This window comes from Dendrobium catenatum, unplaced genomic scaffold, assembly GCF_001605985.2.
Source record: "Dendrobium catenatum unplaced genomic scaffold, ASM160598v2 fragScaff_scaffold_0, whole genome shotgun sequence".
NCBI classification, from domain to species: Eukaryota; Viridiplantae; Streptophyta; class Magnoliopsida; order Asparagales; family Orchidaceae; genus Dendrobium; species Dendrobium catenatum.
Genome location: NW_021318462.1, coordinates 1,101,537 through 1,173,625, shown reverse-complemented (window position 1 = coordinate 1,173,625; position 72,089 = coordinate 1,101,537). Strand labels below are relative to the sequence as shown.

Below are 72,089 nucleotides of genomic sequence, written 5' to 3'. Positions count from 1 at the left end.
ACTACACACATCAAGTGCTCCTCAAACTAAACTGGATCAGAGAGCTAAGTCTATAATTTTTACTACAGTTTTCATATCAACTAAGGAAATTCCAATTAGCAGTGGTCTAAAAGTATTATTGGGCAATGGCATAGTCTATTACGCTGAAAGAACTAGAGACCTGAGGAGGTTTCCAGAAACCAATTATTCATCACTGGAGCTTTACTAAAATACTCTCTTGCATCCCTAATTAAAATTTAGCAATTATAGCTTTATAGAATTGGGCAATGGCATACTCTATTATGCTGAAAGAAATTGAGCCCTGAAGAGTTTTCCGGAAACCAATAATGCATCTTTTGGAGCTCCACTAAGATGCTCTCTCGCATCCCTACTTAAATTTTAGCAATTAGAGCTTTATAAAATGAATGGTTCCCTCGTTTTACATTTCAAATATTAGATGCATCCATATTTTTTAAATTTAGAAATTATCTTTTAATTACCTTAATGAAAAACATTTTTTTCTAAGAAGCTTCTGTTCCCAGCGACAGAGCTTATGTTTCATATAAACCCAGCAAATACCCATCATGCAATCGCTCTTATATAAAATTATTGAAAGAAATTCAAAGTTACAGATTAAAATATAATATGATTTAACAATCGTATTTTAAATAATGATTGGATCGGGTTCAGGCTAGGTGGCATGGAGCAAGTTGAGGATCTGTTTTCGTTAGAGTGAGCATTACCTGTGTTGAAATTTCATTCAGCTATTTTTGAGTGACTTTAGATGTTATTTCTAATTTGTATTTTATTAGTAGTGCCCAGTAAAATCCATTTGTTGATTGTAGATAGATAATGGGTTATGGTTTGATACTTCATGTAGATGTTTTTCAGTTAAATAATACAAGAGCTATTGGTGCAATGCATTTGTTGATATACTATAGTCTAAATTTTTGTGCATGAATCTAGAGTAAGAAAATAGAGTAGGAGGGGGTGCTGATATTATGAAATATAGCATTGTTGCTAAGTTTTGATCAATGTTATTATGCGGGTTGAGATGATGGCTAGAGAAATCAAGATAGCCTTCAAAGCCATTGGTTTGGAATATTCTAAGGATGTGTGATCTCCACACTAAAAGGTTTTCGATCGTGAGGACATCATAAATTTTAATGTGGGAATAAGGATATCTTCCATTTTAAGTGATGCTTTGTCTTTGGAGCCGAAAGTAGGTTTAGTAGAGGTTGCCAATAAGTGATTTTAGACATAGGTTGTGAGATGGGTACAAACGGCCAGAGATTCAAGTGACAAGGGAGGTTACTAATGCTCGAATACCACGAAGAATGATTATACACATTAGAAGCAATAAAGCATAGAAAAGTATATGGAAGAAACTAATTGATGTATTCATCTTTGCTATATCTAATGCAGGGCATGATAGAGGACAAATAGTGATTTGCTACACCAATGAGTGAAACATCAATAAGTAATGAACAAGATAAGAGGGTACAAATATATTATAAAATAAACTAAAAATAAAAAAAAATTGAATTCATGCTCAAAGTTATAAAGAAAAAGTTGCAATAATTCAATTGGAAAAAGTTTTCAGAGGACAAACAACTCAAGTAAACAGCAAGTTGCAACCTACATGGATTATGATGTATAAGGAAATTGGGATGCCCATCTAGAAATAGATGTGGTAGTTATGCTACATGAAATGCATCAATACTAAATTAAGCCCAAAACATGCAAAGGAAGAGTATAGGAATTTTTCTTAAATGATTAATAAAATTTTGAAATAATTACTAATTAAAATTATCCATTTTATAAAATAAGACAATAGTTTATACATACTAAAACTTACGTGTTCTTTGGATCACTTCCGGTGATTATGCGCCATTCGTCATTCTCTAGTCCAGGGTAACATATCTTTAGAGGCATATTTCCCACAAGATCATCCCATTTGTCCTCTATAAGATTGAGGATGCCCTCAGCTTGCCAAGGTGTGGTTAAAGATGAAGATATGGCCCAGAGATTTCCAAGCAAAAAGAACCTGAAATCCATATGAGCAGGCTGCACGTTTCCAATAAGATAGCCTCCTTTATCAGGAATCCAATTCACTAGCCATGAAGGAATCTGTTCAGGATATATATTGAACTTGTTTGCAGCGTCATATGAGTACTCTTCTGTCTTATATCGATAAATCTCATTAATCTTCTTCATGTCCACCCAATAATACTCTCTGATGTGAAATGATAATGCACTGAGCCGATTATTGATGGCATGAATTAGTTTCTTTGACCCTTCATTAGGAGTGATCATTTCACGGGAGCACCGTAAAGCTGAGTAGAACAAAGACTGAAGCAAAAAATTCAACAAGCTTATCAGCCCAAAAGTGCACCTCTAAGAGCCATTTGTTGATACAAAAATGAAGATAAAAATGAGCATATCCTATTTATTTATTTATCATGGACTAGTTGGCATGTAAATTGAAATCTTAATGTGACAATGAGATTGACTATTCAATTAATTTAGAATAGAGTTCTATCTAAATCAACTATACTATTGTGGTCAAGCACTTGTCTTGCAGATGCTATTTAGCTATTCTACAAGTGCTTGCATAAAATATCATCAGGAACTGCAACCCTAGATCAAATCCTAAGATTTAAAACATGCGTATTTTGCAAAATAAGAAATCTAAATGAATTCTACTAACTTGGATTTCAAGAGGATGGCCATGGATGCCCATTCTTCTATCTATCATGCAAGAGCCATCAGTTACCAGGAGAGTTGGAAACATGTCAAAGCCATCTGTTAAACATAAATTCAAGATGAGTCTGATCCCTGTTTGCACATCAACACGTTCCTGCAACGCATAGTCTCCAGAGATTTTTCCATAAGCTCTCAGCAAAATGATCCACCACAATCCTATGAGAAAAGCTGGAGGATTAATCCATTTTCATCTTCAAGGAATTTAGTTCACTTTTGATCATATGAAATGGAGGAAAATTTTTCAGCAAGTCAAAAGGCTAACCAGAATCAACCGGGGCTACACGTCCAATGGCCGACTCACCAAAATCAGGATCAAGAACCTCCTCGTATGCTTCCTTGTCATCACTCAAAGGCAGGGTTCGAACCTTAAAACTGGCGGGCATCAATCCTTGCCCTGGGCTGTAGCAGTCAACAGTCTTTTCCCAGCTCTAAATGTTAAAAAATATAGAAAGAGACTGTGAGAAACTCAAGCTCACCATACCTTCAAAGCTAGTAAAATTCAATAGAATTTAGAAAACTAGAATATTATATATAAAATGTGGACAAGAAAAAAAAAACTGTTTAAACTCTTGTTCAGTTTGCAATCAAATCTTTCCATCAAATGTCATTCTAAAATATTTACAGATGTTAACGCTTCTTCAAAACTTTAACACAGTACCAAAATAGTAAAGGACATTAGTTCCAAGCATTAGCTAATTCACAAGGAATCAAATAATGTTTCACAAATTCGGAATGAAAAATTTTAAGATTATAGCAACAACATCAAGAGAATTTCAATGCACAAAAAGACAAGATAATGTTTTTTCTATCAGTAAATTGTAAATAACAGTTGTTAAATGAGATTAATTTCATTCAGTGAATTCAGAGAATTAAAAATGAAGAAATAACCTTAAAAGTTAAAACAGTTTAAGGGTATTTTAGGCAAAGTACATCTGTGCCCATCGAACATCATGTATAACACCAAATATCCTAAATCCAATCGCAAATTAGCATGTACTGATAATTCATCCCAAAAAAAAACATGCACAGATAAGTTTTTTTAGAATCATAAAACATTTTTTTCTTAATTTCCCAAAATAAAATCTTATATTTCAAGGAGAGGGCTCATTTAAGATCGAAGGCATGCAATTCAAATTTCAAAAGGGAATATCTTATTAATTTCACAACAAACTTGTAATAATAACCCAGCTGTCAGACTAGAATCAACAAATCCCCACTAAATTAGTGCCAATTATATACTCCTAACCATAATAATAATCAATTTAATCCATCACACTTCCTTTACAATGCAGAATAGATCCCCCTTTCCGCAAAATTTACCTGCAATTGCAACGTGTGAAGCAGAAAATTCCTGACAATCTCCGTCTCCCCCTTGAGTAGAAAAGCCAGCGCTGAGGGCACGAAATCCCTAATAAAAACCTGATCGTAATTAAGCATCTGCCCTCCATTCACCGGATCGTCGGCCGCCACCGTTCCCACCGGAGTCCCGCAATACGTCACCACCGACTTCTTCAACAATCTCCACGCTTCCTTCTCCTCCTCCGTCTCATGCCTCCCACTAGCCAGCTCCTCCTTCTTCTCCACCTCCGGCGCTGGCCCGGGTTCCACCCTCTCGATCACGATCGGCTTTCCCGCGAGCCCCTGCTCATAGATCCGATCGAAAGCCTTCTCCCCGCCGATGATCGGCTCCGCCGACGTCCCCATAGGCCGTGCACCGGCCACCGCCCTCACCAGCGCGGCTTCTCTCCGCCGCGAGGCAGAGGCGGAAGAAATCAGGTCGGTATGAGGGCATTTTGGGAACAGAAAGGGGTATTTTGGGAAGGCAATGGCGGCGGCCTGGCCGGACCTGAAGAGGAACCGGAAGCAGGGCCTCATGGTCGCGATGCGCATCGAGCTCGTTGCATTCATGACAAGAAGGATCGAAAAGCAATATATGGTTTTAATTTTTAGCTGTAAGGGAAAATTCGAAGACGTTTGCGTGGGAGAATCAAGCGGAAACACAGAGTTCAGAAAATTGGCGTAAAACGCGGAGAAAAATCTTGCTCCGTGAGGAAGAATTTATAGGCGGGAGAAGAAATGGGTGGTGCGCTTTTGCGAAGTGGAAGATTCGCCTCGAAGACTATTTTTTATTGAATATATATTTTTTTACATGAATGAACCCGAGTCATTTTTCCTAGTAAAATTGTGACCGACAGTGAATAAAATAAATCAATTTATCTATTATAATAATAGCAATTCTATTGCAGTTAGATATGCTGATCTACATTCCCAACAACTCAAGTTGAACTGAATTTGGATCCTGCCTTATGTACTAATCTCAAGCAAATTAACTCCAAGGTTGTTGAAGGTGCTTCTCCTTGCAACTCTTGGACAATCTAAAAATTTAAAGTCAAATGGTTCTTGAATGGAGGAGAAGATTTAAACATTTTGTATTCTAAAATCTGTGGAAAGGACTGTTATAATAGGAAATCTATTATTGTTGCTTTGGCTGGTTCTTCGCCTGGGTAGCATGTTATTAAGGATGTTATCCTCCAACATACTAAAGGTTTATACAACTCCCCTTGTCCCCCATACTCAAACTTCATATATTCCCCTTGTGGAAAGATCATTCACAGCATCTTATAGCTTTCTTGAATGGGCATGTGTCAGACGACGAAATCAAGTTAGCTATTTTCTCTAGTTCATCTTCATCTATTCTTATACTAGATGATTTTAACTTTGACTTTTTCAAAAAAAAAAAAGGTTGGGAAATAGTGAGACCCTGTGTATACAAAGTTGTTAAGTCATTTTTTTCTTGAAGCTATCTCCTTAGATATGTTAAAGCTATTGCTTTAGCTTTAATTCCCAAAAAATATTATGTTAATAACCTCTTTGACTTCATACATATCTCCTTATGTAATACTTTTTATAAGGTTATTGCTAAAATCCTTGCCTCTAGGCTCAAGCCCATTTGCCCTTCATTTTCCATTATAGTCAAGCTAGTTTCATTAAGCACCGCTTATTCCCTGATAATATCATTTTGGTATCTAAAATTTTGCGCCTTTTCAAGAAAAATGTTAAGCAGAAATTCCTATGTGCAAAATTTGACATAAAAAAAACATTTGATATTATTTCTAGGGGATTCTCTCTCTAGATTGGCTCAGAAAGACTTCTCTCCTTTTATTAGTTTGTATAAACCTTGCATATCATATGTTAATTTTTTTATATGTATTGATGGGGCTTTAGAATGATTCTTCTCTTCTTTTTAAAGCCTTGGACAAGGATGGCCATTGATTCTATCTCTTTTGTATTATCATGCATGTATTTTTCTATCTTATTGATGAGGTTGATCCTACCGTTGGCTTTGAAGGGTTTAGCATGGATGTCTTCAACATCTCTTACATGCTATACGTAGATAATATTTTGATATTTTCTAAAGTAAACATCCAAAATTGCAACACTCACATTGAAATCCTAAATATTTTTGCTAACTCATCTAGTTTGCATGCCAACCCAGATAAAAGCTCTCTGATTATTTCCCTAAATATTCCATTATCTAATGGAATTTGTGAACTCCTAAAATACACAACTCTTGCCCCAGATTCACTTATCTTGGACTTCACATCTCTCCCAAGAGAGCTAGACTCTCTAATTTCTCTCTTTTTCTGGAGAAAATTACTAATCATATGTTTGGCTAGAAAGCTTTACTTCTTTCTTTTGTATGTAGGTTGCAGTTCATAACGTAGACAATATGTGATACTATTGGATAATGGATACATGGATTTATTATACCTAAGTTTACTTGCAATATCATAAGAAAAATGTGTGCCAAATTTCTGCATTCAAGAGATATTCAAGCTAAGAAATTGCATCTTCTATCCTAGGTTAATACTTGTAAACCTAAAAGCATGGGAGGTTTGGGGATACCTGCACTCCAAGCTCTCATGTTTGCATATAATTGCTCCCTTATTAGTAGGTTTTAGAATGAATCCTTCCCTCTCACTATGTGGTTATCAGCTGGATACACATCTCCCTGGAAGCCTCCCAACACCAAATCCTCTGTTTTCTGGAAAAACCTTTATTGCACTGATACAAAGGTTAAATATAAGTTATTTTTTCAAGTTAACTATGAAATTTCAATTTCTTTATGTCGGAACCACTAGTGTAAGGGTTGTTATATTTTTTATCTTAATTTAGATCAATCTATCTTAAACTTATAACCCAATAGTGCTCATCTATCTCTCGTGATTTCTGAAAATAGTTGTGACTTACCTAACACATTTAGTTCTCTATTCAGAAAGTTCATTTACTTTATATCCATTCATGAACCCGATTCAAGGTGTCTTTTTTTGGAATAATTCTTCTTGTGACTCACTTAAAGATTATTATTTAGAATATTTCAAGGATGATATTAAATATGATTGACAAATTTATGTTTGTCATAAACAAATGCCTTGAGATATTCAACTTTTGATTGGTTGGCTATTCGAGGGAGATTGAATATCTGATGTTTTAGTAAGAAGGAATATTCAGGTGGATAATAGATGCTCTCTTTGTTATAATTGCCCCGAAAGTTCCTCCCACCTACTTTTTGAATGTGATTATTCCTACTCAGTTTTGGTTGATTTGATCCCTAAGCTTCATAACTTCTTATTGAGACCAAATATTACCCAAGTTTTTTATTTTATTAGGGGTATGACATGTTCGATGGATGATGTTAAAAAATCTTTACCTACTTATTATTACTTGCTCTATTTATCATATTTGTCGATAGAGAAATGACTGGAAATTTGGCTCCTCTGCTAGCTGTGACTTTATGTTTTAAAATTAGAAAAGCTATCAGGCTAAAGTTATCTATATGGAAAAATATGAATCATTTGACGGAACTTAAGAAAAATTTGTGAATTTCTCTAGGTTTGATTGCTCTATTGGGGGAGATTATGGTGTCGGTTTGTTGGCATCCTTTTTTTTTTTTTTTTTTTTTTTTTGCTTCATTTATGATGATGCTCTATTGTCTTTTCATTTATACTATTTGGTCTAGTGGGATTTGTGAAATTTTTTAGCCTTGGATGATAATGATATATTGCCAATTAACCCTTCCCCTTGGAAGATCCTTGGGCAACCAGGGGAACCTCTGCTGCTATGATTTTGTTTGTTCTAAATGTATACACTTTAAGTTTGAGTCCAGACCTTCATTTTTGTGCAATTGTGGCATTTCCATTTTATTTTTTTTCTATGTTATATATTTTTTATCCTTTTAACCCCTTCCCTGGTTAGTTAGGGAATTTTGGAGCTTTTCGTGTATTTGAGAAAGCTCTTCTTGTGTTTTTCTTTTTATACTATAATCTTTTCTTTCTTATAATAGTTATTATTTGTTAATGAATGGGCTCTATCCCTAATTTTCTATTATAATAATAAGAATAATATTAATACATTAAATAAATATAAATTCTAGATGCAATAATTAATTTAAAGTGATGTTAATGCCTCCTTTAAAGCGATGAAGAGTAGTTATTATCATAATAGTGATATGAGGAGAGAAATGGTTATTTTGAAGTCAATGATGGAGTCGCATTGAACTATTTTTCATAATAAGATTCTAGTAACTGCATTTTGGAACTTGAGGGGAGGTTGAGCCTTAACAAGTTCTACTAAAAAAGTGTTGGCAGATCACTCCTTTCATTTTAATAAGCAGTAATAAGAGAAGATCATATAATGTTATCTTCAGAGAGAGATATCATTATCCATGTGAAATGGTGCAACAATTTTGGAACTATCACAACCAATTGGTCATTGTGCCAACTAAATCATGTTTTTATGGAAAGTGAATAAGAACATCTTATTAAAGGTGTTTTTTTTTCTTAATCATCTTTGTTTGATAATGTTTCATTTAGTTTAATTTCTTATAGGTAATGACATTATTGGTAATGTTTTGCTCAATATAGACCTTTTTTATGAAACTCCATTATTTAGTTTCTTGTCTTAGGCTTCATTCCTAGTTCACCTCACATTTATGATGTGGGATCCAAAATTATTCATGAAGTGGTGGCACCAAGACTTTAGCATAATTTTGGGTCAAGCCTAAAAAGGTTATAAAGAAAAAATAAGCTATAAATTACTTAGCAGTGATTCTCTTTCATTGATTAAGAATTATAGAAGATTTGATTAACCCCTTAAAAAGAGAATGGGGCATCAATTTAGGATTATATGCATTTTGGAGAGAGAAGCTTAAGTAAAATCTTTGCTTCAAAGATTTATCTAGAAAGGATGAGTTCTTTGAAGAGGGTAAGTAACCAAAAGCATACTCTCCTCACAAGAACCTTGAGTGGGTTATCTTGTCAAGAACTAAAAAAGTTAGATTTGGTGAGAACCTCTAATGAGGAAGCAAATACCCTAGATTAATTAATGAGATCTCCCAAAAAGTAGCATATCTTTTGAGAACCCCTAATGAGAATTTAAAGCGAGTACTCTAAATAAATTAATGAGATCTCCATTTTTTTTTCAAATCTTAACAATGCTCGATTGTCCACAATGCAACATTAATAATTTATTGATCATTGCCATTTTGCAAAATAGATATGATATTAATTTTCACATAAAACAATGGTTAAAAGGTTGGGTAATTTTCTCTTCTTGTCAATAACTTCAATTTATAACAAATAAAATTATATTTTATATGATCACCACTTTTAAAAAATCTTATATTATTTTCTAAGAAGAAATGTTAAAATTTATTAAATCGACCTGCATCAACACTTAAAAATTTATAATATTAACTACATGACTTTATTGAAATTTTGTTGAATTTGACTATTTTTCTTTAATCAGAACTGTTGAGTCCAGTAATTAGGTTGTTAAGCCTAAGTAAATGTCCCAAGGCTACCAAGAGGGGGGGTGAATTGGTAGTTTTAAAAATTTTAAACCCTCTTAATGTTAAAGTTGAACCGAAATAAAATTTTCTTTTAAGGTTAGTAGAAAAATGTTTTTCAACCACAGAGTTGTTAAAACTGAAATTTAAAGTGCGGAAACGTAAAAGCAATAAAGTAAATGACAAGGTGTGAGATCAGGGGCAAATAGGGAGTGGTCAGATGGACGGCCGATATTGAATCCTACGATCGTTCACCGTTCGTTGGACATTTGGAGGCCTTAATGATGTCGGAATTTAGTGATCTTGGGCTCGTTGGATTCGTCTCGTCGAGCCGTTCTATTCGAGTATAAGCTCGTCAAAATCGGAGACCGTTTGGTAACTCAATTTGCAGTTTGAACCTTCCAACAGCGCTTTGAGCCCTTGATTTGGACTCATTTGGGCTCGGATTGGGTTGATCTTGGTGTCGTTGGGTTCGTATTTCCGAGACGCTCAGTTTGACTGTAAGCTCGCTGAAATCGGAGTTCGGGTGCTCCCAGAATTAATTTTTGAAGTTTCTCACTAGCTTTTGCCTCGAGATTCGTGCCCGATCAAGCTAATTTTTTGATGCCGTATCAAGTGGGTTATCTTGTCAAGAACTTAAAAAGTTAGATTTGGTGAGAACCTCTAATGAGGAAGCAAATACCCTAGATTAATTAATGAGATCTCCAAAAAAGTAGCTTTTATCAAGTGAACGACTTTAGGAGTTTCTCAAATAAGTTTGAGTGATATATCTTGTCAAGAACTAAAAGAGCATATCTTTTGAGAACCCCTAATGAGAATTTAAAGCGAGTACTCTAAATAAATTAATGAGATCTCCATTTTTTTTTTCAAATCTTAACAATGGTCGATTGTCCACAATGCAACATTAATAATTTATTGATCATTGTGAGGACCATTTTGCAAAATAGATATGATATTAATTTTCACATAAAACAATGGTTAAAAGGTTGGGTAATTTTCTCTTCTTGTCAATAACTTCAATTTATAACAAATAAAATTATATTTTATATAATCACCACTCTTAAAAAATCTTATATTATTTCATGAGAAGAATTGTTAAAATTTATTAAATCGACCAGCATCAACACTTAAAAAGTTATAAAATTAACTACATGACTTTATTGAAATTTTATCGAATTTGACTATTTTTCTTTAATCAGAACAAGGTATATGACATGCTATTTAATTAAAAATAAAAATTATGTATGAACTTTTTGATATAAAATTGTTGCGTCCTAGAATATTCACTGGTCCAACTTTCAAAAAAAATTGTGGAGAGAGAATATAGTCAGAAGGACCGTAGTCAGGTGACAGAGGTCGGAAGGACCGTAGTCAGGTGATGGAGGTCGGAAAGACCATAATCGAGCAATAACAATTGGGGAGATTGTAGTCGAGTGACAATGGTTGGAAGGCTGTAGTCGGCAAATGACAGATGTCAAAAAAATATATAGTCGGGTGATGGCAAGTGGCAGGGCAACAGTCTGCTGGTGGCTAATGGCTTAGAAGATGTTCTGTGACAGTAAATAACCGGACATAAATCAAACATTAGTCGGTGGTCGGACGGAAGTCCGGCGATAGCTTGTGGTCCGGTATAAGTTCTGTAATGGTTAGTGGTTGAGTATAATTCAGCGTCATTTGGTTGTTAATTGGGCAGAAGTCTGATGAACACTAGTGGTCAGACAGAAGTCCAGAGTCAGTTGGTGGCCATACGGAAGTCCGACGACAACTTATGGTTTGCTAAAAGTCTGACGACACTTAATGGCCGGGCAAAAGTCCGACTACGGTCGGTGGCCGAGCACTGGTTGTGGAGGAGTCTGGTGGCAAGATAACTCTAATTTTTATGCATTCTCTTTCTTGCTCCATCCCCCCTCAACAAAGAATAAGAGGTCTATTTATAATTTTTTGCGAGTGGTATTGTCAATAAATAAAGAGTAGATCAAGGGTAAGTTAGGAGTGTTTCGAATGGACAGCCGATATCGACTCCTTAGATCATAGATTGTTTATTGGGTATTTAAATGCCTTAATTATGTCCGAATTTGACACTCTTAGGCTCGTTGGATTCCTCTCGTCGAGCCACTCGATTCAATTATAAGCATGGCCCATTTGAAGATCATTTGGTCATCTAATTTATTATTTGAACCTTCTAAATGGGCTTCGAGTCCTTGATTTGAACCCATTTGGGCTAGAATTGAGTTGAATTTGGTGTCGTTAGATTTGTCTTTTCGAGACATTCAGTACAAATATAAGTTTGTTAAAATCGGAGTTTGGATGGTCATGAATTTAATTTTGAAAGTTTTTAACTCAAATTTACCTCTAGATTCGTTCGTGCCTGATCAAGATAAGCTTTTGATGATAAATCAAATTTATATTAGAATAAATTTAGAAATTATTTAATTTAGTTTAAATTAATACAATACAATTTAATTATATATATTATTAATTTTAAAATATATTTAATATTTTTTTTATGAATAACTTGACATAAATTTTTTTCTTGAATTAAATTTCAAGGCTACAAATTTTTCTATGTTTAGAGTCTGTTTGTGATGGCTATAATTTTTTGTAAATGTGGTTAAGAAGCTGTTGTGGGGTAAGTAAATTCTTTGAAAGATGTTGTGGATAATATCTTCATTCTTTTTTTTAATCGAATAGCCACTTCTTAAAATTATCACGCATCATTAACTCTGACTTGAGTAAAAAATATTTCATTTTTTTTTTTTTCACTAAAGAGTTGTTTGATTGACTAAAGAATGAATGCAATATAAAAGGAATACTTCAATGTTGTTTGGATTAGAATAAAATAAATACATTTGAATTTTTTTTATTTTTTTTAAAATAAAAGTAATGTAAAGTCCAACGATGGTGATGATGATGGACAACAATGGCGGTGATAGTCGGCGGCGGGTGACCGGCCATGGTGGTGGTGGTCGAGGGAAGGTGATCGATTGCGGTGGCGGAATCCACTGACGGGTGGTGTCGGTTTATGGTGTCGACGATAATGGCAGTGGCTAGCGACGGATGATGAAAGTGTACGACGGGGGGTGAATATGGTGGACAACAGTTGCAAGAGAGGTCGTTTATAGTGAAAACAAATCACTCAAGATTGGATGAGTTTATTTTACCTAAAAATAAATAAAAATGCTCTCCAATATTTTTTTTTCTTTCTTTTCTTTCAAATAAACTTTAATATTTTTTAAATTCATATAAAATATTTACTTTGCATTCCAAGGGGACAAATACGGGAATGTAAAGGGCATAAGCTAGCGGAGCGGTCAAAACTTATACCCCTCTAGAAAAGTACAAGTCAAACCGCGCACGCAAAAATCATGTGCGAACACCGCCCACGGAACCTGACAACGATATTAACGCCACGTGTTCAAGATCCCCAGACCGAATTTAACGCGATATTATCCTTTGTGAATATCAACGGTTCAAGCTGAGAAATTAACGGTCGAGATCATTTGATCGCCGATACTTTGGTAGTTACGATTCGTTACATGACGCGATAATATGCGGATAATAACGTGAGCCACGTATACTATCTCGGGATAAGGCTGGCCGATGCACGGTGGCTGCATTATCTGCTTGCTCTCTTTTCCTTTTACGGCCCCCACCAATGGTTTCTTTTCCGCCACAATACTTAGTTTTTGCCATTATTAATCGACTTATATATTAATTGACACCACCATTTATTTTTCGCCACGTGGCTAACTGTGGCGTTGGGAAATAGCCCATGAACTTTATGATCACAACGTGGGCTTTTTTTTGGGTGAAATATCGAGGGGATTTCATCAATTGCATGTCTAAAATTTATTGGAATTATTTTAAATGAGTATAATATATTAATATAAAAAAAATATGTGTAGCACTTGAAATAAGTTAGATTTTTTAAATTTATTTAATAAATTATTCTGTGCGGCTACCGGATGATCCAGAGGTAGATCAGGATGAGTCATGTCTTTCGGTACACAGCGGAACACAGCAATGGACAAGCTAAAAAATGATGTGGCGTGTCCTGATTCATCTCTGAATGACATTCAATGACCGCACAGAATAATTTCACAATTCATCTAGAGTAAGAGTAAAATTCACTTTGGATATGCTATTTTTTTTTTACAAAATTTTCAAACAAATTAAAGTAAAACTTTACAAGTATTTTTTTTCAATTGGATAAATTTTAAGAAAGTAGTTTTCTGATTAAATTAAAAAGGTTTGTTGAAATTAAATAACTTTAAAAAATTTGAGTTTATATGACTCATTAAATCTGAAATTGGAAAAATGTGCATGTTGTTTCTTTTCTTGCAAAAACATATGCTATTATATCCGAGTTTTTATTGGGTGCCGAGTGCGGACGTAGAAGTAGATCAAATGGTTCGTGTTATCGGGTTATCAGGTAAACAGAGCACACGCTCTTCTCAATACGGTGGGGTCAAAATGGGCTCCACGTGGCGCGATACTACTTGTTTGCACATACAGAACTACGTCCGCACTCGGCACCCAATAAAAACTCTATTATATCCCCACTATACTCATATCCCACTCAAATTAGGAAAAATCCCTCACGGTTTTCTAGTCGATTTTGTTCTTTCATTTAATTTTATTTTTTATGAGGGATAGTGTTGGTGAACTTTGAGATTTATGGTTCATGGATGACTTAAGCACATATGGATATTTTTTATAGAACAACGAAGTTATGATTGATAAATATTTGAACATGATTAAGTAAATTTTGATCTATATTTGAAGAACAATGAAGTTATAGACTGATGAAGTACTTTTTTTAATAAATCAAACATCAATATTCTTATATCATATCACTACAGGAAAACAACTCATTTTTAGCGGAGGTTCCGACGGATCTAAAACTGTCGCTTAAAGCGACGGTTTAATCGATGGATATTACGCCGGAAATCTTCCAACGTAATTACCGGCATAGAGTACGCTGGTAATTAAGTTTATATAGTATATAACGCCGGTTAATTCACCAGTGTGGTGATATACCGGCATAGAATTTGCCAGAAATTACTGGCATTTACGCCTGCGTATTTAAACACAACGACTTATTACCGGTGTATATGTCGCTGAAAATTGACCCGGCGTAATATTCATCGGTAAATCCGCCGAAAAGAGTCCTATTTCCACATTTCGGTCTGTTCTTTCTCATTTGCTTTCGTTCTGTTCTCTGTTCGCTCTCTAGCTGCGATGACGCCTCGCCGACCTCAGCCGCTGTTATTGGGCTCCGTCGACGTTCTTTGCCTCTGCCACCGATAAGGTGAGCCGGTGTTTGTTCACCCGTACTGGTTCTCGTGACGGTTTCCATCTCTTCCGGTAATACTCAAATCTTTTTTTTTTTTTTTTCCATTCTTGGATGTTCTCACTAGACATTTGCAAGAGGTATTTCCCTAATCTATGCTATTTGCTTATGATATTCTTATTATTTATAAGACTACAGAGGGAGTTGAACATATGAAATATAATTTTAGTAATAGTAGTTTTAGTATGGGGGGAGGGGAATTGTGACTTTTAGAATTAAAGTTGGATGGTTGAAGTGGAGGAATGCATTGTGTTTGTTTGTGAAAAAAAAAAGGCCCCTCAAAATTAAGGGAATTTGCTTCAGATGTTGGGGGCATAGGGATTCCCTTCATACTAGGGGTTCTGTACCACATACTGAGCACAGAAAATTTTTGGTAAGAAATTTGAAAATATTTTATTAATTTACTTTAATATGAATACTAATGTATGCCTACTAAAAAAATTGGTGCTAGGTAGAGAGCCGACACCTGTCGAATTGCACAGTCGTACTCACAAGCGACAAGATCAGTAATGGGTTGATGAGCGAGCGAGGAAAGTCTATGTAAGTATATAATTTTAAATTTTTTTTATATAATGTATAATTTGATTAAATTTTTTATAATTATCGTAGGAGGAATATACGACTTCGAGAGAGCCAGCCTGCACAGGTTGAAGGTTCTTCTACTGGATCGGTTGAATATTCTGAGTACCGTATTTTGTCGCAAATAGTAGGAGGGATGCAACACGGAAGAGTGTATGGTTGAGGCTCGCAAGCTCATGTATACGAAGGACAGTCCTCTACTGACTTTCACATCAAGTTCCCAAGACTCTCCATATAGCCAACCAATAGCTGCCCTTACTGTCGAACTAGAGTAGGTTAAAAAAGCTTAAGTTGACTGGCAGATGCGGATGCAACAACAACAGATGCAGCAAAAGTTGCAAATGCAAAATACTCAATTATTGGATGAAATAAGAAATATGAGAGAGTAGCTTAGTCAGAAGAATATAGTTTCTGAGGCAGATGAGACTGAATCAGAGTAGTTGTGTCAATTTTAAACTTTTGAACAATTGAATGTTTAATCTTTTGAACAATTGATATGTTTATATGTTTTTTTATATTGTTTAATTATTGGATAAATTATATTTTTTTATATGTATTTGATGTTGTTTTATATGTTGTGAATCAGATGTTGATATTATGTGATGTTTAGATGTAATGTGAAAATTTGTTTGTAGGTGTGAAAACCCTTTTTCTTTCATGTTCAGCTTGTTTTGGATTTTTCTTCCAGGTTCGCCCGTACGAAGTTGGGTTCGTCCGGGACGAATAGTTGAAAGCCTTTAGACAGAGCTTCTTCCAGGGATGAAATTGATCATCGTTCGTACGATGGCAACCTGAGGAGATCATCCCTGTACGAAGAGCAAGTTTTGTTTGTACGAACTTTGTTCGTGAACAACCCGAGGAGATCGTCCCGGGACAAACTGCGAATATCGTCCGGACGATCAGGGGAAATATCTCAACCATTAAATATCTATTTCACATTTTTTAAGAGATAGAAAAAGCAGAGGAGAGAGAAAAACAAGAAAAATAGAAAGAAATCAGCATTTTCGTCGTCTTCGGTCCGTTTTCGTCCATCGCCGTAGTTGGGAAAGTTGATCGACTCGAGGTAAGGCACATTATGTCTTTCTCAATTTTCAGAAATGTGATTTTTGACGTATTTTCTGTTTAAGATTTTGTTTCTGTTAGCGAAAAATGGGTATATCTTCGTACCATTAAAACTTTTACCATTTAACTTTTGGTATGTTGTAGAGATTGTAATTTTGCACGTTTTGACTATTTTCTGGAAGTTTTTCACTTGGTATTTTGAATTTTGTGGAGTTTTTATCAAAATATGAAGTTATCTGGTTGCTGAAAAATATTGCTTCAGTACAAGAAAAGTCTTGAAATGATGTTTTACACGATCTCTGGTAGTTTGGTAATTTTCTGAAACTATGAATTTTTTATCCGTTGAATTTCTGTTGTTTGTCGTTATACTCTCTAACGATTTTCTAATACGAATCTGATTTCTCTGAATCTGATATGGTTTGATGTTTGATGTGATTTGAATGATATCAGAAGGGAGTTATAAGGGGCCGGAATCCTTTGAGATTCTATCTATGTCAGAGAAGGGAGGCATAAGGGGCCAAAATCCTTTGAGATTTTATTTGTGTCAGGGAATATGAAAATGAATTCTAATCTGATAATTATGTATATCTGATATATTCTGGTGATATAAGCACAAAGGGAGGCATAAATGACAAGAATAATTTGAGATTCTATCTGTGTCAGGGAAGGGAGACATAAGGGGTCATATAAATTTGAGATTCTATCTGGGTCAGGGATATGTGATTTGATATATGATTTGAAAAATGTGATTTGTGATTTATACGATCCTGTGATACGAATTTGATTGATCAGTTCTTTTGTATCTGTTATTTGATTTTTTCATCTGATTATATGTTATGTGTGAATATCTGAAGTCTATTTGTTGATACGTTCTATATGAATATATGCATTCTATCTGATTATATGATTTCTATACGATTATATATCTGAATTCTTTATGGCTATTTGAGTAAACTATTTTTAGAGCTTTTTGTAAGTATTTTGATATGAGAGTTTCTGGAGATTTTGATTGGCTAGTATAGTCTTGCTGAGCTGTTAGCTCATTGTGCACTACAGGAAAATCACCCACTTCCGGCGGCTTTTTCCGGCGGAATTTGACCAATTTCCGGCGGTTTTTTAATTTTCCGGCGGTTTTCCGGCGGCTTTCGTGCCGCCGGAAAAAACGGCGTAGGAAAATAATTTCCGACGGCTTTTTCCGGCGGCAAATAAATCCGGCGGTTTGCCGGCGGTCAAAAACCGCCGGTTGAAATAAAAAAAAAAAAAAGAAACCCGTCCCCTGAAACCGCTCCCCGGCGGCTCCGGCGGCACGCCAGCAACCCGCTCCGGCGGGCGGTCGCACCAGGCCTTGGGTCGCGCCGGACCAGACTGCGTCGCGTCGGACCGACCGGGCTCGCGTGATCCAGGCTAGCCCGAGTGCGCCAACGAGCCCGCTCCCGCGCTGCCTTCGCTGAGTTTCGAACCGTGGACCTCCTCACCCGCTGCCCTCTCCCTGACCACTGCGCCGTTTCTGCAAAATAGTTAAAACTAAGTATTTTTTATTTATATTAAAAAAGTCTGAATATTATAATTAAACATTATTAATTTAAAATTTTTATTTTAACTGATAATTAAAATAAATTAGTTAAGTAAAGCGCCGGTAATCCGTCGGAAAGCCGCCGGAAAATTCCGCGGATAATTTGGCGAGGAATTAGAAGGCGCAAAATTTTGCGGGAAAATTAAACCGTCGGAAAGTCAGCCGGAAAGCCGCCGGAAAAATCCGCGGGAAAATTTTGCGGGAAATTAGCCGTCGCAAAATTTTGCGGGGAAATTAGTCGTCGGAAAACCGCCGGAAAGCCGTCGGCAAACCGCCGGAAAATTTTGTTGGAAATAAGACGTCAAAAACCGCCGGAAAGCCGCCGGAAAATTCCGCCGGTAATAAGTGATTTTCCTGTAGTGGTGGTTATCTTCATGATTTTCAGGTTCTAGGAAAGAGAAGGAGGTTTTGGACTAGCCGTTCTGTATCTGATCTAAAATTAGATATTTTTGTACTTTTGATTTTTGTACTGTCATGACTATTCTACTTTTCTATTATGTACTTTTTGTTTAATAGTCATGCACTGTAATGTTCATGATTATTTTGATGAAAGAAAGAAGAAAAGGTTGGATGATCTTTTCTGTATATTTGGATGTTTGTAGTAGCTCTGCGTTTCGTAGTCATGTGTATATTGGAAGAAAGTGCGAAAATAAATTCCAAAGCTAGATCGTGGGATTCATTCATCGCTATTCAACGCGATGGGATCCGTCCCGATCAGGTTAGGTCGTGACAGCAAGTGTGAAAATCCATTTTGAATGTTGGAAGGCAATTTTTTTCCCTGTGTGCTATAGGTTTCCTGCGGAAAATCCGTCGGTATGTGTGCCGTCATACGATACTACGACTTCTACCATCTATTACCGGTGTAATAATGTGTCGGTAATATCGACGGCATTTACGCAGGTGTTTCTGCGAGTTTTTTGCAACAATTCCAGCGTAAGTTCCTCCGCTTTTACCCAGCGCAAATATACGTCGGAAATATCGGCGGAACCTACGCCCTAAAAGGGGATTAAAAAAATGACAGATCTGCTATTCATTTCCACCGGTATTTCACGGAACTACCGTCATAAATATTTCCGGCAAATTTATTGCATCATAATGTTGTTTCCGGCGCGTGTTTTACCGGCGTACAATTTTCCACCAGAAACTCATAATTTTCAGCATTTTTTCATTGTTTTCGGCGAATATTTTGAGAAAAATATTTTGAGATTTGCTAGCATCATCAATATTTTGAAAACTTCTATAAAAGCGCCAAGAGTGCATATCCTATCCAGATGGTTAGAGTTTTGAGGCATACAATGCAAAAAATAATCTTTGATAGATGCAATATATATTGCATGCACAAAAAAATTATTAGACATGAAAATTGAAAAAGTATTGGGAAAATGGTTGAATAAGGTTCAAAGCATGACTGTCTAACATATTAATTAGTTTGAATATAATTGCATGCCCTTCATAGAAGATAATTAATGGTTATATTAATTTACGGAAGATGACATGTAAATGCAGAGAGTTTGATGCTATAGGTCTTCTATGTGAATATGCATTGGAAATACTTGGGACTAGAGTGTCAGTTATTCTTTCTTATGCTCAAAGTTTTATACACAGCATGATTACCTGCATAAGGTGAAAATATATATTCAATAAAAAAGAAGAAACTTAAGAGATTCCATCTAAAATAAAAATAGTTAGCATATTACTCATATTGGCAAATACTACGAGTAACCTTTAAAAAAAAGGATGGGAGAAGAATGTAATCCAATATAAACGTAGCCAATAAGGAGTTAGAAGCTTTGATCGAGTTAACTATAAGGCTAAATGCTCATAATTTTTATTTTTTAACGAATCAATTATAATGCTTAAGATAATGTTACTGAATGAATGGTCGTGTAATGATGTATTGATTGTTATTTTTACTGTGATATGCATGACGTGATCACTCTTAGTTGCAGCTACACTATTTGAGCCCAGTTTGATCATTATTTGGCCCATGTAATGGAAAAATTATTAGTTCAGGTAACCTGATGTAGCTCTACGTCCGGTAGCCAATAATATGTCGCCACGTGCTCTTACCCTTTACCGCGCGGCCCGACGACCCGACTTGGACCGGAATCCGGGATTACTATATATGTTCGCGTATTGCTCGGTATTTGCTCGGTATTGCTAGGTATTGCTTGACAATAACGATAAATACCGCTCTGTGAAGACCAATACCGAGCAATACCGAGTAATACCTAAAAGAACTAGGTATTGCTCGATATTGGTCGGTATTGGTCTTCACAGAATGGTATTTTTCATTTTTGTCGAGCAAAATTGACCAATACCTAGCAATACCGAGCAATACATAAACTCCCGGGTCCGTTCCGAATCGGGTTGTCGGGCCGCACAGTAAATAGTGAGAACATGTGGCGCCTATTTAGTACTCAACGAATGTAGAGCTACGTCAGGTTACCTAACCTAATAATTTTTCCATGTAATGAATGAATTTTTTATGCTACCTTTTGTAATCACTCTTTGAATTAGTTTTGTTACTTAGAAACATTAAACAAACCTTATTTGAACATTCAATTCAAATATTTTATATATTTTTCTAACAATATATTATTCAAATCTTATTTAAACTAGGTTCGAATCTTGGTCGAAATATTTTTTTGAATAACGAATATAAATATTCAATTATGATTCAAAGAATACGAGATTAATGGTCAAATATTTATCACACATCATATCAATTTTGATTGATATTAATTTGAACATTGTTCAAATGTTATTCAAGTTAACTTGGGTTAGTATAGTCTTAAAAGAGTGGTTCGAGGTTCTGAGTAGGGCTGCAAACAAATCGAGCCGAGCCGAGTATGTGAGTGTTCATGTTTGTGTTCATTTAATATCAGCTTGTTCAAGTTTGGTTCATGTTTGTTCGAGCTTTATTGTTTGTGTTCTGGATGTTAGAAATGTGGTTGTGGAGAGTAATTTAAGCACTGATCAAACTGTTTTTCTGGGCGTGGATGGTACTAGCTGCGGGCATGCTCTATTCTATACCCGCAGAAAGATTTTGTTCTTAATGAATACATTGGAATGTTCTTTTAATGTGGTTAACTCTGAGATTAATGCTGTGGCCAGTGCCTTGGCTCTCTTTGGTAGCAGGTTTTCTGATATTATTGATCTTACTTTCTCAAATCTGCCGGTGCATATTCAAGGCTTGATTAATTTGGATAAGAGGAAAGTTCCCTATGTTTTGGGTCTGTAGTTCGGGCAAGTCTTGGTTGGGGTGTTTCTCCTCTGTGTGTTGGTTGATGGGCTTTTTTATTTGTTGCTTTTTTCGCGGATTTCTGGTGGCTTCTTCATTGAGGGTGTTTTGTTTTGCTCTTGGGATTAGCTGCTGCCTTTTTGTTCCATTTTGTCCCTGCTGGAGAATGTTGTTTTTCACTGGGGGTTGTTCGTGGTGGTCTGCTTTTGGGCCCTTCTGTGCTGGTTGTTGTTGGGTTGAGCGGATCCTTGGCCGGCTATTTGTTTGTTCAGGGAGTATCTTCTTGCTGATCTGCTTTGTGTTTTTTGTTTTTTGTTTTTTTTGTCGGTTGGCTTAATCTGTTCTATTGTACCTCTGCTTGCCTGGTGTGCAGGTTTTTGGAGCATCGTGCTAGTTTTGTGCAGGGTTCGTGTGCTGATTGTTAGATTAAGCTGACTTTGTTTTTCTTTCCCATGATTTTTTTGGGATCTTAGAATGTTATTAGTGTTCTTTGTATTTTGTTTAGTAGGAAATTCGGGCTCTTAGGTTTTCTTTCTATTTTTGATTGTAGCTCTTTGAGCGTTAGCGGGCTAGAATTCCCTTTAAGGACTTTTGTAAATTTTTCCTTAATTAACGCGCAAGCCCGTCGGTGGGTTTTAAACAAAAAAAAAATGTTTGGTTCATTTAAATTAATGAGTGTTCATGTTTGGTTCATGTTCAGTTCATGTTCGTTCATTTAGTGCTTATCGAGCTTGTTCGCGAACATATTTAACGAATTTTTTTAACTATCAAACAAATGTATTCATGAACATATCTATGAATAAACACATTTATAATAAAAACAATTGTCTATGTAACAAAGGCAAATATTATTTATATTTATTAATTTTATAATCAAATATTAATTATTTTTATCTAGCTTAATCAAGAGTTCAAAATCGAACACGAATCAAGCTTTTATCGAGCTTGTTCACGAACTTCAAATAATGTTGTTCGCGAACATAAACGAGCCGAACACATTAGTGTTCAAGTTTGTTTATTTAAGAATCGAGTATTTAAAATATTGTTCAAGTTTGTTTGTTTAGGTAATTAAACGATCACCAAAGCTAATATCAAATTAGCTACTTCGGCCAAGTTTATTAAAATATGAGTAATTATCTCCTTAATACTCATACCAAAGCTAATATCAAAGTCAAGGATTTCTTTATTAATGGGAATTGGAATTATGTTAAACTTTGTAGTGTGGTGCCTATTTGCATTGTTGATAATATTGTTAACATTCCTATTAAACTTGATAGTGCTGATAATATCATGTTCAAATTAGCTACTTCGGCCAAGTTTTGCACTAAAAATGTTTGGGATATTATTAGGATTAAAGGAGAGGTTTCTAACGTTTATGGTTTTCTTTGGCATAAAATGATCCCCTTATCCTATACTTTGTTGACTTGGAGATGTCTGAAAGAATTCGTGCCTGTGGATACTAATTTGTTTAAGAAAGGTTTTCAGTTCGCTTCTAAATGTCAATGTTGTTTTAATATTGAGAGTTCTATTCATGTGTTTGTTAATAGTAACATGGCTCGTTTGGTTTGGTGTCATTTCTCTAATCTTGCTGAGATGGATAATTTCAATTATCAAAGTTTACCGGATATCTTGAAGGATTGGTTTGCTAAAGGTAAAAATCATATTAATTGTTTAATCCCTATTCTGATTATTTGGTATATCTGGAAAGCTAGGAATGATTCTAAGCATAACAACATTAAAATGTGGGCTAATCAGATTATTCATAATGTTAGGACTAAAGTTTTGAAACTTATTGCTGTTAATCTTATTTCTCAAAAAAAATTTAAGAATAGCAATCGTATGGCTAGTTATTTTGGGATTGTTCCCAATGAGTTTAATATTATTAAGATTGACCGGATTGTGCATTGGTTAAAACCTGATCCTCCTTATGTCAAATTAAATACGGATGGGTCCTTTGGGAAGGATGCTGCGGGTTTTGGTGGTTTAATTAGGAATATGCTTGTAATCCTATTGGTATTGTGCTGGCCTAGGATAAAGTTCTGTCTTTAATGCTGAATTAATGGGGATTTATCATGGTTTGCATTTATGTATGGTTATGGGTATTCAGCATGTGTTAATTGAAGTGGACTCTAAACTTGCTAATTCATGTATTTCGAATATGGATTCTGTTTTCCTAAGGAATTTATAATTATTAGAAAATTAATAAATCTGTTGGCTAACCTTAATTATAACCTTAATCCCAATATTTATCGAGAAGAATACTGCTGCGGATTTTGGCTAATTATGGCTCTGGTTTAACTTCTTATCAAGATTTGATGATTACTAATCTGCCTAGTCCTCTTAAAGGTATGATTGCTTAGATAAAATCGGTCTTCCCTATGTCAACATGGTTGATTCCTTTTTCTCCTTTATGGTTGGTTGGATGGAATATTTTGTTGTCTGGGTTATTCTGCTTGTGTTAGTGTTAATTCTATATGATGTTTTTAGTTTTTCTGGAGTTCCATAATCTGGGTGTGTTCATATGGTTGGACTGTAAGGAGGAGTTATTTTGGTTGGGTTATTTTCTGCGAATATCATGGCTGCTGGTCAGTTGATTATCGGGGAAGTTTTTCTGTGCTGGAACTATTGCTGTAGGAATTGGGTTTCTCTGGGTTGGTTTCTGGATATTTTGTTGGATTGATTATGAAAGGGGTGAGTATTGATGGGGGTGTCATTCTGTTGTTTTAGGCATTCATAATGGTCAAGTGAGGTTGGGTACTTATGCTGAGTTGGAATTCCTTATCTTTTCCCTCGGGCTTGGCTGTCGTTAATTTCAATTCTATGGCTTCTGGGGATGTTTTTCTATTGTTTCCAACTGTGTTTTACCTCTTTTGGGAGTTTATCTTGCAGTATCAATACTTTTTGAGTAATATGAGCTTCAAGGACAGCAAGGTAATCTTCTTTCTTTTGCCTTTTTAAGTATCTATGTGCTATTTATTTTTTGCAGGAAGATTGAGCTGAAAAGGTTTTATCTGTTCTTCCTTTTTTGGGTTTGTTTCTGAACAGCCCGAGCTTATTTACTTGTTCTTTTTGTAATCATAGAAAGACCTACCGTCTCTTAGGTTTTATTTCTTTTTTAAATGTAGCTCTATCGAGCGTTAGTGAGATGGTGGGGCCTTTTGAGGACTATGTAACCGTTTTTTGCATTAACGCGTAGGCCCCAAAGAGGGTTTTAACCAAAAAAAAAGTAATTAAACGATCCACAAACGAGTTAATCGAACCGACAACGAGTAGCTCGGTCGAACGTTTGGTTAGCTTGCAGCCCTAGTTCTGAGCAGGTGTATTATGATCTTCATAAAATTTTGGACATATTTCTCTAAGTTTGTTATTATGGGATATATAAACTCAAAATTTTCAATGATTTTATAGATAATGAATTTGTTTTAAATAATAAATATTAAAAAATGATGATTTATTTTTATTTATTTTAATAGGAAAATAAAATATATTGAAAATATTTTGAAATTGAAATCAATATTGATATCTAATAAAAATCATTTAAAAGTTTGTTATCAATTTTTTTTAAAATATAATTTTAAATTATAACAATTAAATGAATTCAAAAGAAATAATTTCATCTAAAACGGAAACAAAAAATAATAATAAAAATACTCATGCATTTTGCATTAAAGATAATCATTCTAACAATCTCCTATATAATGAGCATATATATATTATTTATATATTATATGATACGTACTCCAAAAATAGCTTGATCGGGCACGAATCTCGAAGCAAAAGCTAGTTGAAAAACTTCAAAAATTAATTCAGAGAGCACCCAACTCCAGATTTCAGCGAGCTTACAGTCAAACTGAGCGTTACGGAAATACCAACCCAAGACACCAAGATCAACCCAATCCGAGCTTAAATGAGTGCCGAATCAAGGGCTCAAAGCGATGTTGGAAGGTTCAAACTGCAATTGAGTTACCAAGCGGACTCCGGATTTTGACCGAGCTTATACTCGAATCGAAGGGCTCGACGAGACAAATCCAACGAGCCCAAGATCACAGAATTCCGACATCACTAAGGCCTTCAAATGTCCATGAACGTGCATGATCGTAGTATTCAATATCGGGACCACTCCCTATCGCCCTGATCTCATGCCTTTTTTACGGATCATGCGCACTCCAGAAAATCTATAAAAAGAGCCCTCATTTCCATAGAGGGGGTCCAAGCAAGAAGAGAAGAGGAGAAGAGGAGGAAGAAGCTCTCCTCGACACTCGCGGAACATCACCGACCACCGCCAGAGCCTCGCCGGACCACCGCCAGAGCCTCGCCGGACCACCGCCGTAGCCCGCCGCGACCACGCCGCCAGTTTCTCCGCACCACCATCTCCAGGCCCGACGTTTAGGCCCGATGTTTAAGCCGACCGTTCTACTAAAGGTCGACATTCAGGCCGACGTTCTGCTGAAGACCCGACGTCCTGCTTAAGGCCCGACGTTCATCTACGCCTGTTGAAGCACCGGTGTCCTGCTTAAGGCCCGACGTCAGGCCCTACGTCCTGCTGAAGACCCGGCGTCCTGCTAAGGCCGACGTTCAGTCCCTACGTCCTGCTGAGACCCGCGTCCTGCTTAAGGCCGACATTCAGTCCCTACGTCCTCCTGAAGACCGACATCCTGCCTTAAAGCCGCATTCAGACCCCGGCTGACCTACGGTCTAGCCTGCCGACTAACGGTCCTTCAGGCCAAACAAACATTATATGTAACTCTTACATGTAATGCAATTTATATGATGTACATGCGACATCAATCCAAGGCCTTCTCCTAAGGAAGGGCCTCATTTGAATCGACTACAAATACTAGTGATTCATTCAAAACCGGGCCAGACCCCGTGGTTTTTCTCCCTTTCAGGGGTTTTCCACGTAAAAACTTTGTGTCTCTTCTGAACGCTACACCCTCTCACTTATCTGATTGTGTGCTGGATCTTCGTTTAACGCTAAGACGTTAAACTATTATATTTCTCTACCGCCGTGAATATTCCAGGACGCAACAATAATATATATAAATATATATTATATATTATATATATATATATATATATATATATATATATATATAATTTTGATTAGGATAATTAAAAACTTTAATTTGATAATCTAATTATTAGAAGCAAAACATGTTCAATTAAAATAAATTAAGCTTATCAATTCATTAATGCATGAAGAGAAAACTTTATAATTATAACATTTAATTAGTTGCTATTTAAATTATTAAACTTATGAGCATTCCAATAACTTGTATAATTTAATAAAATATTAACTAATTTTAATAATAAGTATAAATAATAGTATAATACATTATTTAGTTGATTAATCAATAATTGAATTTAAGTTTTCCCAAAAACTTCTTAGTATTTTGTGATAGCTTAGTAATTAGGTGGCAACAGTTGTTAGTGTACTAGCGATCAAATGATAAAATTTATAGGAGATTATGAAATTTTAATCTAGTTGTACGGAGCTAGGATGATCATGTGTCCAAAAGTCTTAAAATTGCTATGTTTTGTAAGAAACAATGAATAGACGGGAGGAAAATGAAGCATGGTGTCAATATTTGTATTTGTTGGGTGATCTCTTTTAAACTAAATCTTAGAGTGTCAAAATCGACAAAGTCTTCGATCTACACCTAGTCACAAAATCAATATCAAACTTCTCTTAAGACTCCCAAATTAGGCTAGCCCCAATGACATAGACTAGTACTATTATAATTCACAGTCTATTATGTCACATGGATGATCTTAATAGATCAAGAGAAATGAGATATTTCAATAATAGCATTCATCCACTAGTTATGCTCAGTAGAGAGAAGAAAAACTGCTACTTTATATGTCAAATTAACCTGCTAGTCACTAACCTCTATGATAGTCACCAACTTTCTCTTTAAAAGAATTCTAATTTTTAACTATCTCCTTTGATATATCTTTTAGTACTTATTATCGACCAAGTAATTGGGGAATCCATTTGTAAGTAATTACCAAATATAAATGTCATCTTTGATCATCCCATTAGGAATTTCTTCGATCTCCAATTTCATAACTAATTGAATAAGCGAGAAGAATGATTAATAATTTAATATCTTACAATCATTAATTTATTTCTATTTTAATAGAGTAATGTGTGACAATATGTATGAGTTAGTAGGTGTGAATAAAAACTTGAATTTTTAAGCTACCAATCTTAAAAATAAAAATCACATCTAATTTAAATATATAGATCAAAGTAGTTGAGGGAAATTAGCTATTTCTAATACTCTCCCACTTAAAGGCTGAATTTTTTATGTATTATGAGGAGAAACATGGCTATCTATATGTGGAGTCCCCTCTCAATCCTACATAGGTTAATTGAAGCCTTAAAATGCCACTACCTTAATAATAAATTTATCATCATTAACTACTATATTTTTCTTCATTAACTTACTCTTCTTGATCCTAAAATAATGCGTGCCCTATAATGCTCATATTTCCTTTGAAAGTTCCCCGGTGATATAAACATTAACTAATATTGCACTTCTACAATTAGCAAAGATAGATTTAATAGTTACTTCCGTTATTTTATGTTTGGCATCATATACATAATACTACTTTTACTTCTCTATATTATTATGATAACACCGTTAATCACTTTTCAAATATTAGTATAGAATGTTGAGATATATTCGTCTTCAATATGTAGCCTTATATCTTATAACATTGTAAAGCTTTCATGCAGTCTCATCATCAATTTTGATTCAAATATGACAAATGCTCTTAACATTAAAGAGTTCATTATCATTAAGATGAACATTTTACAATACCAAACAGAATAATTAGATATAAACTCTTTATATGAAGTTGAAAGAAAAAAAAAAACACCATAGTCCCAAATCAAGTACTCCATATATATAAGGCTCTCTTCTTTAAAGACCATTGCTTTATTACTCTATGATAACTTGCGCTATCATGAACTTTTGATTGGTACCTTAATTATTGAGACTTGTAAAGACCATTATTATTGTCTTTTATTTCACTTATTCCTCTTTTCCCAATAAATACTTCATATGATTCTCATCTCATATGATGTCCTGAATTAAGATAAAGTAAGGTCATTAGATTGAAGTTATTAATATGCAAAGTAAAGGAAAGACCTTCAACTATAAGGAAAATTATTACGTGCAGCATCATGAGGTGAATTCGAACGCGTCATGTCACCGGCGGTCAGTGCAACACAACAAGTCAGTCAGGATCCAGTGCATCCGGTTGACGTGGCGCGTTCGAATTTTCATGTGGATGAGCCGGACACCACGTAATAATCTCTCCAACTATGATGTGGTTAGAAAATTCTTATTATATAGATATTGTACATGGCTGAGGGCTTCTCATACATGTCAGTAGCGTTTTCATCGTGGTAGCTGTGATCCTTTTATGTGATATTTTAAAAGCAATATTCTTTACCAATGACTTCCATGAAACTCCCAATGCATGTTTGTCCAGTAGATCTTAATCTTCTTGGCTGATAATGGTTAGCTTCCACTCACAGAGTGGCAGATCTTTTATTTTTATTTTATTTTTTGGTACAGTACATTGATCCTCAATCTGTATCTTCCACTAACAAATGTTCTTGTCATTAAATCAATCGATAATCACTTTCACATATTTCTATGCTATTGCTTCCTCTTTCTCACATAACTCCAAAGTGTCAAGCTCTTAGATTAAAACTTCGTTTGAAATGATTTTCTTAATGCTTTTAAAATAGCCTTTTAATATAAAATTAAAAATTTTAACTGTAAAATTATTTTAAGAAGCAGCAAGAAGATCATCCCAAACAAATCTAAACCCTAAAACTTAGGGTATTGAGTCTAGCACTTATATAATTTTTTTTTTTTTTTAAGTCTTACAGTATTGTGGCTGTCTTAACTGCCAAATTATGAAAATAGGACAGCTTGTGATTATTAAAACCGTTAAGATTTTATTTGGGACGACTTTCTTATTGTTTCTTAATTGAAGCAAAACCTAAATCTTAAGGCTTTAACTTTTCAGTGATTATGATTTTGTTTGGGATGTTACTACTTAAACTAACATTTTAGTTCAAAGAATTAACAAGAAAGCTGTCCCAAAGAAAGACTATAGCGGCAGCGACAATTAGCATTGCGAAATATCTTTCTTATCTATTTAAAAATCGTTGCTGAAAAGCTTGTACTGGATTGCAAATAGAGCCGTTTGGCAGTGGATTTAAAACTGTTGCGAAGTCATTTTTAGAGTTAAACCAGCCTCATAAGTTTCTTAGAACTGCCACTACACCCTTTTTTTTCCTAGAGTACTATATAAATAACACAAAAGAGTTTTATATATACTGGAACAATCACGTACGTACTTCCTTGTTATTTCATTCAACGAAACTAAACATGCAAATGCCCAACAAGAAGATAACAACAACGATTAACCAAACAAAGCATGCAAGAACAAACCACTTATCTACTTGTAATGAGCGTACAGGTCGAAGTTATCCACCAGCTCCTGAGAAGAACCTGTCTCCGGATCACCATACACTCCCATATAATACCCTCCCATTTCACCACCCGTTGCAGCACCCCCGTAGACTCCAAAATGGTGGTGTTGGTGCTGGTGGTGGTGGTGATGGTGAGGCTCCGTTGCCGGGAAATGATACGCCGCCTGCAGCTGCGGCAACCCATACACCCCAACAGCCGGCGAGTTATCCACACCACCCTCTGCGGCAGCCCGCTTGAGCTGGATCGGCTCACCGCGGATAGAGCCGCGGTGATCCCCCTCGTGCTCGCGGTATCGTTGGAGGTGAACACTGAGGGGCTCAACGTAGTCATCGAAGCCGAGCTTGCTCATCGCCCACAGCACGTCTTCGGCGGTGATAGTCTTCCGCTGCTCTCGCTGACACCTCTCGTTGGCTTCGCTGGTGATGAAGCTTATGTACTCCGAAACGCACTCCTGAATAGTCTCTTTGGCGTCATCCGAAATCTTGGCGTGCGTTGGGAGAACCTTTCGCATTATCCTTATCACGTTCGCAATCGGCATGAACCGGTCTTGCTCGCGCACCGTGCATTGGTTGCCGGCGCCACCGCTTCCGCCACCACCAACTCCGCCGCCGATATGATTGTTGATACACGGGTTCATGGCGGCTTGGCTGGTTGGTTGCCTGTGCTGCTTAGGGTCTCTAGAAGCTTAAATAAATTGCTTGGCGTTGGGAGGAGGAGCGAAGGAGGCGTTTTTCAGGCGTTGGGACCATGCAATCTGGCTTTATTATTTGAACTATGAAAAGTTTTCAATTTCTGTCCAGGTGCGTGACGCGTTAAATTTCTTGTTCAGTAGTAACGTTCGCCTGACTTTCTTTGGCTTATATTGTGGGGTCCACACTGACCCCTCTTTTTCTTCATGCTTGTTTGGAAACTCTGTTCGTTTAACCTCGATTCATCCGTCATATAATACTATATATATAATTGGAAAAATTTTAATATTAAGCATAAATTGTATTAAGAGCTTGAGCATATTAAAAAAATTTAAAAATATGCAAAATCACTCGTTTAACTCGCGACTTACGAGTCTAGTCAGCATTCAAACAAATTAAAAAAAAAAATTAAAAATAAAATAAAATTACTGTAGCAAGTAGCCTATTAAACAAACGACATGCTATAGTAATTTTATTTTTATATTAAATTATTTTAGAAAATTTTTAATTTTTAATTTCTCACTACTAATACGGGCAAATAAAAATATGTTATCTTAACATAAATTTGTGCATTTTATCCACCGCTCATCTCAAACACGTTAAAAAATAATAATATTGTACTGTAGCAAGTCGTCCGTTAAACGACAAATCTTTTTATTTGTCATTCCTTAGGTCTCTGCTTCTCCAAAAAAGATATTAAATAAAAAATAAAAATATTTGTTTGAAGAGAAAAGTAAGGAGAAATCAAAGGGAAAAGCTCCCAATAGTAAAAATAGTTGGTGGTGAAATCCTAATGTGCAAGAAAAAATTAAAAATAAGAAGCTTTGTTATAAAAATTGGTTTAATTTTAAAAATTCTGATAATTGGGAAATATATGAAGTGGCTCGTAAGGATGCTAAGAAAGCAATATGCGATGCAAAGGCATTAGCTTTTAGTGATTTATATAATAGATTAGATACTAAAGATGGAGAAAGATATATGTATAAGTTAGCCAAACAAAGAGATAGGAGTAGTAAGGATTTAGTTCAAGTGAAGTATATTAAAGATGAAGATAATCAAGGGAAATCATAGTTGGGTGAAGAGTTACCAATAAGTGGGCTCATCTGATTAATGCATCAGCGATTTTATTCATAATTTCAGCTTTGTATTGAAGATGAAATGTATATTCTTGTAAGAAGAATGTCCACTTAGCATGTCATCGATTCAATTTTTTTAGATCCTAAATATCAGAGAGCTTTGTAATCAGAGTTTAGCACAAATTCCCTTTGAATAAAATAATGTCTTTAGAATTTTAGGGCCCGGAAAATCGCATAGAACTCAACACCGTAAGTCGAGTATCGGGATCAGGTATCATTGAGTTTTTCTCTAAAAAAAGTAACAGGTCGACCCTCTTAACTAAAGATAGCTCCAACGCCTATATGGGATGCATCATAATTTACTTCAAACATTTTGTCAAAATCAGGTAACCTAAGAACAGGTGCTTGAATTATTTTTATTTTAATCAGATGAAATGCTTTTTCAAATTCAAGGGTCCACCTAAAAGTTCCCTTTTTAAGACAATCAATGATGGGTGAAAACAAAATATTGAAATTTTTCATGAATCTTCGATAAAAAGAAGTTAATCCATAAAATCCTCTGACTTAACTAATAGTTTTCAAAGTCGGACAACTTTGAATTGCTTCAATTTTAATGGGGTCCACTTTAATACTATCAACAGAGACAATATATCCAAGGAAAGTCAAGCTATGAGTCATGAAAGAGCACTTTTTTAAGTTGATGTATATGTTTTGTTCTCTTAAAGGTTAAAGGACTTGTTTCACATGTTTACGATGATCATTGGGACAAGTGCTATAAATCAGGATATCATCAAAGTAAACCACAACAAATTTTTCAATAAAGGAACGTAAGATATGATTCATGGTTTGGGAATGGTTAGAAAGCAAAATCATTAGGATATAATTCTAATTTCCAAAAATAAATAGCAATGATATGTCACATAAAAACTCATTAGTCAGCAGCACTGTCATTATTAAGGGTTCTTCATTTAAATCATCATTATGATGAACTGCTCTCTCCCCTTCCTCCTCTCCTATAGAGTCCAATATCGGGCATTTACTTCAAGATTTATGAAAGTTTTAATACATATAGCGTGAGGCGTAAGCCTAATGCAGTGAAGCGAGGCGGCGCAAGCCTCATAAAAAAACTCGAGGCGTAAGCATCGAGGCGTTTTTTACTGGAATTGCGCAAAGGCGGCCTCAAGTCGAGCCTCATATTGCGCAATTTTAAACCATGGGTTAGAGAACTTGTTTCACATGTTTACGATGATCATTGGGACAAGTGCTATAAATCAGGATATCATCAAAGTAAACCATAACAAATTTTTCAATAAAGGAACGTAAGATATGATTCATGGTTTGGGAATGGTTAGAAAGCAAAAAATTTCCCTGCATTTTCTCTTTCATTCTAACCTAGGTTTGAATTTTCTCTTTGCCTCTCCTTATTCTATTATTTTGAAGGGTTTTCCACCAAGTTAATGCATGTCCAGTCAGTTTAAACAGTTTAAACTAGCCAACCTACTTTTTTGTTTTCGATAATATCTTTTCATTCAAAAAATTGTTCCATTCTCTCAACCCATTAAGGAATTGTTCAGGTTATAATTTGTCTTCAAAGTCATTAAAGTCGATTTTAATCTCATGATCCCATTGTCTATTGTTTCTGTTTTGGTTTCGTGGAGCTTCATCATCACTTCCATTGTTTTGGCCATGAACTTTGTTTACATTTAGAGCAGCCATGGTATTAGCTAATGTTTCCAATTATTGTTGTAAGTTAAATATTTGTTGCAAAATCGTTTATTGTCAATCCACTTGTTGATGTTTTGATTGTCCTTTTTGTTAATAGAAAGGAAGTACAAACACGACAACCTAATGCTCTGATACCAAATTGATGCAACCTAAAGTTTCTAAACCTTTTAGAAGAACACTTGGTATGCAAATAATCACTTCCTTTCAATAAAACTTAAAGAAACACAAATTGATAGAGACTTAAAAGAAAACACATACAAGAAAATGATTAGGAAATCAAACAAACTAACAAAAACATGAAATATAAAACCCTCAGAACAACTGTATTTGGTCACCTCACATGCAAATCTCGAAAATAAGAAATGGTGCTATAAAGAAAGAAAAACCAATAGTTCTGATGTGAAACATAATTGCATGGATGAGTTTCTTAAAGGAAATTTGAACGCTTAATATTCCAAAGCGAAAGACTACCGACGAATACTAATAGAACAGGGCTCAACAATGCTTACCACTCTTAGAGAAGAAAGATACAGGTGATGAGGACATCGATAGAAAAACATGGCTCATCTACCACAAGAGGAGCCGTATATCGACGACCATGATTAGAAGTCTTTATTTATAGTCTATTTTCTGCATTTTATTTATTATTGTATTTTATTTTGTGAGTCTTTCCCAGTTACCCTTATGTTGAGTTATGTGAATATTGTAGCTCGATGGGCATTTTAGTCTTTTGAGTTTTTCATGTTTTGAGGACTATATATTGAGGTCTTGGCTATTGTAGTAGAATGATGATTATAATGAATTAAAGTTCAGTTTTTTCTGAATTGTGTTTGTTTGAGCTTCTTGAGAGAAGAGTGAAGTCCTTAAGAGTAGGGCACGCAACACCAAAAACTAACGTCGTGGCAAGATTCTTGGTTCTATCTTCTCTCCCTTCTCTCCCTTCTCTCCCCACCTTCTTCCATTGGTTGTCAAGCCCTCCAACCCTCTTCCAAACAGCTGGTCGAAATTCCCTGCTACCCCATACAGCCGAGCCACCTCCCCTCTCTTCCATTCCCACTCCCCTACAAGCTCACCCTTCCTCTCCTACCATTGTTGGTCAGCCCCCACTCAATTGCCTTTTGATATTCCTCCACAATTCCTCTTCTCCATTGATTTCCCCAAGGGGTGCTGCCTCCTCCTATTTCTCTCCCCATTAGTTCCACTTTAATTACTGCATTTTTCCATTCCCCATTAATTCCACTTTAATTGCCACCTTTTCCCCTTCCTTATTAACTCCACTTTAATTTCCACCTTTTCCCCTTTCTCATATACTCCATTTTAATTGCCACCCTTTCCCCTTCCCCTTCCCCATTAACTCCACTTTAATTACCACCTTTTTCCATTCCCCATTAATTCCTAAGAGTTATTGCCTTTTCTTATTCCCCCCATTAAATCCTAGTTGTGCTACCTTTTCCCATTCCCCCCATTAATTCCTAGACTAGTTGCTATCTCTTGCAACCGCTATTAACCATCGAAGACCTCCTGTTCAATGGAAACTCACCTACATTCCACCCACTACTTTTTTGGGTAACTTTCTGTTATTCAAAACCTTAAATATTTACTTCTTCTTAGTGTCATTGTTAATATCGTATCAAGTTTTCTTCTGCTAAAATTATTCGAAGAGTGTGAGTGAGGAAACTTCATTGTGATTGTTCTAGTTGTTAATCGTGGAATTTGTGACTTGTGAGTAAGTACCCATTATCTTGATTATTATTTTACTATTCCCCACCAATACTTGTAATTTTTTGTTATTACTTTATTAACAATTGAGAAGTAGCTTAAATCATCCCTTGATTACCATTAATATATAATTGCTAAGTATGTCAATTCATTATTATTCCTAAGTAATTCCTGAATCTAGCATTTGTTTCACATGAACAAGTGGAATGGAAATCATGGAGAGAAGAAGTAGATAGAAGACCGAGACAAAATAGAAGAGGGAAGGTAGAGAAGATAGCTCGCAAGCTACGAAAACACATAAGTTTACCAAGATCACACTTCAATTTTTCTATACCAACACAAAAAAATTAGCCTCATTATATAGGGAAAGAAAAGAGCAGAGGCAATAAATAGGCCTCATAAATGAGCCACTCAATCAGCCAATAAAACACACCCAAAACAGCCAGCATGAAGGAAAGTCAAAACATCATTTATAGGAAACAGTAATGAGCAAAAGACGAGCAGCCAGTGGCAAGGAAACCGAGACAACAGGGAAACTGAGCCAGCATGGAATCTGAGAACTAGCAGGGAATTTGAGAACCAGCAGGGAAACCAAAGAGCTAGCAACAAGGAAACCAAAGGGTCAACATCAGAAAAACCAAAGGGCCAGCAAAAAAACATGATGAAGACTAAAGGAATGAAACAATCTAAGAACACCAAACCCAAGCATAATCATGGGTTGTTTTCCATTATAGGGTAATACAAATAAAAAAACATAAGAGTCCAAATTACATAGAGTACAAATCAGATAAAAATAAAAAAACATAGAATAATAATTCTTAATTGCATTAGAAACATAAGGCATGATTAGTGAAACACCATATAAATGAAAATAAAGCTAAAAGTGGACTTTCATAGTATACTTTTAGAATTTAGAACTGTGGCATGATACATACCGTACTATTCATTATAAAATGCTAGAATGCTGGTTTGAGCCCTCCTCACACCTTGGCCATTTTGCGTACTAGGAAACTTTCATAGCAAAATTCACTCGGAGACAACCAATTAAAAATGTGAGTTAACATTTTCTAATGGCTTGCCTCCTAGTTTTAGGCTTACAAGAATATCATAAGTTCTATCATCAGGCTCCAGTCCCATATCAAGCATTTCATCATGCAATCTGTAGGCCTCTTGGAAATTGCCTTCTCTAAAATATCGAGAGATAAGAATGTTGTAGACAAGAACATTAGGTTGCACGCCTGCCTTATCCATCTGATGCAACATCTTGTAAGCATTTGCAGAATTTCCTTTATCACAAAAAGTCTGTGTCATTGCAGTGAACGTGATAGAATCTGGGACATTACCACTTGCTAACATCTCAGAGTACAGATCTGAAGCAAGAATTAGATTACCAGCTTTTAGTGATCCATCAATTAAGGTTGTATATGTGGCTGTATCACATGCAATTCCTTCTTCCTTCATTCTCCTAAGCAAATCAAATGCAGCTTCCATATTGTTCAATTTTTTATAACCTGACATAAGGCAATTATAGATGACAGCAGTAGGTCCTAGGCCAGCTTTGGAAATCTCATCAAGAAGTAAGAGAGCGCGTTCCATATTTCCCTCGTTACAAAACCCAGCAATAAGCGCATTATAAGCTGCAATATCACACACAAGTTTTTTCCTTCCCATTTCAGTCAACAACTTCTGGGCAAGATCAGTGCAACTACTTTTGCAATAGCCATCTATCAAACAAGTGTAAGTAATAACATTAGGAAGTATACCATCAGCACACATTTTCTGAAAAAATGATGCTGCTACATTCATCATGCCCATTTTGCAAAACCCATCAATGATACTATTATAAGTCCTGCAGCTAGGGATGAACCCCTCCGCCCTAAACTTGTGCAGCAATTCAAATGCTTCCGATATTTGACCGTCTTTGCAGAGGCCATCTATACATACATGATAGGTATGATCATTGCAAGCAATGCCAGCCTCATTCATTTTGGTTAGAAGATCAAAAGCCCTACCAAAGTCCTCTTTTTTCATATACCCATTGATTAAGATTGTATAAGTTCTGACATTGGGTTTGATACCTTTCTCAAACATTTGGGAAAACAACTTAGCTGCTGAATCCATGTCCTTTTGTTTGCAATGGCCAAGCAGAAGATTATTGTAAGAAACTACGGTAGGTTCCACCCCTCTGTCCTCCATCTTAACCCAGAGAGCACAAGCTTCCTGTAACCTACCAGACCGAGATAACCAGTGCATAATATCATTATAGGTAAACACATTTGCAATACCTGAAGCAACTGCCTCATCAAATAAACAAAACGCCTCCTTAGATTTACCACTTTTTAAGAAACCTCGTATAACAGAGTTGGTGATGAAGACGTTAGGAACAAGACCCATCTGCTTCATATCGCAGTAAAGCTCATATGCCTGCTCATGTTTTCCACTTTTATAACAGCCCTCAATCAGAGTTGCATAAGTGACATTATTAGGGTCAATCCCCTCTTCACGAATGGTGGAAAGCAAGCTAAAACCACCATCTAAATCTCCTTGGGCGCAGTATCCCTTCATCAGACTAGTGGCAACAACTAAATTCCAAGGCAGGCCATCATTGAGCATCTCATCTTTTAATCTTAATGCATCAACCATATGCCCATCCTTCACACAAGCTCCGATCACAGTGGTATACACAAATTCAGAAGGATCAAAACCTTTCGATTTCATCTCACTCAGGAGCTCGCATGCCCTCTTTGAATGGGATTCCTTACAAACTGCCTGTATTATCTTAGTATACGCACGTGCATCAGCCTTAAAACCCTTGTGAGACAAATCCCTGAAGTATGCCTCAGCCTGGTTTGGCTTCCCTTCTTTCAAGCAAGAGTGCATCATTATATCACAAGTACAACAATCAAACTCCATTTCGAAAGCCGACATTTCATGATAAAGATCTCGAGCCCTATCAAAAGAATTAAGCCGAACTAAAGCGGCCAACAGATCATTTCTCGCTTTGACACCTGGAAAGATCCCATATTTAACCATTTGGCTAAACGCTTCCACGGCATCGTCGATCCTCCCTGCATGGACATAAAAAAACAGCAAGAAATCGAAGGTGCGAGGTTCAGAGACATGCCTCTTAGAAGCATCGATAAGAGCAACCGCTACAGCGGAAGGGCTAGGGTTGGAACTGGCCGGGAGTGACTTCCAAAGCAGCTCATTCGCACTGCGGTGCATGTCGGAGCGAACAAGGATGTGTAAAAGAACGCAGAGGGAGTTCAATGCGAGGACTTCTACTTCCCGCAGCTGGAACCTTTGGAAGAAGCCCAACGCCGTGGAGGGTTTGTGTTGATACTTCATTAGGTAAGCGATTACCCTCTCCTCTGTAAGCTGCTTCCGCGTCTGGAGAGCGGCGTAGGGGTCCAAGGAAGAGTCTAGCTCCGACGTATCGGCATGGTATGGAAGGAAGGATGCAGAGGCCGTGGAGAAGAGGCTTAGGGTTCTGAATGAGAGCAGACGCCATCGGGAGAGGACCAAACAGGTGAAGCAAGTCGTCATTCCTACTGAAATTTTACACATTTGTGTATAATTTGTTTCAACGAAAGAAACATCTAAATTCTTTTTTTTTTTTTTCGAACTCGAAGAATGGGCAAGAGCTAAGATTTTCTATATGCTGTAATCTCAAGAGGTCCAAGGAAAAATCCTGGTCGACTCCTCCCTCTCCAAAACGAATTTTTATTGCGTCCTCCCACCTGACGTAGAGATGCGTCCTCCCAGAGTTAAAATCTCACTAAAAACGAGAAATACCAAGCAAATACCGAGCAATACCAAACAATAACAAGGAATATCATCATGTGAAGACCAATACCGAGTTATACCGAGCTATACCGAGCAATACAAAAAAATACCTAGTTTTTCCTAGAAAAAACTCGGTATGTTTTTGTATTGCTCGGTATTGCTCGGTATAGCTCGGTATAACTCGGTATTGGTCTTCACATGATGATATTCCTTGTTATTACCAAATAATACCTAGCAATACCGAGCAAAAACCGAGTTTTTTGGCGGTGGGAGGACGCATCTCTACGTCAGGTGGGAGGACGCAATAAAAATTCCTCCAAAACAAGAAATTATTATGTGCAGAGTCTGGACATAGTTCTATTTATAAACTCTAATTCAATGTCGTCACGTGACAACTCGACGACCTGACGATTCAATTCGAACCAAACGTGAAAATTGAAAAAGAAACGCGCCAATATTTAGGGTTTAGGTTATTGGTGGACTATTTTTGTCACCTGAGACAGGATTTCTCCTCAGAATAAAGCTGAGAAAGAAAAGAAAGAAAGAGACTATGAAGATGCAAACAAGTTTGGAGGAAGTTGAATTTTGCGAGGAGATGGAAGGTGTTAAGCAAAACCTCTAGGAAGACTTACCGTAGCAAACTACGGGAGATAAGTCGGGGATTTTATCGATAAATTCAAAACTTCGAAGAGATTTTACTATTTTACACTTGAAAATGTAGAGTTTTTAATGATTTAGGGTATATTGTTCAAATCTTTTTTGCATCTCTAAATTTATATGATTTTGCACATGCTTAGATATAAGTTTGGATTTTGTGTGCAAGTCCAGATAAAAACATAATTTGATATGTAATATTATTGTACGTTACCACTTTTGTGTACCATTATTTTGTACCGATGTGTGAAACTGATGTGAACCGATGTTGTGTATCGTTGTTGTGTACCTCTGTATACTGTTGTTGTGTACTACTGTATACCACTGTGTTTTTTTTTTTTTTTGTATTGTCATGTTTATATCATAATGTAAAATAACTTTCTCTTGTACACATGGAGTTTATTACTCTGAGAATGAAGCATATGATATATATTATCATCATGCTCATAATGTTGGTTTTAGTGTTAGCAAAGAACATCACAATTATGAAGATGAAGTGAAAAGAAGAAGAATGAGTACATGTACATCATGAAATTCATAAAAAAAATCGGAGACCTCTACTTAGTTTTACATAATCTTACAGTCCCAGCAAAGAAAACGAGGTCTAATGTTAGGGGCGGTACCATCCTTTCATTGGGGGGCTAAATTTAAATACTAATAGACTAATATCAAACTAAATGTGTGAACAAAATAAAATGTAAATAATTCTAATAAGTTTTAGATGGACATAATTTTTTGATGAATATTGCACTCCTAGGGTGGCATAGATTAAGGAGTAGAAAGTACCAAAAAACATGCTTTCAAATGATTTCATCAATAGAAGATTTCATAATTCCATTAACTTCACCAATGGAGAAGGTCATATATGTATCCTCTAAACAGTGGAAATTTATATGATATTTGGACTGGATAGGGAGACAAGGAAGAAGCTTTACCCTAGAGAACTTTGAAAACCACAAATATTTTATACTATAGATGGCAAAAAAAACATCCTATAAAAAATTAGTCAAAATCTAGATCCCATATGCAAAATAACCATAAATATTAATAATCCCAGATGATTTTCAAGAAAACACCAAGGAAAAATGACCGATAAAAGAAGAAACAAAATCCCATATTTGAAATAAAGTCAAAAACAAGATAGAAGGTAATTAGAGAGGAGTCAAACCTTGCAATAATTTGTATTGTCCTCCTCGACAACCCAGTCGGCCTCAGCTTAGAGGGATTTAAGGATATTTTTGTTGTTATAATGCTTGGGAAGCTTATAGTTGTCAAAGTTTCTCATACTAGAGAAAATATTGAAGATTCGAGGCAAATGCCTCCTCTGAGACAGTAGTGATTGACGAGTGCACGATCAGGTTTCCAGCATCAAGATGGTAGATTCGCGCAAAAAGGGGATAGCCGTAGGTATCACAGACAGAGTGTTTAGTGGAATCGGGCGAAAATACTTGAGAAATTATAGGTTAGGAAAAATTGTAACATGTTGGATGGGAAAATTACTAAATATCACTAATAGTAAGAAATATTTTACATTTTTTTTAGGGGGCCCCCCCATGGGTTGATCGTGGTTCCACCCATCTGTGCGTGGATTATTGTATGCTCTATAAACCAAATTTGCATGCAAATAGGTTGTTAGCCAATAAAATAAAGTCCTACAATGGACAGAGGTTCTAAAATGTTGGATGCACTCACAATTACAATATTTACACATCCATTTATGTATCTCAGTGGTTTGCTTTTGGCAAACTTTCTGGCAATTACATCGAACTCGACCACTTGGAAATCCCTACTGGAAGTTGGCCAGTTGTAAGATAAAAATTGATCTGCATGATGAGCTACATTAAGGATCCTAGGAGGGGCTCGATAGTTACGTAGTGGAAAGAAAGGGTTGGGCAATAAGAAAATGATAAATTTCTTCACAAGCTCAGGAATTGGAGTTGATTTGTCCAGCTTAGCATCTTATGTTCAATATCATTTGTGGATTTCCCAATTATTTTGGCACTTCCCAACTCGAATTCATTTCCTATGTTGGTCAGTCCTAGGATTAGAGCAACTTCATCTAAAGTGAATAGTAGCCTCCGCCCCTTGATGACAAAATACTGCTTCCTAATATCCCACAGTGATAACAACAAATACTCCAAAGAAATGTTCTGACCGAAGCGGGGCTTTAATAGAAACTGATGTATGTGTAGTTGATTTAGTCTATCCACAAATTCTTGGCCAAATGTATCAACCAAATGATCACATATTTCTTTGAATGTTGATGTTCTACAATGGAAACTTATCTTTGGAGCATATCCATGTAAAATTAGGTGTAGTGGTTAAGAACAATACGTTATCAACCAAAAATATTTTATGAACAAACATGTGAAAATATAACAAATAAGTACACAACGGTACTAAGCCATGGTACATAGCATCGATACACAGTGGTACACAGCATCGGTACACATCGGTTCAGAGAAATATATAATGAAGGTACACATAACTAACAAGTATAAAAAGTGGAAAAAATAACACTAAAATGTTCTACTAACTTCTTTATTAGAATAGTGAATAGTAGACATCGGTACACATCACTTACATGTATAGAAAATGTACTAATGTGACCTAAAATGTTCTATAAACTTTATCATGCGATATAAAACGGTAGACATCGGTATACAGCAGTACACATGGACACACAATGGTACACACCGGTACGCAAATAGTATATAAAACCTATTTCCCACATACACTCTATAATACACATATGTAAGAAAATGTCTTACAACAACATGCAAATATTTGAAACCCTAAACCTAAACCCTAACGTGACATTTACAAAAAGTAATACACGACATTTATAGAATAAATAGAACCAACAAATTTGGTAAAAAAAATACTTCTTTCTGGTAACAAAAAACTGACCTTAGCCACAATGAAAATCTAGAGCAAACAAAAGGAGCTTCAAACGAAGATGAAGAGTGCCTAAGAAAAGGAAAACTGAAATGCCTGGGTTGATTTTGAATTTTCCGCTGAATGGCCTTAATTTTTTTTTTAGTAAAAATTAACTTTTTGTGTCTGGTCCGTGTAAGGTCGTTGGGTTGCACGGTACGTTGGAAAGGACACAACAAATATCAAAATTTCATCAAGTCGGGTCATCGGGCCGCCACATGACAGCATTATGTTGGAGTCTAAATGTAGAGTTGCGTCAAAATTCCATACAGAATAATTTTTCCTCCAAAATTAGTATGAAAGGCGATATACTCAAGCAACACGGGATACAGTGAAAAAATAAAAGACTTGTTTTATATTTAGAAAGAAAAATATGGATATACAAGTGATATAATAGTGTAAACATATGAAGTGAATTATAAAGTCAATTCATTAATGAAATGCAAATAATTAATACATTCAAATAATAATAGTTCTAATATAAAGCAAAAGGAATGTAAATAAAATAAATAACATGAAATTAAGAAACTATACAACTCTCATAATTAAAAAGCATAATAAACTATTATAAAATATAAAATACTAAAATAAACTATTGATGATAACTCTGCTCTTGAGATGACGGTCCACTAAACATGTCTGTTGGACTTAATGTAAAAGAGATAACATGTGACACCCCAAACTTCGGGAGGTGCACACTACTATGTATTCAGTTCACCTATGTAGTATGAAAATGTATCAAGATCTCAAGAAACTATTTTGGTGGCCTGGTAAGAAGAATGATTTTGCAGAGTTTTTAGCCAAGTGCTTAACATGCTAGATGGTCAAAGGAAAAATATCAAAGACCTTGTATTTTATTGCAACCTCTTCTTATTATAAAATGGAAGTGGGAGGAGATTTTTATGAATTTTTCATTTGGCTTATAGAGATCAAAGCAAGGACATGATGCAATTTGGGTCATAGTTGATAGACTCGCCAAGACAAATTACGTTTTACCGATTAAGCAGAACTAGTCAGTGGAAAAGCTAGCAATGATCTACGTGGATAATATCATTAGATTATATAAGATTCCTCTCATCATTATGTATGATAGAGATGAAAGATTTACTACAAGGAAATGGAAGAAAGTGTAGGAAGCTTTAGGTAGAGATTAGATTTCAATACAGCCTTTCATCCGCTGAAAGTCAATTTGTCAGAGCCTACCATTTAGATGTTAGAAGATTTGATGAGATCCTATATTCTTGACTTTAGTGGAAGATGGAAATACTACATTCCACTTATGAAGTTTGCTTATAATAATAATTTTCAAGATAGCATCAATATGACACCTTATGAGGCTCTTTATGGAAGGAAGTGCAAATCTCCTTTATGTTGGTTTAAGGTCGGTGAGAGGAAGCTCATAGGACCTCAACTGGTTGATCAAGTTATAGAGAAGATTCATCATATTCAAAAGCAATTTTGTTTAGTTCAGGAGCATCAAAAAAGATATTTTGATGTTAAGCATAGAAATATTGAATTTGATGTTCATGATCACGTACTTCTTAAGGTTTCATCCATGTGAGAAGTTACCATATTTTATAAATGTGGAAAGCTTTAGCCCCGTTTCTTTGAAATTTTTGAAGTGGTCAAGAGAGCTGACAAAGTTTCTTATAGATTGGCTCTTCATCTTAGGCTTGCAAGATTACATAATATTTTTTACATCTTTATTATATGATGTTAAGTGCATGACAGTTCTCAAATTATTCAGTTCGAGCTTCTCTTAATTCAAAAAGATCCGAGCTATGAAGATGTACCAAAGCACATTTTGGAAGTGAAGTTCGACAACTTCGTCATCAATTTATTCCATTTGTCAGAGTGTTTTAGAAGAGCCATTCATAACGAGAAGCCACTTGGCAGATTGAAGAAGAGCTGAACATGAAGTACTCCTAGCTATTTCAGAACTAAGGTATGAATTTGGGGACAAAATTCTTATTAAGGAGGATAGTATATAATAACTGAATTGAACTAATCTGAGTTCTTCCGCATTCGAGAGCCAGCAGCCCCTCCTTCACCTGGATAGTGACAAACCGCATGCATGTAACAGTTGCCGTTTCGGGCTCCTTTGACTGAGATCTCTCTTCAATCACTTAAATTGCATCATTTCTCCACCTTTTGAAATCCTCCCGCCCTTGCTGACCTTCCTCTCACTATTTAAACCCAATAGGAAACTTAGGGCCTTATTTTACTCTTTTTATTTCTCCCCCGCAACAGTCATCGAGCCTCCTCCTCTTCTTTCTCTTCATCTTTTATTGTTGTCTCCACTGTTGAAGGTATTCAGCCTCTTCCTTATTCGATTGAAAAATAACAACATATATTCTCCCTCCTTCTATCTTCTTTCTTGGTTAAGAACCACCGACAATAATTCATCATCTTCTTCTCAATTCCCTCATATTCTCCATCATTACATTCTCAAATTAATTGTAATTATAATGGTTTATCACATACTTGTGTTTCCAATGAATCCTTGAATACTTGGATTTGTTCATATTAGATCATAAGCTTTGATTATTTTTAGTGAGACTATTTAGTATTAACATAAATTCTTTTGACTTTTTGGTGTGGTGGCTAAAGTTATTTCCACTTCATGTATGGTGGCCTAAGTTATTTTCACTTCACATTTTGTAGGATCACCGCATGGTGGAGTCGAGCGAACCATAATCGAGGTTGGAGTTAGTGGCAACAACAGTGAGTAGTTATTTATTTTGCTATAAATGTGCCTTTCTTTATTAGGGGCATAATCTGTTCTATTTAGATTCTTTTATAATTATTTAGATTATCAATTATATATTAAATTTTTCAACATTATCACACATGTAATAAATCTTTGTTATTATTCATAATGAATCAACATGTGATAAAATTAACTTTACATTGATTTACTATTCACTGGTTCTTATTAATGTAAGTTAAATTCATGTGTTCGAAAATCATATTCATGCATTTTTATTTTGCTAAATAAAATGAATCTTATTTATTCAATTCATAGTAATTATATAAATCATATTTGACATATTGATTTATATAATGCATGTTGATTATTTATAATAATACATATACTATATAATTGTGCATATGTCGATAGAATCATATTGGTTTTTGGCTAAGCAGGGTTGATGAGCCTCAAGAGTGACAATTCTATAGAAAATGTTGGGTTGGTGTTTATCTTCATGATGATGGGTATGTGATAAATTGACAAATATATATATGTCAAACTCAAAATTGACCCAGGCATAAACGGGTTGACTCGAAACAGACCCGTTTAACTAAACGGGTTTGAGAGCTGAACCCAGACTCGACCTAGGTCGACACATCCCGCCAACCCGCTAGATCTTTTTTTTTTTTTGCAAATTTTTTTCTTAAATAAATTTTTTTAGGAGAATAATTAAAGATTTAAATAATTAAACTATAAAACTATGCAAATTATAATAAAACAACAAATAATAAAATTAAAATTTTATTAATTCTTTAAATTTTACATGATAAATTTTGAAAATACATTACACAATATATTATAAAATACATACTTCGTTAGTTCATTACAAAAATACATTAGAAAAATCATATCATTTTTTGAAATTGTTACAAAAATACAGTATAATAATATGTTATAAATATAATTGATTTGCTGCCTTTGTATAATTGCATGTGCAGTTATTCTCCTGAACAAGTCACAAGTGAACCTGCAAAAAAAAAATAAATGAAAGCCACAATTTGAAAGAATCATTATGTCCACAATCGTAGGCTCAGGATGAACCTAGTAAAGAATCATCAGCTACAACAGTTTTAGAAAATGCGCCATCTAAGGATACAAATTAGCAATATGGATTTGATCAATTTAGTATCTTCTCAGGCCAAAGAAAAATTGAAAGCCCCTTTTACTAATTGAAAGAATAGTAGAGAACATACCTCAAGATTTGAAAGCCCACAGCTCACAAGGCAGAATGGATAACAAGTCCACAACATAGTAGAAAAATAGAAGAAAGCATGTACACTCTATAACAAATAATTGACTCTTAAAAAATTAATACAAAATTGCATAACACAATAAAAAACAAAAATTCATAACCAACAAACAACATAACAAAGGCTATGCGAAACTATATAGCCAATAAAATTGCATAATACCACTCGATCCACTCAAGGCTCAAGCTGAAAGCCCACAACTCACATGACAGAATAGATAACAAATCCACAATAGACAATAGGATAATGGCTGAAAGGCCACTGATCACAAGGCAGAATATATAGTAGTCCACAACAGACAACACAATAAAGCACATAAAATAGAAGAAAGCGGGTCCAAAAATGATTGCATAAAATAATCAACAATCACAAGGTTCTTCATCACAGATAATACCAACATTTATTATAAAATAACATTTTCATAAATAAGAACTTCCACACCAACTATACGTAATGGTTAAGATGTTAAATTCACTGAATCATTCACGACTCCAGGTTTTGGTCAAAATCTAAGACCAAGATCTTATCTGTCACTGCATCAAGCTTAGAGTCTTTTGTATCTATAATCAAAGCAGAAATATAGGTTAACACATTTAGTAAATTAAACTATAAGTAAGACGTGTACTATTATTACCTTATTCACTATATAATCAATCTTTAGTGCATACCAACGCTTTGATAATATCATGTTTCAATGCACTTCAATGTTGGTCAATAATTTTACCACTATTGCTAAAAGCATTTTCAGATGTCCCGGTACAGAATAGAATGCACAAAAAATCATGAGCCATGCTCGATACCTGAGAGAATATGTACTGATTATCTTTTCAATATTGTCAAATATTTAACTCGCTATTCTTATCCAACTTGGGTTTATCCAGATATATTTCAAGTTTTAACTTTCTTGGCATTATTACCTCTACCTCAAAGGAATCATAATCATGTGACATTAGTCAATATAACATATGGTCAATAATAAATGAGTTCATATTAATGATCGAATGATAGTTTGGACAAAAGAACAACTAAATAGATTCATAGAATCTAATAAGCTATTGTAAAATTTAAAGTGGAAAGCTAGAACCTGAAGAAATTGTGATTTAATGATGGTTGTTAACTGACTAGTTGAGAGAGTCCTTTGTGAAGTTTGGGATGTTAGGGATATAGTGGTTGATGCTTTATTATTTGTGGTTGAGTAATTTGAAAACAATGTGTATAACTTCTCTTTAACTTTTGTTATATGAGATACATAATTTCCCTGCATACAGTTTCTTGTAACATGATTATACAAAGTTAAATTTATACCTTGGGTCAAGAATTATAACTATTACTAAAATAACACTAAAGTCTGACCAATACTTCTCAAACTTGGCAATCATGTCAATAGTCATTCTTCTAATTTACTCTTGCCCACATGACACTTCATACTTTAATGTGGCATATGCAGTAGAGACATAGGGAAAATAGAGATTTGCAGTTGGACACTTTGATCCAAAAAAGACACAAGTGATTTTATAAAAGGGTGCTAAAAACTTGTATATGTTAATCATTTTCTCTCACTCAGAACTTGGAGGACAACACTTGTAGTTAGAATCACCCAGCTCTAGATACATGAAAGCACGTCTGAAGTAAATTGCATTGTCTATCATAACAAAAGCTGAATTCCATCTAGTTGGTACATCTAGCCATAGGCATGTTACTTTCTAGTAAACTTTGCCTAACACATTTAATAAACTTTTGTTTTCTTAATTAAGAGCCCTTAGTATATTTAATGCCCTCAAAGACCTTCACAATAAAAGAATCAATTCCCTTCAAGCCTTCTTGAACAATAAGATTAACTAATGTTCACAACATCCCATATGGAAGAATTCATCATTACATGAAGTCCATTTTTCAAATTCAAATGATTTTGTAGAAAATCAATAGAAATAATATTTGCGAAAGCATTGTCTAGAGTAATGTTGAAATGCTTACTATCAAATTTCCATTCAAGCAAAAAGTGTTGAAGTTTCTCAAACAAATCTAACCCATCATGTGGGGCCAGCAATGAAAAAAAATTATAAACTTTTTTCAGCTGTCAATTATTGTCAACAAAATGTGCAATCAAGCAAATAAAATCATATATGTTGATGGAAGTCTACAAATCAAAAGTTAAAAAAACTCTAATCTTACAGCAAGATAGTAGAGCTTGTATTTGAACTTTTTTCTTAATGAAAATTTTCTTACAGTCATGCCTTGCAATATTTTTAGATACAAATTGTAAATTAGGATGCAACAATGAAGTAATGCTTTAACACCGGCCCATTCTACGCACTAAAATTGGAGATCGTGCATAATTATGCATGCAGTAAATAAGCTATGAAATTTATGATAATCAAACTTATTTTCAACCATAGATATAGAAGTGCTTGAGTTATTTTGAAGAATAAGTTGACCATATCATGAGAGTCCATTTTCTTAAAGTCTTGAAGGTGACGTCTCAGATTTCTCATACCATTTTTACTATCATATATGTATGTTTCACTGCATTTATTATATTTTCAATGTTGTTTGCCATCCTTTGTAATGTTTTTTGCATATTTATTACACTCTTTTTCTTCTTTTGAATTCTTTCCTCATTTCTTAATGTATTAGTATCACCAATTTCCTCGCATCCGCATTGTTATAATCATCACTATCAAGTTCCACTTCATTATCAATAGGAATACGCTCATTATGCTCAGATGGATTACTTGCAACAACTGTATTAGAATCCTCTATCTAAACACAAAATTATACATTTTTAAAAAATAAGGTATGAGAATCTTGATAATTCATACACAAGATAGCTACAAGAATGGATGAATTAGGCATTTAAAACTTCGATAAATTTAATCTGTTGTATATTAAAATAAATCACCCTGATAATTAAAGGTATTAGTACTAGCAAAAGGTAAAACTAACATTATAATGGATCCCAAATCTCCCATTACAATAATAACAATAGTTATGCTACACATCAATTTTGCAACAGAGATACTAGATAGTTACGACAATGCATATGTTTGTGTAATATTAATAAAAAATTTATACTATGTCGTCATATAGTTCTCACTACACAAATAAATCCAGAGAGCTGTAACAGATATAGTCAAATGACTCAATATATCATCTTTTTAAAATCTTAATAAAAAATTAAAACATTTATATAAACTAGTCCACAAGATAGTGAAATAATAAGAATAAAATATTAACCAAACCAGTAACTAAAGATCAATCCCTTCTTGTCAATTACTTGTATGAAAATAATTTAGCTATGAAAAAATAGAACCAACCACTAAATGAAAAACGAAATTCAACCATACGAATAATAACAACAATACTACACTACAACTATGTAACATAGCATCTCATTATAATCTGTAGCAAACCCTAATCTCAACATCAATAGTACACTACACTATAACAGCGTAACCCAAAACATAACAAGAAACCACTCAACAACAAACCCTAATATCAATTCTCAACACCAAACTCTATTCTCCAAACTAACATGTCAACAACATCTCATTATATCAACAACAAACCCCTATAACAACATCTAATTAATTGAAAAACCTAAAATAGTAAAATAATAAAATCCTAATTTCCAAAATCCTTTCAAATTTGCTTTTAAATCCTAAAATCTAAATGGTCAAACTAGAGCAAACCGAAATAATAGATCTTCGATAAAAAATCTTAAAGAGAATCATTCGATGGAAATCAAAAACATCAAAATTGGCAAAATATGAATGCATGTTAAGTTATTCAAGATATTACATACCAAGATAAAGGATGAGAGATTCAGAGAACTTGTAATGGGAAATTGAGAATGGGGAAGCTGAAGGAACACGAGAACATGAGAAGCTGCAACTTAGTCTTGCTTGCAGACACACTCTAAAACCCTAATAACTTGCCTAAAATAGTAAACTTAAAGAGCTTAATACGACGAGACTAGGGAACCATGGGCCGCAGTATATGAGTCATATCACTAATAGAGTAGTAGTCTAATATGGTTTCCTCGACCCTTTTTTTCACGGGTTAACCCTAACACAAATTTTTTGGGTCAGGTTTTCAGGTTGTCATTAATTGACACCCCTACTCGAAGTATCTCCTACTAATGTTTGACGTGATCTAAAACACATAGCTGTTCTTTAAATTTTAAGGAACCAATATGATTAATAGTGAAATCTGGCTTAAATCCATTATGAGCTTGCTCTCTAATATGCATCAACTCTATGTGTTTCTTCTAAGTTTCTCGAATTCGATCAATAATTGTTGGCTTAATTGACAAGTGATAAATAATAGAGTTACTCTAGTTGGTACTATTTCAAGCTGAAGTTGCTTCATTTCATGCACTAAATGCCACTCTTAAGTGATCATCCATGTTGTATAAGATGAAGACTTCATGTTTAAAGTATATGTCACCATGTTAGCTTTACCTGGATGGTACTGAATTGTAGTCCTTAATTAATTCAAGCTACCGCATTTTCCTTAAATTCAACTACTCCTTCTGATTAAAGATGTATTTCAAACTCTTATGATAGTGAAAATCTTAAATGAATGTCATACATGTAATGCCTCCAAATCTTCAATGCAAAAATGATTGTAGCTAGCTCCAAGTCGTGTGTTGGGTAATTCTTTTTGTGCACATTGAGCTGCCTGGATGCACAAGCTACCACTTTATTATATTGCATTAAGACACAACCCATGCCTTGATGTGAAGAGTCACTGAAAATATAAAATTCATCGATACTAAAATGAATGTTGAGAATAGAAGAAGATACCAAGTAATTCTTGAGCTTCTAAAAACTTTATTCACAGGCATTAAACCATATGAACTTAACAAAGTTCTGGGGTAGCCTAGACATTGGACCTATAATACTCGAGAAGCCTTCCATAAAGCATATGTGAAAACTAACTAGGATAATGAAACTCTAAATCTCATTAACGGTGCTTGTCCTTGGCCAATCCATTACATCTTTAACCTTAATAGGATCCATAGAAATTCTAGATTCACTAATAATATGACCACGAATTGCCACCTCTTGAAGCCAAAACTCACACTTCAAGAATTTTGCATAAAACTTATTATCCTGAAGAATAGTTAATGTTTTTTGAAGTTGTTGGGCATGCTTCTCATTGATCTTGGAGTAGATCAAAATGTCATCTATAAATACAACCATAAACTGATATAAGCATGACTTAAAAACCATATTCATCAAATCCATAAAAGTAGTAGGGACATTAGTGAACCCAAAAGTCATGGCTAAAAACTCATAGTGACTTTTATTGATATCAAAATATAGGCTTCGGTGCATCTTCATTCTTGTCTTAAGTTTGTGGTACCTTGAATAAATGTCAATCTTGGAAACACAAAAGAGCCTTTCAACTGGTCAAATAGATCATCAATGCAAGGTAGAGGATACTTGTTCTTCACGATGACATTGTTTAGCTTTCTATGGTCAATGCAAAGTCTCATGCTTCCATCTATCTTCTTCAAGAAAAAAATTAGCACTCCCTAATATGAAATGCTAGGCCTGATGAATCATTTATTAAGTAATTCTTATAGCTATACTAAGTTCTTTTAATTCAATCATTACCATATGATATGGTGCTTTTGAAATTGAAGTAGTAAAATTAGATATATAAGTGAACTCGGTCTCATATTCAGAAGGTAAGCAAGGCAAAATATCAGGAAATACATCTGCTAACTATTAAACTATCAAGACACTATCAAAATTGATGCTTAGTTTGTTGGTATCCACCAAATGTGCAAGATACCCAACACACCAATTATAAATCATCTTATGAGCTTTAATTATTGAAATAAGACAAGACAAGACTCAATTGCACCATTAAAGCTAAAGGCTAGCACATTAGACATGAAAGTTGACCCTTCTTTTATGACAATCAATCACGGCATGATATTTAGAAAACCAATACATTCCCAATATTGTTTCAAATTCAGTTAGTAAAAATACAATGAGTGTTGCGGGCATAGGCATATTAATATTATTGAATATAATGTTACAATCATGAACACATTGAGTAACTACCATAAATAATCTAAATGGCATATTAATAAAAAAATGAGATTGAAATTGAGGCACAAATATTTGATGTAAAATTATCTAATATGAATGAATGTGATGCCCATAATCAAATAAAACCCTTTCAATTGCTTATGAATAGAAATAATACCTATCACCACATTAAGAACTTATCATGCATCTTATTGAGTCATGGTGAAGACATGAGGAGGGATTGTTTATCTAGGTTGCTCATGTATTGGAGGTCATGACATTTGATGATGTATTACTTATTGTTGTTGCTGATATGACATCACAAGTTATTGTTGTTAGTACTGAAATATAGTGCATTAGTGCATGGTAGAACTGAGATGTTGGAACTTGTTGGGATTATTGTTAAGGTTGAAAGTAATATTATTTTCCTTTTCCTTTACCATTATGCTTATGGTAGTACCCTCCTTATGATTTATATCATCCATTCTGATGTGAATGCTTGTAGTTGTCGCGAGTAACTGAAAAGGTGAATTGATTTTGAGCTTTGAGCAATCATTAGCTTTGTTCTTAGTGATGTAGCATTTAAAGCACTTCTTGATGACCATGTTACCAGTACCTGAATGATATTTGTCATAGTGCACACAATGAGATTGCTTTTAGACTTTTACCCCTAATGGCTCTTATGCTGCTTCTGTGAATCTCCCGGTATTTGACTATTTGTTGTCTTTTGCTTTCCAAAAGCTTTTTCTTCATAAGAATTTTTCACCAACTCTGCATGAATTACTCGATCAACTAGCTCTCTGAATGTAGTGCACTTAATAATAGATAAGGATTTCCTGATGTCTTCTTTCATTCCAGAAAGAAAGTTGTAGATTTTCTGATCTTCGTGCTGACCAATGGATTGTACTAATCTGATAATTTTAGCAAACTATGTCTCATACTCTCGGACAAATTTTGTCCACTAATCGAGCTTCCTAAAATCGTTCATTAATTTTTTATCTACCATAGAAAAATACTGCTCCAGAATTAATCTTTCAAATTCTGCTCAAGAAATTATTATATATGTTTCAAAGCTATTGCATCGATGCTCTCCCACCATTCATCATCACCTTCACGCAACTGAAATATAGCCATGTCTACTTTTTTCTCTTTGAGACATTTAATTCAATGAAGTATATTTTCTATGTCATAAATCCATGCATCAAATTCGATCAGTCCAACTATCCCATTAGATATGGGAGGATGAGTATTTAAGAACTGGTTTATCACCCAGTCTATCGCCTCTTCATTGGCTAGAATGACCTATAGCAACAAAAATTAGTTTAAATAATTAAGTCCACTAATATTAATTTATCAGCTAAATTTCTACATATTTGACTGATTTACGTGAGGTAGGGCAGCATGAGGTACTTATATGGCTTCTTGTTACTTTGAAGGTGGTGTTGGTTGAGTTGGTTATGGTATTTGCTGAGTGACTTGATTAATCCCTTGTACTGCTTTGGTAAGCTAAACAGTCGCTTATGTCATTATTATGATAAGCATAGTGATGTTCGGGTTCGAAGTAGCAGCACCTTGATGATCAATAGAGAGAGAGGTCCTCTAAGAATAGGTGTGGCTTCCTCAGCATCCTTCTTTCTCCTTGGCACCATTCTAAATTATTAAATAAATATATCAAAATAAAATACAAATCTAATTATATAAATATGACATGCCAAATATATTATTTATTTTCAAGGATAATCTATAAACACTACCTAGTCTTGAGGAGCCAAGAAATATAAAAAACAAAGCAGATTCGGCTTTAATACTACTCTCTCACACTTCATGTCCGTGAGGCAATATATCCCGACAACAGGGGATGCAATGAAGGGATAAAAGGACCTGTTTTGTATTCAGAAAGAAAAATATGCATATACAAGTGATATAATATGGAAAATAGAGGGCGTGAATTATAAAGTTGATTTATTAATGAAATGTAAATAACAAATATATCCTAATAATAATAGTTCTCATACAAGCCAAAATAAATATAAATAGAATTAATAACAAAAAAGAAATAACCCAACCCTCATGATTAAAAAGAATAAGAAACTATTATAAAATATTAAATACAAAAATAGACTATTGAAGATAATTCTCCTCCTGAGGTGACGGTCCACTAAACATGCCTGCAGGGTCAGCTTTAAAAAAAGACAACATGTGTGTTTGATAAATCAAACTCAGCAAGTAACTCGTATCTATTAAAGTATAAAAAACAAAGGAGTGGTATATGCAGTATGAATGACCAAATGGTGGAAGTAACAACCTATAGTAACCAACTCAAAATAATTAAAACATATGCCATGTTTCCTACAACAAAATTCTAATATGCTAGTGCTATTAATATATATATGTCAATCTACTATCAATGTAAATTATTTTAATACTAACAAATGCAACCACACCATGTATCTTCATACCTCAAAATAACGTATCAAGTATTTATTATTTCTAATTCTTGTCTAATATTTTCTTACATATGTGTGTGTGTGTGTGTGTGTGTGTTATTACAAATAATAAACAGGCATTATATAAATCAACAGGTCAAATATGATTTATATAATTACTATGAATTACAGAAATTGAATTCATTTTATTTAGCAAAAAAATGAATGAATTTAAATTCTCCAACACATTAATTTAATTTATGAATAATAACTAGTGAATAGTAAATCAAGGTAAAGTTAATTCTATCACATGCTAATTCACTATAAACAATAGCGAAGATTTATTATATATGTCATTATGCTAAATAATTTAATTTAGAAATGCCAATATAAATAATTATAAAAGAACCTAAATAGCACGAATTACACCTCAAATAAAGAAGGGCTCATTTATACCAAAATAAATAAGAGGTACTTACTGTGGTTGTCACTAACTCCAACCACGATTGCGGTTTGCTCGACTCCACCAAATGATGATCCTACAAGAAGTGAAGCAAAAATAACTTAGGCCACCGCCTTAAAAAGTCTAAATAATTTATATTAATGTACATAATTCTCTCGCTAAAAAAAAATCAAAGCTTATGATCTAATATGAACAAATACATATATTCATGGATTCATTGGAAACACAAGCCTATGATAAACCACTATAATTACAAGTAATTTGAGAAGGTAACGATGGAGAATACGAGGGAATTTGGTGGTTACCTCACGATCGATTGCAAGGAGAAGATGAATTATTGTCGGCGGTTCTTAACCAAGGAAGAAGATAGGAGGAAGATTATATACTATTATCTTTCAATTGAATGAGGAAGAGGCTGAATAATTTCAATAGTGGTGACAACAAAAAAAGATGCAGAGACAGAAGAGAATGAGGCTCAATGACTGTTGTGAGGGAGAAGAGAAAGAGTAAAATGATTCCCTAAGTTCCCTATTGAGTTTAAATGGTGAGAGAAAGGTTAGCAAGGGCGGGAGGATTTCAAAAGGAAAAGAAATTGCATGATTTACACGATTGGAGAAAGACGCGAGTCAAAAGGGCACAAAACAATGACTTATGCGTGCGGTTGGTCGTGATTAGGGCAAAGGAGGGGGCGGTCGTCCCTTGTGTGTGGAAGAACTTGGATCGGTTTGGTCTAATTATTACACAGATGACCCTTTGTTGCTTTATGAAATTGCCTTCAACTTCCTCTTTCTTGATGTTAAATCCCCTTCAATAAATATTTTCCAGCATCATTTCATAAAATGCTTTTTATCTAGTATGACATCTCGCCAAAATTTTCCTCCACTCAATTAAAAGCTCACAAATATTTCTCCTAGATCTAGTACCCATGTAAACTCTAACCACAATTAGCAAACTCTAACATTCCCATAACCCTAAACTAGAAATGCCTTCTATCCTGTAAAAACTCTACTGCAAAATATGTACAAGTAAGTTTCATCCATCACCATGAAAAAGATATTCACTTTTTGAATCAAGAAGTTGATGATAATACTAATGAGTGGGAACTCTCTTTGGCTACTCAATCAATAAATGACTCTTCTATGGAGCTCTTTTTGCAATTATTAAAAGACTCATAGGCTTAAAGATACTCTTAATCTTTGATTTTTTCTTTTCAAGTTTTCCTCACTAAGACACAATGAAATGACCTGATCAGACAGCCCTTCTTTTTTTTTTTCTTTTTTTTTTTAAGCCATTTATTTTTCAAAAAAGGTCTCCATATTTTAAGCCAAAAAGAGAGGAGTTTACCTATATTCCTCTTTAGATTAAAACTTTGGTTTTGCCTCTTAGTTATTGGAACTCTTCGGAGATATCTAAAATCATTGGTGAAATTGGTCTTCATTTGGTTGTGGATTCCCTAACGTCTAAAAAGACAAGGTTAAGTTTGCAAAAGTCAGTGTCCAGGTTGATAGCAAAGCTAGCCTTTTGGATGAGATATTTATTTCGATAGAGGGTAAGGAGAAAACTTTGAAAAATAATTACAATTGGAAGCCAACTTATTATTTAGGTTGTGGATAGTTTGTTCACCGTTCAAATATATGTCATATTAAACCAATAAAAACAACCAAGTCTTATTTCCCTCTTAGAGGCAAGAACTAAAGTAGGAAGCCTAAGATCTCTACTACTCAACCAAGGGGGGGAAATACCACAAAAGCTATATCAATAAAACCTAACCTCATCACAAGAAACCAAGCAAATTCAACTAGAAATCATTCAGATCAAATCCTTAATATTGATACCACTTTAGAAAACTCTTTACCCTCTACTACACTCTCTCAACCACTCATTTTAAACTATAACAAATTTTCTACTCTTAATGCAATTTTATAAGTCTCTATCCAAAATGTCACAAACATATACTTGTTATTTTACACCTAATACTTTAGCAACCAATAAGGCCCATGTTTCCAATAAGGCTGTGAAATTGGCCACCAACTCCTCAAAACCCTAATGACTCGTCTTACTTTTGCTTGTTGGAGTGTGAGAGGCTATAGTGGGCTAGATAGATTGCTCACTTGTAAGAACTTAATTCAGACCTTCAACTTAAATCTTCTTCATATTATAGAGGCCAAGATTAGCAATAATCAAATTTTTTACTTGTGGTTTTGCAACTCTAATATATTGTATGATAATGAAGGAAATCTCAATAATTTCTCCCACTCTCAATCATGCAAAATATGGCTTAAATAAAACGCAATCAAAATTGCCTTCACACCCAATTATTCTGATAGCCAAGTTATTTATATCAAGTCTATTATTGCAACATCACATCGTTCATTTTATTTATGAAGTTGATCAATCAACCCTGCGGATCCTCGAATCTTGCTTAGCTATAACTCAACAATATTTTAACACATTTTAAATTAAATTTTGATGATTAAATTAATTGAGTAGAATATTCATAAGAAAACATAAATTATAAGCAAGTAGCCCTCTAATTTTTTAAGTAATAAAACTTTAAATGTCATATCAATTAAAATTATATATTTAAGATGATTCATATATATAAAAAAAATCTTCTTATCTATAGGCAGGTAGCCCTTTCTTTATTGTTTAATAAGAAAAAAAAAATTTTCTGATTTGGCCTCTCCCCATGAACACGTATGGCGGCCATAAATTAGTCCAAAAGCTTTCTTTTTCATAACACCAACGTTCTCCAATTGCTAGTGACTAAACTCAATTATCATATTAAATTAAAATAAATATAATAAGTATGAGATTTATTGTGATCTAAACTCAATTTTATATGATTTTTTTAATTTTTTTTTATTAATAGGCTATTTTTCGTTCGCTCATGGGAACGTAATTTTATTAGCCCATTTTACGTAAGAGGCCGAATAAGATATATTGTAATGTATGTACATTGAATTCAAATTTATCTGTGGGCAACATCCAGATCTCACTGGCAAGATTAATAATGAAAGCAGAGAAAGGGAGAGAGAGAGAGAGGATGGGGATTAGATTCTAGTTTATTATTCAAAAATAAAGAACTTTTTTTTTTTAGAAACTAAATAACTTAAGATAATAACATGTTGTCCCTGCGCTTGTCCTTCAAAGGAGATATATTAATTAAATTTCTTTAATTACATGAAAATATGTATCGAGATATTTTATATATAAGATGAGCCCACATATAATCATTGCTTAATCTAATCAAGGCTTCATTTGGAACAGCTTTCTTACTGCTTCATAAAGCAGTTTTCTATTAAAAAGCTGCTTTAATAAGCAATAAGAAAGCCGTCACAACTGAAGCCTAAATCGAACTGGCCCATGAGATCGACCTCTTTCAACCGGCGGAGTTGACATGAGCTAAGCACAACGAATCACACATGAAGTCAGAGAAGGCATACTTTAAATTTAATCGCTCATCATCCAAACCATGACAATAACATGCAATCTTTTTTTATTCATTTGCATAAGATCAATGGCCACCATATATATGATGGTGAGAATAAGTCTTGGAATCAAAGATCAAACCTAACATTTTAATAAAATACTCCCAACAGGAAAAAAAAACTATTTTTATGATATCACTTCAGTAGCTGATCATCTCGGAAAATAAGAAGAACCTTCACGCAACCACAATTCATTGTTTGGATTAGACGGTTAGAGGAAGGAAGAGAGGGGCCACGGGATGTTCTCTAATTATTTCTATATTGCTTCAAAAATTCCGACAGCTACATGACCCGGTCAAATAAGAATAAATGCATTATTCACAGTATATATGAATTATTTTTTAAGACATATAGAACAAAATTTAGTAAATATCTAATAGAGAAAATGTATTAAAAGAGAACTATAAGATTAAGACTTTGTTTGGGCTGACTTTCTTAGTGTTTCTTAAAGTAATTTTTTAGTAAGAAAATTTTAAATTTTGTACTAAAAACTACTTTAAGAAACAGTAAGAAAGCCGTCCCAAATGAAGCCTAAGTTATGTATTACAGAGATGAGGATACTTAGATGGATGAGTGGCTTTACACTTAGAGGCAAAACATGAAACCATCATATGTGAAAATGTTGGAGTAGCTCCAGTGACAGAAAAGATTAGAGAGAGTCGTCTTAGATGTTTTAGTCACATAAAATGTTGGCATTCTGATAACTCGATTAGGGGAGTAGATGTATTGGATCTGTCCAATGTTAAGCAAAGTAGTGGTAGACCTATAGGACTAGGTTAGAATGTATTAGAAAAGACATTTTTTAAAATTAGATTTAAAAGAGAATTTGACTCTTAATAGGTCACAATTAATGGAGAAAAATGATTTATGTAGTCAATCCCACATAGTAGGATAAAGACTTGTTGTTGTTGATGTTGTTGTTGTATGATGTATTAAACAATATTATTATATAGATTATTTTTGGTAGTTAATATTGTAACATAATAGATTGATTATGCATTAAAATTTTCGATGTAGATTAGGATGCCCTTTAAATAATAATATTTTCATGATATTTGGGAACCCCATGTCAGCTAATTGCTTCATGGATTTCACTATAATTCTATAAATTGTGTAGTGTTTTCACTAAATAATACACATGTTTATTGATATTCATTCTAGCCATCCCTTGTGCTACATGTTATTATGATGCTTGTCTTTTCTTCATTAGCCAATTCTTCATTGCCAAGGCCATGGCTAATGATGATCAAACCTGATCACAAAGATCTCTCACCAAACACTTAACAATTTTAGTGAAGCTCTATCTCTCAATTTTGTTCTTTGTTGAAATAAGGTGGCCTTGCCAACCATTTTGGTAAGTTGTTTCTTAATGATTTTGTGTTCTATTACATCACACGTTAATAAAATAAAATAAACTTATTATATGATGCAATATGTCCAAAGCCAATGAAAAATTAAAAGAAATTTTAAACTCTAAGATGAGTATTATATTTCAATATTTATGACAGTTTGATGACTATTGATGTCTTTTTTAAGGTGCGGGATGGTTGGTATAGAAGGTTACTGTTCTATCCAACCTTGGGCTATGAGTGAGTGTATGTATACTAAAATTATAGTTGTAAGGTGTTCGGCTTAAGATAAAGATGATAAAAGGAGATTTGTGTTGCTGCTTCATATACGAGGAATAGTATTCCATAGTAATTTTTCTTGAGTTTGACTTAGCATTTTCATGCTCACTTGTTGAGTAGCTTGTTTATTGGTGCCTCTCTATTGTCATGTACTAAATTGACTTATTTATATGTTTAAATTTATAGAACAAAAAAATGATGATGATAGACAATAGAATTGATTAGCTTGTAATTATGAAATGATTAAATAGCCATTAGTTTGATTGACTTGATACAATCAAGCTATTAAATGAAATTGAGTTGTGCTAATTTGAATTAGAATTTACTAAGTAGATAAATATTTGCAAAGATGAATCCCTATTTAGTTGAGTAAATTGAAAGGATTGTAACTCAAGGTAATTAAACCTAGTACATATGAGTACTATTTATGTTGGTTAGTCATGTGGGTTGAATCCAAGGAGATTTTAGGAAGTCAAATAAATCTAATTAAGAGGATTATCAAGCTACATAAAAGTGTGTGATGTAGAGGCCGGATAATCGAGTATTTTAGGGTCCTATAGGTTTTCAATGGAGCTCTATTTGTCAATTATGCTCTTTGTTGAAATAAGTTTGTTTTGCCGACTATTTCAATAGAAGTTTTTTTTTCTTAATTATTTTGTGTTCAAATACGTCACATGGTAATGGAATAAAGTAAACCTATTAGATGATGAAATATTTTATCTCCAACCTTGAGCTAGAGTGAGTTGTTTATCAAAAGTGCAATTAGATGTTTATTTGTACGTTTAAATTCTTATAATGAAATGATGATGATAATAGACGATAGAATTGACCACCTATGTAACTAAGAAATGAACAAAGAGCTAACAAGTTCGAATTGAAATCAACTCATACAAAAGGATAGAGAAAATAAAGTGCCCAAGGTAACCGCGAGGAATTGTGAAGATAGTGTGACTATTAAAAATGATTAGTTAGAATGGGAAATTAGTTTGCATGGTAAAATATATAAGTACTACTTCTCAAGAACCCTTTCAAAGTCATTTTATACATATCAATATGTAAGTTTAATTTTTTTTGGCAGCATATAAGTATTTAAATGTCTACTATGCTACACTTTATTCATATCAAGCTTTCCATTAGGTTTTAATTAATTTTTCATGAATTGTTCACTATGTTAACTTATAGTTGCTAATTTGATAGCATCATACAAGAAAGTCTATAATAATAGAGAATTGAGTTATTTAATGGTCCCATCAAAAGGCCAACATGGGCATATAAAAGTTTTCCTATAGTCCTAATTTTTCAAGATATGTAATCACAAGAAGAAATATTTTTAGGCTTATAAATTGAGACATCCAAACTTGGGGGTGCAATGATTGGAATCATGAAAATCTTTATCTAATTAAGTACAAATCATAGTTTGAAGCACTACAGGAAAACAACTCATTTCCGGTAGAATTTCTGGCAGAAGTAAATTGGTCACAAATTCCGGCGGATTTTCTGACGGAAATTTTCGACAAATTTCTGACATATTTTTTTATTGTATTTCCGGCAGATTTATTTCCGACGGAATTTTTAGCGGATTTCCTACGGGAATTAAAAAATTAAGTTATATCTTAATAACTTATTGTTAAATTAAATATTTTTTCAGCGGATTTTCCACCGGAAATTCATCAAAAATTTTTCCGACGGATTATTTTGCGCTGGAAGGAATTTTCCGACGTGTGTTTTACAGTCAAAAATTTTTCCGCCAAAAAAATCCTTTGGAAATACTAATTTCCGATAAATTTTGATCATTTTTCTAGCAGAAATGGCCGCTAGAAAATGACGTTTTTTCCTGTAGTGAAGTGTGCAACTCAACATGAATGAAGAGAAATGATATGATAATGACATTTAATTTTACTCCAAATGACAAAATTAAAGAGAAAACAAGCTTGGAACAATATAAAAATCCCATCATAAGGCTTAAAACAATCGAACCAACTAGTTTAAAATAAACTTGCCTGGTTAGTCAATCTTCTTAGTAGTCGCTTATAAGGGAATGCATAGCCTCATCTTCACTAGAGCTGCCTTACCAGCCAGCCCCTAAAGATCCCTTCAATGAGAGCAGCTTGTGGATGGCCCTCAAAAGTCTTAATGTGCCATAACCTTCGCTCCTTCCATAGCTATCACCAACAAGACTTGCATCTACGCTTGCATTATAACCATCTCCTACAAAATTTTCTTTCTAGTCATCCCAACTGGATTTCCACTTAAGAAATTATATGCCCTCTTTGTTTGATTCATTTAACTGCTCGTATGAGCAATAAAAAAGGTAAGATATACATGATCAATATTCAGCATAGAACAAGATTATACAAATAAATCTCTTAATTACTATTTATTTTCTATCACATAACATATAGACTCGGTATCTAAATTTATAGACCTTAGACCTGTTTGAACATTTTTAAATTCTGTAATCTCTCTTGAATTACCTTCCTCAGCCTTACTGTTTAGATCAAGTTTAGCTTCAAATCTAACAGTACATTATTTCTCCTTATCATACCTGCTGAGGGCTAGGCCAATAACGCACAGAAATCTTCACCTTCCAGAGAACTGTGTAACTGATACAGTTGCTCGGGTTGCAGAAGATGACCATGCAGAGGAGGAGGTTTCACCATTAGCCCGAGTCGAAGACTCTATAAAAATAGGCCTAGCAGGCTCACTTATAGGATCGCCTCGGCTTAGCAGCAAAACCACAACTTCAGACATTGTTGGCCTCGTGGCCACCATAGACTGAGTGCAAAGGAGAGCTATTTTCATGACTCTCTTTATTTCGTCTAGCTCAGAGTCATCAGGATTCATGGATTTATCTATCAACTCTACCAGATCATCTTGCTCATAAAGCTTCCACACCTGTTAAAAAAAACAATGAAAGAAGAATGATATGTTATATTATACTAATGGCAAAGTGAGAATTGTACACAGATAGATACACTCATGATTGGTTTCTTATTAAATTGAGTGCAATGGCAATTAAGGCTTCGTTTAGGACGGCTTTCTTACTTCTTAAAGCAGCTTTTTAGTAAAAAATTAAAATTTTTGTAATAGAAAGCTGTTTTAAGAAGCAGTAAGAAAGTCGTCCCAAACAAAGCCTAAATGAAACTTCAGAAAGCACCTACCCATTCTAGAAGATACTGCTTAATATGTTCAAGCTTTGGATTGCTGTTCCTCCGTCCACTAATGATTTCTAGTACAACAACACCGAAGCTGTATGTATCGACCTTCTCGGTTAGCTGACCATGTATAGCATACTCGGGTGCTGTATATCCCCTGTTCAAAAGTATTTAGATAAACTGATAACTAAAGCTTCATTTGGGCAGCTTTCTTATTGCTTTTTAATGCAACTTTCTAGTACAAAAATTTTAATTTTGGTACTAAAAAACTACTTTAAAAAACAGCAAAAAAGCTGTCCCAAACGAAGCCTAAGTGTCAACAAAGCAAGTGCTAATGCCCTAAATTATGGAAATTCATGCATACAATGTTCCGGCAAATTTGGTGCTAAGGTGGCTCTGATCTCCAGGTAGAAGTCTCACAAGCCCAAAATCAGCAATCTTTGGCTGGAAGTTGTCATCAAGGAGTATGTTGCTTGGTTTTATATCACGATGTATGATGCAGACATGGAATTCTTGATGCAGATATGAAATACCCTTGGCCATGCCAACTATAATATCAAATCTCTGTTTCCAGCTAAGCAATTCATTCTTTTCACCTGCTAAAGACAAGGAAAAATAAAAATCCAATGCTTTCAAAAGTTGAATTTCTTATAACACACCAACTCATTATGGCACCCAAATAACCACCATTGTACTACACTACTAGTTTCAACTTTTTCACCATTGAACTCTAACTAGATGATTATCAGATGGTAATGTATGCTTTGATAACATTATTAGAATCAGATACTAGTCATTTCTATCAATTACACAGAAAGAAAGCACGACTCCACCTCCCGAAATCAACTTTATGCTCTAACTAGGCAACAATGGCTTATTTCTTCATTTTGATTATGTCGAAATGATGCTAGAATTTAACTTGTCTATAAGCTTTTGGAGCCCAAGTGGCATTTTTAATGACAACTTTCTCTTTTAAACTTATTCATGATACTCAACACATGAAGAATAATAAGTTATCAATTTTTTCATGAATAGTAGTTTTTAAACTTGAAGACATAAAGAATCAGAAGACTTTTACCTATTTACTAGCTTTAGCAGCATCATATGGCGGGGTTGCCATTTCTAATAGACGTTTTAGTAGTGAAGTATCCATGGAGCCATCAATATTTTCATTATGTATGCCTTCAACATCAACTTCATCTGCTCTTTGGTCAACATCTGCTACATCATTAGTAGGTGCTAGATTGATTGGCCTTGAATAACCCTTATTTAGCATGATTGATTTTATCCATATAGGAATACCTTAGCAGTGACAACTATATTTAGTTGATTCTTGAATAGGAGATCAATATGAAATGGGTATAGAAATTTCCTTGAGGTAGAATGCAAGATCATATTCTATAATTGTTTATGTGGGAGAAATTGATATGAGGCGCTGTACTCCATTAAAATGATACAATATCTTTAAATTGGTTTATGTCAACCTCTATAACTATGTGTAGAATATCTATAAGTTCTTCGAATGCAAAACTTCTTGGAAACATTAGCCCTTTATTTTATTTCCCACTAAATGTCCAACCAACTTTGTTGTCATCTTTCATTCTCTAACATAGAGCAGAAATCTAATGCTTAATTTACTCGAAGAAAATACTATAAAAATAAAGACAAGTAAAAAATCTATCAAGTTAAAAAAAAAAAAAAGGTCGAAACCTAGGTTCAAACTTCGTATAACCAGGCTCAGACAGGTCGAACAAGTTTCTAATCTTTTCTAAGATTTTTTTTTTAAAATCTTTTCTAAGATGGGTTTGAACCAGGCTCCAATAAGGTTTGTTTGAACTAGGTTTGATGTAGGCTCAAACAAAGTTCAAACTAGGATTGAATGAAAGAAAGTAAAGTTAAAAAATGCTTAAACCTAGGGTGAATAAGATTTGAAACTTGTTTGACCAATTCAAACCCAATTTGAACTACTTTCAAACTTTACTTGCTCGAACCTATTTCTCGGAACACTTTGTCTAGTTCTACAATCATATTCTATCAAAATGAACTTAATCTCCAATAATTCTCTTCAATGTATGTATTTTGTAAGAATGAATTCAACATTGAATCTAAGTATGTATACATACATATTTATAAATATATATGTATTTCTATATATATATTGTGTGTGTATGTGCATGTTTGTGTGTGTTGGGGAGTAGCAGGCATATATGACTTGATAGTATGTTGTTAATTACAATATTAATAGTTCATTGGATGGATAAACTAAACTCCTTTTCAAGAAAAGATAATGTCAGACGATGATTCACTATTTACTTGCATGCTCTTAGCAACTATTTAATATATTCAAATTTGTCCATTTAAAAGAATATGAGTGATGAGTTATTTTCTTCCAAATCAATCAAGGCTCATAAATAACTTAATTTTAGAAATATAATGGTTACATTCATTAATTGAGTTATGCATAATATAACTTGGAGTTACAATGTAAGCAAAAGAAAAAAATATTATAATTGGCAATGTGGATAAAGGCTTACCTAGGTAGAAATCATGTCTTCAAAAACATTGAAGTCTATCCAAGGAAATTTTATAATAAGCGAGAAGTAGGACTTTTTAGTGTAAGATTGTTGATGTCCATGTATTACCAAATAATAGAGTTGATTTCTTAAATACAACGAGAAATAATTTTTGTATTTTTTAGAATAAATAGAAGATAAAATCATATATTATCCATATTTTGGGGTTCTCCTATTCGAGCTTACTAATGATTGAGTGATCAAGATAAACTATTTAAGTTATAATAGATGCTATAATGCTAAGATGAAAAAAGATTATCTGGGAAAATATAGAATTGGTGTGGATAACGGTCCCATGATGAAAAAAGATTATCTGTGAAAAATTCCTAAAGTGTATTGTGAACACCATCAAACATTACTAGTTAGGAAGCATGATTAGTAAAGATAGGTAAGAGGTGTGAAGTGTTGTGGGAAACAAATGAATTTTAAAAAGAAAAAAATAATGCTCCTTAGAAGTTGCATCTCTATTTTAAAAAAGTTACAACTTAGCTTGATGACAAATGGGCAGTCAAGCAGAAATGTAAAGACGTGTGAGAGTATTAATATAATTTCATATTAAATAGTTGAAAAATATATTGCGTATATAGAAAGATCAAGTGGTTAGCCTTCACTCTAAGCTTAAGCTTTCATGTTGAAAGAGAGGTTGTCCATTGGTGTACCAGACCAAATTTTGATTCCCCTTTGCTTAATATTCTCTAACAAGGGGCATTTGAGGTGATGTTTGTGATTTTGATGCAATTTGAGGCTCTCAAAGATATATTGGAGAGTGTGTACCATGATTGAGGAAGGTTTAAAAGCAGGTCCCTCATATAGGCAATACATAATTAACTAAATTTTTTATGCATGATATCTAATGACGTTGAAGAAGCTTTCTTGAAATAGAATGATGGCTAATGAGAATGCATCTTATTGATGGGAAAATTATTAAAGCATGTGAGAATATTGGGTTTAGTGCCACACCATACAATTGAAAAATATATTAATATAGAAATACCATGTGGTTGGTCTTTAATCATAGGCTTAAACTTTTAGTTAAATATGAGTTTAAACATTGGTGTATTAGGCCCAATTTAAGCCCCTCGTTGGTTAAAAGCCCCTAAGAGAAAGCAAGTGTCAAGACATCTACATATCACGCACAAAGCAATATGCATATAAGAATTCCTATTATCAGTTGCTTTAGTAAGTTGACAAAAGGTTCTTACCAAATAAGAATTTATCAAGACTTCCATTAGCCATGTATTCATAAACAAGCAGCAAGTTATCTCGATTGCCACAACAACCAAGCAATCGAACCAAGTTCCGATGGTGAACATTGCTTATAAGCTTTACTTCACTCTGGAAACTTGCTTTAGTAGTTTCTGATTGAGTTATTGCCAACCTCTTCACTGCTACGATGTTGCCATTTTTTAGGATACCCTACAAGAAAAAATTACCTTTAACATGTTGATTGAGAGCAAACTTAATAATGATGTCAATTTACAACAAAATATTTGTAGAGGTGAAATGAATCATTATTTTTCTCATAGTATTTATACTAATGAATAAACCAATGCAAGCATGAAGTTTGTTGATATTCCATATGCTTTATAGACAACTTTATATGGTTTACCTTGTAAACCTCACCAAAACCTCCTTCCCCAAGTTTATTTTCTTGGCTGAAATTTTTTGTTGCAGATTTCAGATCTGTGTAATGGAAACTCACAGGACCTCGAAGCTCTGTTGCTCCCAGCAAGTTACCTATAGAAAAAGAAAATCTTTATCATAAGTTTTATGACTGCATAAAAAGAGTAGAGATCATAAAAAGACTCCGCATCACACTGGGTATATAGATAGGACATTTCATGATAGCTAGTATTATTGATTTTCATCTTCATATTTTTACCTTTCTAGATCTGACAAACAAAGGGGGTAATACCAATTCTTTATACAACACAATCATATTGCAGCAACCAAAGGCCGGATTTATCATAACCAGAAAAAAAAAAAAAAAAAATCCTCAAAACTTCTCATATAATCTATGTCACTAGAGATTCTTAGGCTTTTGTTAAAAACACCTTCAAGTTCAAATATAAAGTTTCTTGGGAGATGCTCATATTTTTTTGGCATAACTACCACTATAACTACTGGTATAATAAGTCGGAGGAAGTGGCCAAGTTATTAATAATGGTGATGAACAGCTAAAAATTACAATATGCCTTTTTATGAAGGCATCCACAACCATGTTTTGTATTAGAAAACTGAACTTAGATTATGACAATGACGTTATATATAGGTAATAAGTCATTTTCAGTTGCCATATTCTAATATATCATTGCACTCTCTAACAGAGTATAAACAAATAAAAATTAAGCAGGTGTAAAAGATAACATATATTCTTCTCCATAACAAGGTAGCTTTTCCACATGTACCAATTAGACAAGAATCTAATCTAGGAGACTAAAATGGGTGATTTGTTGCTTAATCGTTAGAGGAGAAGGCTGTTTCTCAAATCTCATGAGTTTAAATCCCATGGCTATTATAATTTATCGCTCGCCAGTTTCAACAAAATGGGCTTAGAGAAAATGATGAACACAAAGGCAAATATATTATTAGGATTAATGAAAGTTAGTGTGCTCAAATTTGATATATATATATATATATATATACATATTTTGTTTGGAAAGTGAGCCAACAAATCTTAATTTAGATAGCGGTTATTCGCGTTATCAAACGCGGGCCACCGCGGTGGAGGTAATTAGATCACATCCCAAGAAGTACTCTTCAAACAAATGGTAAAAGCAATAACCAGAACTTGATAGGACATAGGAAAAGCACTGAAGCAGTATACGAAACAAATCACTCCTTACCTTTCCACTCATCCTCCCGCCTTCGAGACTTTCTGATCCACAGAAACGCCAGAAAACTCAGAATCAATAACCCCACGACTCCTCCAACCACGCCAGCAACAATAGCTCGTGTATTCTTGCTCGACTCCCCTGCTCAGCATTTGAACAAACATCTTCCGCTCAAACTCAAAACCATAATCACTCTCAAGTTCCCACCTTTCTTAATCAAATCAATCACAAAACAAATCAAATACCTGATCCACCCAAATAACGCGAAAGATCCATAGTCTGATTCGCCGAGAAGAACGTCAGATTAGAGTACCTCATAAAACACCCAGCGTCCACCGCTCGACCATTCCCCGCCGGCAAACATCCCTGTATATTCTTATATGCGACCTGTAAACACTGCGCACAGACATCTTCACTCAGCGTATCCGCACACTGCGCCGCACCAAACACTCCATCTCCCACCGCTGTCCCAGAATATTCATCGATCTTCGGCACCGCCAAGCTCAAATCCATTGTCAACGCCGTCGCCGCGGCGGCGAACCCCTCCAAAGCAGAGGAGCCGTTGCCGCAAACCGCGGTATTTCCGGGGAGAGTTCCCTGATCGAAAAAGGGCGCGCTTTCATAGCGGAGAGTGCAACCATCGAAGATGACGCGGCCGCCGGTGCCGAAGCCGCACCTGCGGGTGCTCGAAACGGCGGCGGCGAGGCAGGCGAGGCAATCAGAAAGGGATAGGTACGACCTGCAGAAGAAGAGGCCGTAGACGGGTGCGGCGGATTGCGGCAGCTCGGAGGTGGCGGAGAGGTCGCCGCCGGCGGCAGACGAGAGTTTGGAGCGGAGCCTAGAGAAAGTGGTGTTGAGGTTGGATAAGAAGAGGGAGGTATTGGTGGCGTTGTAGGTGCTGCAGCCAATGTCGAGGAGGTTGGTCTGTGGGTCCGCGACGGTGAGATCGTTTTTCCATAGGAGGAGGAGGAAGACGAGGTTGTGAAGAAGCATTTTGGTTCTGGGTGAGAGAGAGAGAGAGAGAGAGATAGACACGTTGGTCTTGACGACTAAGTAGTAGGCGGCCGGGAAGTAAGTTGCCCAGAAAAGAAAAAAAAAATGAATTTGAGATATTTGTAGAATCGAATGCCAGGGTCTGTGTAAAATGTCAACGAGTCTGAGGTGTTTTCAACATCAGAGAAGATAGTACTAAAAAAACATCAGAGATGATGTAAGCATGAAGAAGACGACGAACCCGGAAATTCTAGCCAATAGGTCACGCCAACGGGTTATTCGGATAATTAGTTTAATGAATAGTTTAAGAGAGCTCCATATGTCAAAGTTGTGGAGTTGTGGAGTTATGGTAATTTTATGGCAGGAGAGAGATATACATAAGGGCCAAATAAGCCTTAATTTTTAGGGAGATAAATTTATAAGTATATATGTTGGTGTTGTCATAAATTTGGTTTGACATTTTACTACAAGAAAAATGGTCAATAGCGACCCCTATTTATTCATATCTTTAATCATTATAAGCTTCATTGATATATTGGTGGTCTAAAGGAATAGCACCTCCTGAAGAGCAATTGCTTAAAAACTTTTGTAATAAAGACAAAAAAAAAAAAGATGGAGGGAAGACAAATTACCAATGGAATAATATAACAAATAAAACTTTTTTTTAGGGGGGCAATTGCCCACCCTAACTTAAAGGGGGTTCTGCCCCTTGAGATATGGAGTTTAGCATTTTAGTTATGTACGATAATTCAGCACACTAACAGATAAAAAAGTGGGGGTGTAGCGTTCATGAGGGACATCGAGATTTTACGTAGAAAATCTTAAAAGGGAAAAAAATTACGGGATCTGACCTAGTTTGAATCAATCCACTAGTATTAATGGTTAAGTACAAATAATATTCCTCCTCGGAGGAGGGTGCTAACTTAATGTAGTGAATACACATTATATATAGCTCGTTATATGGTAATTCTTGTAAAGAGAATGTTGACATATTTATTTTATTAGTAGGATTGTAGTCGACGAGCGAATGTTATCGGAGGGATCGTAGTCGGCGGACGATGGTAGTTGGAAGGACCATAGTCAATGACGATGGTCGGAATGAGCATAATCGGGTTATGGTTGTCAGAAGGACTGTATGTTGTCGAGTGATAGTGGTCTGAATGACCAAAGTTCGGTGACAACAGTTAGAAGGGTCGTAGTCGGGTGACGGAGGTTGAAAGAACTATAATTGGGCAACGGAGATTGAAGGGATTGTAGTTAGGCGATCGTGGTCAGGAGGACAGTAATCGGCAACAGGCGGTGGTCGGAAGGACCGTAATTGGGTGATAGTGGTCGGGAAGACCATAGTCGGGAGATGATTCTCGAAGAGATCGTAATTGAACGACGATGATCAGAAATACTATATTTGTGCAACGAGGGTTAGAAGGATCGTAGTCGGATGATGATGGTTGGAAATATTGTACACTACAGGAAAAGGGCTTATTACCGATGGACAAAATTTGTCGGAAATTTTATATTTCTGACGAAAATCCATACGATGGTAATTCATGCGTTAGAAAATCATTACCAACAGAATGTTTTCCGTCGGAAATGTTTCTAGCAATTTTTTGTGAAATTTCAGCAATAAAAATGAAAGTTGCACGTCATTTTCTTTGAATTAATTTTGACATTTATTCCACTGATATTTCCAGCAAAAAATTTGCGCCTGAATTGTAGGCGAATAATCCACCACCTATTATGTCATACTATTATTGACGGATAACATGACGTATTATCTGTCAGAAATACCAGCATAATGGATCTGCCAAAAATACTAAATACATTTTGTCATATTGTATTTTCCAGCGGATTTTCAGCGGATAATTCTCTGAAAGCTGTAGCATAGACAAAAAAATCAGCCTTCCCTCTTAGGAAACTATTTTCTACAATACAACTTGCATACAAAAGTTTCAATACTATATACATTCAAATA

The 72,089-nt window shown here is 34.7% G+C and overlaps 4 protein-coding genes across 4 annotated transcripts in view; all 4 read right to left on the bottom strand.

Annotated features, from left to right (window-relative positions):
* LOC110093975 (neutral/alkaline invertase 1, mitochondrial-like) overlaps positions 1-4,855 on the bottom strand; it is a 6,237-nt gene extending 1,382 nt beyond the window's left edge. Inside the window, exons 1-4 of the mRNA XM_020819052.2 lie at positions 4,066-4,855; positions 3,008-3,173; positions 2,690-2,901; positions 1,838-2,331 (exon numbers count right to left, since the gene is read on the bottom strand). Coding sequence (XP_020674711.1) covers positions 1,838-2,331; positions 2,690-2,901; positions 3,008-3,173; positions 4,066-4,653 — 1,460 coding nt within the window. The 5' untranslated portion in view covers positions 4,654-4,855. The remainder of the gene's footprint in view (positions 1-1,837; positions 2,332-2,689; positions 2,902-3,007; positions 3,174-4,065) is intronic.
* A 25,032-nt stretch (positions 4,856-29,887) lies between these two features.
* LOC110093983 (nuclear transcription factor Y subunit B-3-like) lies at positions 29,888-30,559 on the bottom strand. Its single transcript, XM_020819069.2, has one exon. The coding sequence runs from the start codon at positions 30,557-30,559 to the stop codon at positions 29,888-29,890; it is 672 nt and encodes a 223-aa protein (XP_020674728.1).
* Positions 30,560-35,957: 5,398 nt separating this feature from the next.
* On the bottom strand, positions 35,958-38,801 carry LOC110093988 (pentatricopeptide repeat-containing protein At3g54980, mitochondrial). The gene has a single exon (XM_020819076.2). It carries the CDS (start codon positions 38,696-38,698, stop codon positions 36,176-36,178), a length of 2,523 nt encoding a protein of 840 aa, XP_020674735.1. The 5' UTR covers positions 38,699-38,801; the 3' UTR covers positions 35,958-36,175.
* Positions 38,802-62,804: 24,003 nt separating this feature from the next.
* On the bottom strand, positions 62,805-70,177 carry LOC110093980 (cysteine-rich receptor-like protein kinase 2). Its single transcript, XM_020819060.2, has 7 exons — positions 69,370-70,177; positions 69,137-69,265; positions 67,900-68,027; positions 67,493-67,706; positions 64,082-64,313; positions 63,724-63,874; positions 62,805-63,457 (listed from the first exon to the last, which is right to left on the bottom strand). The coding sequence occupies exons 1-7, from the start codon at positions 70,115-70,117 to the stop codon at positions 63,143-63,145; spliced, it is 1,917 nt and encodes a 638-aa protein (XP_020674719.1). The 5' UTR covers positions 70,118-70,177; the 3' UTR covers positions 62,805-63,142.
* Positions 70,178-72,089: the final 1,912 nt, after the last annotated feature.

What these genes read in the sequence shown, in the direction of transcription:
- LOC110093983 (XM_020819069.2), bottom strand. Translation starts at nt 30,559, where the DNA reads ATGAACCCGTGTATCAACAATCATATCGGCGGCGGAGTTGGTGGTGGC.
- LOC110093980 (XM_020819060.2), bottom strand. Translation starts at nt 70,117, where the DNA reads ATGCTTCTTCACAACCTCGTCTTCCTCCTCCTCCTATGGAAAAACGAT. An exon ending in GCGGGAGGATGAGTGGAAAG is followed by an intron (nt 68,028 to 69,136) that starts GTAAGGAGTGAT and finishes CTTTTTCTATAG; the next exon opens with GTAACTTGCTGGGAGCAACA. An exon ending in TCTTGATAAATTCTTATTTG is followed by an intron (nt 64,314 to 67,492) that starts GTAAGAACCTTT and finishes TGTCTTTAGCAG; the next exon opens with GTGAAAAGAATGAATTGCTT.
- LOC110093988 (XM_020819076.2), bottom strand. Translation starts at nt 38,698, where the DNA reads ATGTGTAAAATTTCAGTAGGAATGACGACTTGCTTCACCTGTTTGGTC.